Raw genomic sequence first — 72,089 nt, forward strand, 5'->3', positions numbered from 1 at the left:
TACCGTTGGGCACTTAATCTGTGGGTTTTAATTATTTATTTATTTTTCTTCCCTGTTATGTTGCCCTCTGTGGTTCCAAGGCTCGCCACAGACTCGGCAGTGAGAGTGTTTCCTGGTGTTTTGAAACATCTCTCTTTTTAAGACTCCCTTCCCAGGATGGAGCTCTATCCCTACCTCTTTTGTCTCTTTTTTTTGTTTTTATATTTTTTCCTACCTCCTTTTGAAGACAATGGGCTGCTTTTCTGGGTGCCTGATGTTCTCTGCTGGCATTCAGAAGTTGTTTTGTGGAATTTACTCAGTGTTTAAATGTTCTTTTGATGAATTTGTGGGGGAGAAAGTGGTCTTCCCATCCTATTCGTCTGCCGTCTTAAGACCGCCTCCTCAGATGACCATTATATCTACTACTCTGGCCAAGAATCCCTTAGAAGAAATGAAGTAGCCATTATAGTCAACAAAGGAGTCCAAAATGCGGTACTTGGATGCTATCTCAAAAATGAGAGAATGATCTCTGTTTGTTTCCAAGGCAAACCATTCAACATCACAGTAATCCAAGTCTATGCTCTGACCAATAATGCTAAAGAAGCTGAAGTTGAGCTCTTTTATGAAGACCTACAAGACATTCTATAACTAACAATGAAAAATGATGTCCTTTTCATTGTAGGGGACTGGAATGCAAAGGTAAGAAGTCAAGAGATACCTAGAGTAACAGGCAAGTTTGGTCTTGGAGTACAAAATGAAGGAGGGCAAAGGATAACAGAGTTTTGCCAAGAGAACACACTGGTAATAGCAAACACCCTCTGTCAACAACACAAGAGAGGACTCTACACATGGACATCACCAGATTGTCAATACCAAAATCAGATTGATTATATCCTTTGCAGCCAAAGATGGAGAAACTCTATACAGTCAGCAAAAACAAGACTTGGACCTGACTGTAGCTGAGATCATGAACTCCTTATTGCCAAATTCAGACTTAAATTGAAGAAAGTAGGGAAAAAACAAGACCATTCAGATATGACTTTAATCAAATGCCTTATGACTATACAGTGGAAGTGACAAGTAGATTCAAGGAATTATATCTGATAGAGTTCCTGAAGAACTATGGGCAGAGGTTCGTGACATTGTACAGGAGGCAGAGATCAAGACCATCCCCAAGAAAAAGAAATACAAACAGGCAAAATGGTTGTCTGAGGAGGCCTTGCAAACAGCTATGAAAAGAAGAGAAGTGAAAGGCAAAGGAGAAAAAGAAAGATATACCCATTTGAATGTAGAGTTCCAAGGAATAGCAAGGAGAGATAAGAAAGCCTTCCTCAGTGATCAATGCAAAGACATAGATGAAAACAATAGAATGGGAAAGACTAGAGATCTCTTCAAGAATATTAGAGATACCAAGGGAATATTTCATGCAAAGATGGGCTCAATAAAGGACAGAAATGGTATGGGCCTAACAGAAGCAGAAGATATTAAGAAGAGGTGGAAAGAACACACAGAATAACATGCAAAAACGATCTTCATGACCCAGATAATCACGATGGTGTGGTCACTCACCTAGCGCCAGACATCCTGGAATGTGAAGTGAAGTGGGCCTTAGGAAGCATCACTATGACCAAAGCTAGTGGAGGTGATGGAATTCCAGTTGAGCTATTTCAAATCCTGGAAGATGATGCTGTGAAAGTGCTGCACTCAATATGTCAGCAAATTTGGAAAACTCAGCAGTGGCCACAGGACTGGCAAAGGTCAGTTTTCATTCCAATCCCAAAGAAAGGCAATGCCAAAGAATGCTCATACTACTGCACAATTGCATTCATCTCACATGCTAGCAAAGTAATGCTCAAAATTCTCCAGGCCAGGCTTCAACAATATGTGAACTGTGAACTTCCAAGTGTTCAAGCTGGGGTTAGAAAAAGCAGAGGAACCAGAGATCAAATTGCCAACATCCGTTGGGTCATCAAAAGCAAGAGAGTTACAAATCTACTTCTGCTTTGTTGACTATGCCAAAGCCTTTGACCGTGTGGATCACAAGAAACTGTGGAAAATTCTGAAAAAGATGGGAATCCAAGACGACCTGACCTGCCTCCTGAGAAATCTGTATGCAGGTCAAGAAGCAATAGTTAGAACTCGACATGGAACAACAGACTGATCCCAAATCGGGAAAGGAGTACGTCGAAGCTGTATATTGTCACCCTGCTTATTTAACTTCTGTGCAGAGTACATCATTAGAAACGCTGGACTGTATGAAGCACAGGCTGGAATCAAGATTATCGGGAGAAATATCAATAAACTCAGGTATGCAGATGACACCACCCTTATGGCAGAAAGTGAAAAAGAACTAAAGAGACTCCTGATGAAAGTGAAAGAAGAGAGTGAAAAAGTTGGCTTAAAACTCAACATTCAGAAAACGAAGATAATGGCATCTGGTCCCATCATTTCATGGCAAATAGATGGGGAAACAGTGGAAACAGTGACAGATTTTATTTTTTTGAGGCTCCAAAATCACTGCAGATGGTGATTGCAGCCATGAAATTAAAAGACGCTTGCTCTTTGGAAGAAAAGTTATGACCAACCTAGACAGCATATTAAAAAGCAGAGACATTACTTTGCCAACAAAGGTCCATCTAGTCAAAGCTATGGTTTTTCCAGCACTCATGTTTGGATGTGAGAGTTGGACTATAAAGAAAGCTGAGTGTCAAAGAATTGATGCTTTTGAACTATGGTGTTGGAGAAGACTTGAGAGTCCCTTGGACTGCAAGGAGATCCAACCAGTCCATCCTAAAAGAATTCAGTCCTGAATATTCATTGGAAGGACTGATGCTGAAGCTGAAACTCCAGTACTTTGGCCACCTGATGAGAAGAACTGACTCATTTGAAAAGACCCTAATGCTAGGATAGATTGAAGATGGGAGGAATAGGGGATGACAGAGGATGAGATGGTTGGATGGAATCACTGACTCAATGAACATGAGTTTGAGTAAACCCTGGGAGTTGGTGATGGACAGGGAGGCCTGGTGTGCTGCAGTCCATGGGGTTGCAGATCAGACACAACCTGGTGACTGAACTGAACTGAATGAAAAAAGTCAAAGATGATACAAACAGATGGAAAAATATTCCATGTTCCTGGTTAGGAAGAATCAATATTGTGAAAATCACTACACTATGAAATGCAATCTACAGAGTCAATGTGATCCCTATCAAATTACCAATGGCATTTTTCACAGAGCTAGAACAAAAAGTTTCACAATTCATATGGAAACATAAGAGACTCTGAATAATCACAGCTGTCTTGAGAAAGAAGAATGGAGCTGGAGGAATCAACCTTCCTGACTTCAGGTTATACTACAAAGCTACTATCATCAAGACAGTATGGTACTGGCACAAAAACAGAAATATAGACCTATGGAACAAGATAGAAAGCCTGGGAAAAAACCCATGCACCTATGGGTACCTTATTTTTGACAAAGGAAGAAAAAATATACAATGGGGCAAATACAGCCTCTTCAATAAATGATGCTATAAAAACTGCATAGCTACATGTAAAAGAATGAAATTAGAGCACTTCCTAATGCCATACACAAAGATAAACTCAAAATGGATTAAAGACCTAAATGTAAGACCAAAACTATAAAACTCTTGGAGGAAAACATAGGCAGAACACTCAGTGACATAAATCAAAGCAAGATCCTCTATTACCCACCTTTTAGAGTAACAGAAATAAAAACAAAAGTAAACAAATGGGACCTGATTAAACTTAAAAGCTTTTGCACAGCAAAGGAAACTATAAACAAGGTGGAAAGACAACCCTCAGAATAGATAAAATAATAGCAAATGAAACAACTGACAAAGGATTAATTTCCAAAGTATACGAGCAGCTCATACAACTCAATGCCAGAAAAACAAACAACCCAATGAAAAAGTGGGGAAAAGCTCTAAACAGATATTTCTCCCAAGAAGACATACAGATGGCTAATAAACACATTAAAAGATGCTCAACATCATTCAGTATTCAGTTCAGTTCAGTTCAGTCGCTCAGTCGTGTCCGACTCTTTGTGACCCCATGAATCGCAGTACACCAGGCCTCCCTGTCCATCACCAACTCCCGGAATTCACTCAGACTCACTTCCATCGAGCTGATGATGCCATCCAGCCATCTCATCCTCTGTCGTCTCCTCCTCCTCCTGCCCCCAATCCCTCCCAGCATCAGAGTCTTTTCCAATGAGTCAACTCTTAGCATAAGGTTGCCCGAGTACTGGAGTTTCAGCTTTAGCATCATTCCTTCCAAAGAACACCCAGGGCTGATCTCCTTTATTTTTATTTTTTTTTATTTTAGTGTTTCATTTCTGTACCTTGTTTCATTTGTTTTAATTTTTTTTTAATTTTAAAATCTTTAATTCTGGACTGGTTGGATCTCTTTGCAGTCCAAGGGACTCTCAAGAGTCTTCTCCAACAAATGCAAATCGAAACTATAATGAGATATCACCTCACACCCTTCCAAATGGCCATCATCAAAAAGCCTACAAACAATAAATGCTGGAGAGGGTGTGGAAAAAAGGGAGAGTTCTTGCATTGTTGGTGGGAATGTAAGTTGATACAGCTACTATGGAAGATGGTATGGTGATTCCTTAAAAAACTAGGAATAAAACCACCATATGACGCAGGAATCCCACTCCTAGGCATATACCCTGAGGAAACCAAAATTGAAAAAGACACATGTGTCCCATTGTTTATTGCAGCACTATTTACAATATCTAGAACATGGAAGCAACCTAGATGTCCATCGACAGATGAATGGACTATTATAGAAGTAGTGATATATATTCACAATGGAATATTACTTAGCCTTAAAAAGGAATGCATTTGAGTCAGTTCTAATGAGGTGGATGAACTTAGAGCCTATTATACAGAGTGAAGTGAGTCAGAAAGAGAAAGGTAAGTATCATATTCTAATGCATATATACAGAATCTAGAAAAATGGTACTGAAGAATTTATTTACAGGGCAGCAGTGGAGAAACAGAGAATAGACTCATGGACATGGGGAGAGGGGAGGAGAGGGTGAATTTCATGGAAAGAATAACATGGAAACTTACATGTAAAATAGCCAATGGGAATTTGCTATATGGCTCAGGAAAATCAAACAGGGGCTCTGTATCAACCTAGAGGGGTGGGATAGGATGGGAGATGGGAGGGATTTTCAAAAGGGAGGAAATATATGTGTGCCTATGGCTGATTCATGTTGAGGCTTGACAGAAAACAACAGAATTCTGTAAAGCAATTATCTTTCAATAAAAAATAAATTAATAAAAAAGTAAAATCAAAATAACTGATTATAGAATCAATTACAACTACAAAATACCTTCATAGCAACACCTAGATTCATGTTTGCATAACTGAGAACTATAGAATAGTCAAGTTATGACATAAAACTGACCTTTGCAAGGGTAGAATTATTAATTTCAGTGACACTGAGATCCCTTAATGAAGATGTGAATGAAGTTCTTTTCATGTATATCCTGCATCCATTTAACAGTTTGAAGTTAAGTCTGAAAAACATTTTCTTTCATATGTGAAAGAATATAGTGAAATCATTTTCTCAGCTTAGTGTCCTTGACTGGGTCTTTAGCATAATTACTCCATTCAGACCATTCAGGGCTTTTGAAATAAATTATTGACTAGAGGATGCAGTGAACAGATGAGGCCTGGGGAACATTTTGCAGAGTCACTTGTGTCAGATAGGGGAAATATATAAACTGGAACATATCAATTTTCTCTTATTGAAAGGTAAGTCAGAATCAAAATCACCCATATGATAACTGTCCCCTTCCCCAGAATCAATCCAGGGTGCTTTTTCCAGGTGACTCAGTTTTAAGATAGACTAATCCTCTAAATAAAAGAAAAGAGTCCCCCCCTCCCCCATAGCTAACATACTCTCAACAGTGGAAAGCAGAAAGCATTTCCTCTAAGATCAGGAACAAGACAAGGGTGTCCACTCTCATCACTTTTATTCAGCATAATTTTCAAAGACGTAGCCACAGCAATCAGACAAGAAAAAGAAGTAAAAGGATTCCAAACTGGAAAGGAAGAAATGAAAGTGTTGCTGTTTGCAGATGACATGATATTATTCACAGAAAATCCTAAAAACACCACCAGAACACTTCTAGAACTCATCACTGAATTTGGTAAAATTGCAAAATACAAAATTAATGTTCAGAAATCTCCTGCATTTCTATACACTAATAGCAAACTATCAGAAAGAGAAATTAAATAAATAATCCAATTTACTATTACATCAAAAGAAATAAAATATCTAGGAATAGACCTACCTAAGAAAACCTATACTTGGCAAATTGTAAGACACTGATGAAAGAAACAGATGGCAGGAACAGATGGATAGATATTCTGTGTTCTTGGACTGGAAAAATCAATATTGTTAAAATGACCATAATACCCAAGGCAATCTACAGACTCATGCAATCCCTATCTAAATACCAATGGTAATTTTCATTGAACTAGAAGGAATAATTTAAAATTTTGTATGGAAACACAAAAGACCCTGAAGAACCAAAATAATCTTAAGGAAGAAGAACGGAGCTGGACGAATCATACTTCTTGATTTCAGACTATACTACAAAGCTATAGTAATCAAAATAGCATGACCCTGGCATGAAAACAGACACATAGATTAATGGAACAGAATTGAGAGCCCAGAAATAAACTCATGCACTTATGATCAATTAATCTACAACAAAATAGGCAAAAATATATAATGGAGAAAAGACAGTCTCTTCAATAAGTCGTGCTGAAAAAACTGGGCATCTATATGTAGAAGTGAAGTGAAAGTTGCTCGGTCATGTCTGACTCTTTGTGACACCATGGGCTATGCAGTCCTTGGAAATCTCCAGGCCAGAATACTGGAGTGGGTAGCCTTTCCCTTCTCCAGGGGGTCTTACATGTAAAAGAATGAAATTAGAACATCCTCTAACATCACATTAAAAAACGGATTACAGACCTAAACAGACAGCTGAATACTACAAAACTCGTAGAGAAAAACATAGCCAGAACACTGACATAAATTGCCACAATATTGTTTTGGCTCTGTCTCCTAAAGTAAAGGAAACAAAAGCGAAAATAAACAAACGGAAGCTAATTAAACTCAGCATTTGCACAACAAAGGAAAACATCAGCAAAGTGAAAAGCCAACCTAGAGAATGAGAAGAAATGTTTGCAAATGATAAGCCTAATAAGGGATTAATATCCAACATATATAAATGGCTCATGCAACTCAACATCCAAAAAACAAAAATCCCAATTTAAAAATGAGCAGAAGAACTGAATAGACATTTTTCTTTTCTTTCTTTCTTTCTTTTTTTTTTTTAATATTTATTTGGCTTCTCTGGGCCTTAGCTGCAGTATGCAGAATCTTCGATTTTCATTGCAGCAAGTGAGATCTTTTTAGCTGTAATATGCAGGCTCTTTTAGTTGCAGCATGTGAGCTCTTAATTATGGCATGTGGATCCTTGCCCACATGAGATCAAATCTTTGCCCCCTGCACTGGGAGCAGGGAGTCTTAGCCAGTGGACCACCAGGGAAGTCCCTGAATAGACATTTTTCAGGAAAAATACATATAGTTAACAGGCAGAAGAAAAGATGGTCAATATTGCTAATTATCAGGTAAATGCAAATGAAAATCATAATGAGATATCACCTCATACTTGTCAGAATTGCTATCATCAAAAAGAACACAAATAACAAATGTTGGTGAGGATGTGGGGAAAAGGGAACCCTCATATACTATTGGTGGGAATGTAGACTGGTGCAGCCACTGTGAAAAACAGTATAGAGGTTTCTGAAAAAATTGAAAATAGAAATACTACATGACCCAACATTTCCACTTCTGGATATATTTTCAAAAAATCCCCAAAACACTGATTTGAAAGACACATGTACAATGTTCATAGAAATGTTATTTATATAGTTCCCAAGATATGAAAACAACCGAAGTGTCTAAGGTGAATGGATAAAGAAGATGTTTTTTATATATGTTTTATATATAATGGAATACTACCCAGTCATAAAAGGAATAGAAATTTGCCATTTTCAGCAATGTGAATGGACATGGAGAGTAAGGATGTATTGTAAAACACAGGAAGTACAACAAATATTTTATAATAACTATAAATGAAGTATAACCTTTAAAACTGTTGGTCAGAATATTGTACACCTGTAACATACATAATATTATATACCAACTATTATGTCAATTTGAAAAATTACTTAAAAATTTATTATCTCTTGTATGTGGAAGAGTTTCACAGTATATTCTTATTTGTCATAGGCAGATACTTTATTTTGCCAAGTGTAAACATTTGCAAAGAATTCAGGCCAACCTGGAAATCCTATGCAGTTCAGAAAGCTCTAAGAAGTCAGACTTTTTTTTGCCTTTTCTTTGAAAAAAATTATTTATTTTAATTGGAGGCTGATTACTTTACAATATTGTGGTGGTTTTTGCCATACATCGACATGTGTCCCCCCATCCTGAACACCCTCCCCACCTCCCTCCCCTCCCCATCCCTCTGCATTGTCCCAGCGCACTGGCTTTGGGTGCCCTGCTTCATGCATCAAACTTGTACTGGTCATCTATTTTACAAATGGTAATATACATGTTTCAATGCTCTTCTCTAAAATCATCCCACCCTCGCCTTCTCCCACATAGTCCAAAAGTCTGTTCTTTACATCTGTGTTTCTTTTGCTGTTTTGCATATAGGGAAATCTATATCATTACTTACATCATTACTGTCTTTCTAAATTCCATATATATACATACTGTATTGGTATTTCTCTTTCTGACTTGACTTCACTCTGTATAATAGGCTCCAGTTTCATCCACCTCATTAGAACTGATTCAAATGCATTCTTTTTGATAGCTGAGTAGTATTCCATTGTGTATATGTACCACAGCTTTCTTATCCATTCATCTGCTGATGGACATCTAGGTTGCTTCCATGTCCTGGCTATTGTAAACAGTGCTGCAGTGAACATTGGGGTACATGTGTCTCTTTCAATTCTGGTTTCCTTGGGGTGTGTGCCCAGGAGGGGGATTGCTGGGTCATATGGCAGTTCTATTTCCATTTTTTTTTTTAAAGGAATCTCCACACTGTTCTCCATAGTGGCTATACTAGTTTGCATTCCCACCAATAGTTTAAGAGGATTGCCTTTTCTCCACACCCTCTCCAGAATTTATTGTTTGTAGACTTTTCGATGGTAGCCATACTGACCAGCGTGAAATGGTACCTCATTGTGTCTTTTAATTTGGATTTCTCTGATAATGAGTGATGTTGAGCATCTTTTCATGTGTTTATTAGCCATCTGTATGTTTTCTTTTCATACTGTTCATGGGGTTCTCAAGGCAAGAATACTGAAGTGGTTTGCCATTCCCTTCTCCAGGGGACCACATTTTGTCAGAATTCTCCACCATGACTCATTCATCTTGGGTGGCCCTACATGGCATGGCTCATAGTTTCATTGAGTTAGACAAGGCTGTGGTCTATGTGATCAGTTTGATTAGTTTTTTGTGATTGTGGTTTTCATTCTGTCTTCCCTCTGATAGATAAGGATAAGAGGCTTATGGAAGCTTCCTGGTGGGAGAGACTGACAATGGGGGAAACTGGGGAAGTATACAAAAAAGATCTTCATGATCCAGATAACCATAATCGTGTGATCACTCACCTAGAGCCAGACATCCTGGAATGTGAAGTCGAGTGGGCCTCAGGAAGCATCACTACTAACAAAGCTAGTGGAAGTGATGGAAATCCAGTTGAGCTATTTCAAATCCTAAAAGATGATTCTGTGAAAGTGTTACACTCAATATGCCAGCAAATTTGGAAAACTCAGTAGTGGCCACGGGACTGGAAAGGGTCAGTTTTTATTCCAATCCCAAAGAAAGGCAATGCCAAAGAATGTTGAAACTACTGCACAATTGCACTCATCTCACACACTTAGCTCTAGTTCATTTTAAAATCCAACCATTTAATAAAACAGATTGAGGAATTCCATGGTGGAATTCCCTGGTTAGGACTCAGCACTTTTACTGCAAGGGTCCAAGTTTGACCCCTGGTTGGGGAACGAAGATCCCACAAATTGCACATTGTAGCTAAAAAAATAATAATTTTCAAAATAAAATAATAATTTAAAATAAAAAATAAGATAGCCTGAGTTGATGCTAGGGAAGTGAATATGTCTTGTCAATTTCCTTGACTGTCAGATGTCACTATTGATAAAGTGACTAATTAATTGCCTGAATTAATTCCTTATGATTCTGATATAATTCTCCATAAGATAACCTTTGTATACTCTAGTTTACATATTTGTCCTCTCAAGGCACATAAATGAATATAAAATATTTACCGAACCACATCTAAAATTCAAAGTTGATTCTTCAGATTAGGATTGTGGATAATTTATCTGTTTTATAAAATGGTTCTAATAAGGCTTGTAGTTTTGAAGTTATTGTATTGGACTATTTTGAAAGTTTATAAATGTGAAAAGCTAATAAGCTGAAACCTCAGTTAAGTAGAGTTGGGAGACCAGAGCAGGGAGCTCTCACACCGTGTGACAATAGCAGAGCCCAACAGGAAAAAGAAAGACACCTCTTCTTTCCTGGCAAGGACTCAGCCAGTGAAAAGCCATGAACTCTTTGTTTATTCCTGCCTTCTCACCCTCCTTTCTCTCTCCAAGTCCTTGCCTTGAAGGACTTGTGCATGGGTGCACTTCCACTCACCATGGGTGCAGAGCCTGAATTGCAATTCTCTGCTGATCCTGAATAAACCCATCTTTGCTAGAGAAATATTTGCTATTTGTTTTAGGTCAACATTTGTTAACATAACTGAAAGTTATCCTTTTTAAGAGTAGGAGAGCAATAAAAGGCAAGTTGGGTATACCTCAATATTTAATGCTGAGAATACAAAAAGAAGACATACATTCTCCTCTCAGCAAACTTACAGGGCTCATGGGAAAAACAGACCCAGAAATATAGAAGTGTACTTCACAGGGGAGATAGCTTAACTAGAGGAACACGAAAGGTTAAAAGACTGAGTAACCGTGACTGGGAGAGAGGGAATGGCTTCCCAGAGGATATAACATTTAGACAGAAGTGAAATTCAAGTGTGTTAGGCAGACAAAGGAGGGAAAGTGTTTCTGGCAGAATAGGGATCTAGAGATGAAATGGTTCAGCATACACTTCATGAACCCTGAAAGCCTTGACAAGGCTGGAGCACAGGGGGAAGTGGTAGGACATTAGAGTGGAGAGGAGGCACAAATCACTCTGAATAATGTTAAGATACCAGGCGCCTACATTTACGTTTTACCTTGAGGGAGGTTAGAAGCCAGTGGAGGAAGTTTGCTAAAGAGTGTAGAGGAGGGCCTCTGTGGCAGCAGGGAGGAGGAAAGAGGGGAGAGCTGAGGGGATGGACAGAGCGGTATACAGCTGCTCTGTTTATTCATATTCCCATCCTGTTTCAGCAAAGACTTGATGAAGGCAGTTAAAGGTGTATAATTTTCCTGTGTTCAGGACTCAGCCTATACCAGCTTCAAAATCATTAATGATGTGAGGAGAGTGAAGAGCTAGAGGAGAAAGGGAAAAGGAGATGGGAGCCAAGAAAGAAGGAGGAGGATTGTAAGGTAATTAAGAAAAATCAGGGATGAAAGCTAGTGAGCGCGTTAGTCAAGTAGTCAGAGTGATGGCTCATTAGTGACAGAAAAAAAGCATTCACACCTCATAGGCTGTGACAGGGACACAGCATGACTGGAGGGTTGTTTCTGGTAAAGTGACAGAGATGCATCATCTGAGTCTAATCATCATGAAACATCCAACAAATCCAAACTGGAGGATATCCTACGAAATAACTGGCCAATAATATTTTAAAGTTCCCAAGATAATCAAAATCAAGGAGATCTTTCAGATCAAAAAAAGTCTGGAGAGACATGACAACTAAATGCAACACTTGTTTTTGAAGCAGATTTTCTTTCTATGAGACTTTATTGGGATATTTGGCAAAACTTGAGTAGAGGCTAAAAATTATAGCAATGTACTGATAGCATATCAATTTTAATGACTCTATGGCAGTAATAGAGGGAAATGACTCTGTAGAAAATGCAGACAAATATTAAGGAATGGTGGGCGTCAGGTTGGCAACTTAAGCAGTGTCCTCAAATGGTCAGGAAAAAAGTCCTTTATACTATATTTGCAACTTTACTGTAAGTCCGAAATTTTTCAAAAAGCTTAAAATGATTTTAAAGTGGACGTTTTTAAGTTAAAGGAACTATGTAGCAAAATATTTTTCTGTCCTCTGAATAAGAAAAAAAATGTTTAAAAATTTGGTCTCAATAAGAACAAATACTAAAATAAAAGATTGGTATGCCTGCCTGACTACATGAAAACTAACAACAAAAGCAGAGAAGACAAATCACAAACTGGGAGAAGTTATAGTAAGAAATCCTGCCAATGCTGGAGACACTTAAGAGACATATAGGTTACATCCCTGTGTTGGGAGGATCCCCTGAAGGAGGGCACAGCAACCCACTCCAGTATTCTTGCCTGGAGATTCCCAGGGACAGAGGAGCCTTGAGGGCTACAGTCCATAGTGTAGCAGAGTCTGACATGACTGAAGCAACTTAGCATGCACACACGCATTATAATAAATATAACTGAAAATAGATCATCAACAAATTATATAAGAATTCCTACATGAACTAGAAAAATTCAATAGAAAAACTGAACAAAATGCATTCACAGAAAACCTGAATACAATAAAAAATATGGAAAGAAATGTTAGAGAAATTAAAATTAAGGCTATTGTGAAATACCATTTTTACCCACTTAATGGGCAAAAATGAAGTTCAACAATATCCACTGTTGGGAGAACATGAATTAATGGGAACACTTCAGCACTACTGAGGAAGGTGAATGAGATACAACTTTGGAAAACCATTTGGCACTTTTTATGTAAAGGTAAATGTTTGAACATGTCTTGACTCAGCAATTCCACTTCAAGGTAAAGGCCCATAGCTCCTCAACAAAACAGCTAGAGACAAGTAAAAGAATATGCAAAAGAGTACTGTTGGCTAGAATGAAAACTGGGCACAATCCCCCAAAGCTAATTTTCATAATGGCATATTATACAGCAGTACCATTGCCTTCTCCACACAAAAGAATAAACTAATCCAAAAAAATAATATGCAGCATTTAAAACACATCTATACCCATGGCTGATTCATGTCAATGTATGACAAAACCCACTACAATATTGTAAAGTAATTAGCCCCCAATTAAAAAAAAAAACAAAAACAGTTGTTGAGTGAAAAAAACAGAATATTATATGCAGTCTGATATGTTTATAAAACTCAAAGAAGCAAAACATTACAATAAACTGATTGTGTCAAAATGTAGTAAAGCTATTTTTATAAGCAATGGAATGATAAACATAAAATTCAAAAACATAGTTTCATCTGTGGAAAAGTGATGTGATGAGAGAATCTATGGGTAGGTAGGTATAAGCTTTTGGTACCCTATGGTTCTTGAACTGAGTAGCAGGTATATGAATGTTCACATAATAGTGAACATTTTGCTTGTAATAATTATACTATATTAAATTATACTATATTAAAAGGTAAAGAGAAAAAATTACATATTCATGATAATTTCAAACTTGAAAATTGAATCAAATAAAGTATATGGTTTACTCAATGTTTTCTCACAATTTTTTGGATTTTATTCTTATAATAGAGCTGGGAAGTGTGGGGTCAGATACCAATTTCAGTAACTTTGTTGAAGAAGAAGTTATGAGTTCAAGAGAGGCCAAGTGTCTCATTCAAGCTTATCTATTTGGTAAATGATGGGTTAGGGTCTCCAAGGCTTAAGACTCTAAATATTATACAGTTTCCAACAATCCAGACTCATACCTAAATGGGGTACAGGAAAAATAGGTCAAATACAGAAAACAGAACTGCTCTTCTGGAGAAATGCTGTTATCCTAAGAGGAAACTGTCCACCAAGAAGGCAGAAAGGAGGGTGTGGCTTTCCAGAATGTTTCCATGGCAATGCATCTTATTGTTGTAGGAGTGTTCAAACAATCCACCACATTAAAAAAAAAAGGATATTTTCCTTTTTCCTAAAAATCTGAATAAGTTGCTTATTTTTGATACTCATTCATTTCCACAATTACCCTCACAGCACATCCACAAGCTATGAAGAGGACAGACACAACAGTTCTTTCTCCACTTTACAAATAGAAAACAAAGTCAAACAGGAGTGACCCACTATCACTCCTTTTTACAAAGCACCCGGCGTTTCCCTAATCTCTTCACTGCTGCCTGCATCTCCTGGTTCCTCAGGGTGTAGATCATGGGGTTAAGCATGGGGGTCATGACCGTGTGGCTGATGGATACAGCCTTGTCCATGGAGAAGGAGGTGAAGGGCCGGGCATAGAGGTAAATGCTTGGAATGAAGACCATAGACACCACGATGATGTGGGTGGTGCAGGTAGAAGCTGCCTTCCTCCTTGCCTGCCCTGAGTGGGACCTCAGCATCACCAGGATGACTGAGTAGGAGACCAGAAGGAGGAGGAACCAGATGACATCCAGCATCCCACTGTTGCAGATCATGAGGAACTCCAGGAGGGAGGTGTCAGTGCAGGCGAGTCTCAGCACTTGGGGAACATCACAGTAGAAGTTATCTAGGACATTGGGGCCACAAAAAGGCAGTGGGAGCATCAGGACCAGTTGGGAAATGGAATGAACAAAACCTACCATCCAGGCTGTCACGACCAGCCCCACACAAAGCTGATTGTTCATGATGGTGACATAGTGGAGGGGCCGGGATATAGCAACAAGACGATCATAGGCCATCACTGAGAGGAAGAAGACCATGGCACCTCCCAGAAAGTGGAAGAAGAAGACCTGAGTCATGCATCCCTGGTAGGAGACGGTCTTCTTCTCAGCACGCAAGTCCACCAGCATCTTTGGGGCAGTGACTGAAGAGAAGCAGAGGTCTAAGATAGCCAGGTTTCTGAGCAGAAAATACAGGGGTGTGTGGAGCCTGGAATCAGAGGTCACTGTCACTATGATGAGGAGGTTGCCCACGACAGTGGTTGTGTAGACAAACAGGAACACCAGAAACAAGACTAGCTGGAGCTCCTGAGTCTGTGAGAGCCCCAGGAAGACAAATTCTGTCATACATGTGTGGTTCCCTGATGCCATGATGCCTTCTCCATACACCTAAAGAAAACACACCATAGACAGAGATGCATGAAGTTACTATGTGCTGTTATAGTGCTCAGTGACTCAAAGCAACTGTCCAGGTCCAAATGATGGACACCCTCATCTGATGCTGGAATACACATTCATGAGATATCTTAAAGCCATCCAGACACACGCTATCTGCTTTTCAAAGATTCAGTGTAATATAGTGATGGGAAAACAGAGTCCAACAGAACCAGAGTCAAATTTCAGAACTTAATATTCCATGAGCTTTGACCTTGAGTAAGGTATTTACCTGAGTCAGTTTCCACATCTCTAAGAAGTTTTCTTTTCTAGAAAATTTCCATGGAATTAAATAACACATAAGGTTTCTAGAATATGTCTGGAATAATAAATGCTCATTACTCTCCTCTGTGTAGCGTCCTAATCTAAATAAATCCATGTTCCAATCTCTAATACATTTTTTGTATCAGTCATTTATCAAGCAACAGTTAACACATTATAATATGAATGGACTTTTCATAAGTCTATGTTTTCCCTCTATAATTCAACTCTAAGCTCCCAGAGATATAAATACGTATCTTATAACTTATTTATGCCCTACCATGCACACTTTGCTGATAGTCAATATTCAAAAAGTATGTGGTGTTGATTCTGGGTGGGTGAAAAGCTATAGGGAGTGCCTCCTCTGACTGACGTAGGTGGTCCTTTACTGGGAGCAGTAACAGGACATGTATGATATATGTCCTGAGACAAGAAAAGGGGGAGAGGGGTTCTCTGGATTAATAAATGGGTGATGGATCTTGTACAAAGGAGACTGGAATACTCAAAGAAACAATTTTAGAAGATATTACTGATTACAAGGGAGAAGACAAAGATATTGACATAAGAGAAACAGAATAGGCAAAGGAATAAAGAAGGTGGATTAAAAGGAAGCAAGAAGGAAGAGGAATGGAAAGGAGGAGGGGCAGGAGTGGGAATGGGAACAAAGATGAAGAAGGACACGGAGAGTGAGAGATAGAGGTGACAGGTGAGGGTTAAGGGGCTTCCTCACTCCCCTTGCCTTGCCTCAGTCCCCTCCCTCACCTGCCTCCTACAACCTATTGTCCATCAGAGGTCATTTTAGTCTCATCCTTCTGCTTCCATCTGCAGCCACTCCAGTCCATCTTCTATGTTACTGTCACAGAGAGCTTTCTAAACTCATATCTCATCGTCTTCTTCCCTCATTCAGTTCAGTTCAGTTCAGTTCAGTTCAGTCACTCAGTCATGTCCAACTCTTTGCAACCCCATGAACTGCCTCCCTGTCCATCACCAACTCCTGGAGTCCACCCAAACCCATGTCTATTGAGTCGGTGATGCCATCCAGCCATCTCATCCTCTGTGTACCCTTCTTCTCCTGCCCTCCATCTTTCCCAGCATCAGGGTCTTTTCAAATGAGTCAACTCTTCGCATGACATGGCCAAAATATTGTAGTTTCAACTTCAGCATCAGTCCTTCCAATGAACACCCAGGACTGATCTCCTTTAGAATGGACTGGTTGGATCTCCTTGCAGTCAAGGGACTCTCAAGAGTCTTCTCCAACACCACAGTTCAAAAGCATCAATTCTTTGGTGCTCAGCTATCTTCACAGTCCAACTCTCACATCCATACATGACCACTGGAAAAACCACAGCCTTGACTAGATGGACCTTTGTTGGCAAAGTAATGTCTCTGCTTTTGAATATGCTATCTAGGTTGGTCATAACTTTCCTTCCAAGGAGTAAGAGTCTTTTGATTTCATGGCTGCAATCACCATCTGCAGTGATTTTGGAGCCCAGAAAAATAAAGTCTGACACTGTTTCCACTGTTTCCCCATCTATTTGCCATGAAGAGATGGGACCAGATGCCAGGATCTTAGTTTTCTGTATGTTGAGCTTTAAGCCAACTTTTTCAATAATCTTTTAATGAGTATCGAGGGCCCACAGCTTAAAACGCAAACTTTTAGAAGTGATCTAATGGGTTAATTCAGGGTTGACATACATGCTTACATACATGTAACTCCCTCTCAGTATGTCACACCAAGCTTTAAAATGTAGGCTCCATCTACCTTTCTCATCAGTATCCCTGTTACCCAGGAACTGATGTTCAAGGAATCCAAAGTCTCTCACATATGCCATATGCCATATGCCATATGCTTGGTTATCTCTGTAGCTTTGGGAATAAATTGTGCTTCCTGAAATACCTTCTACAACCTTCTCAACTTAGAAGTCTCCAGATATCACCTTTTCTGTGGCTCCTCCATTTATCCCATGCAGAATTAATCCCTAACTTCTCAGGGTTCCAATAACACTTTATAAGTTCTCTTAGTTATAGCTTTTATCATTTATTTTCTGTTGTTTTTCTTAGCTAGATTGTAAATTCAATTACTTAGTAGCCCCATCATCTAGAATAACAACTCTGATCTAGCAGTTGCTCAAAAAAGCTTGCTAACATAATGTATGAGTACGTAATTGTATTATCTTGTTCAACGCGACCATGTAGAAAATTTTGTTGTGTATTCTGTTTTCCTTTGCTTTCAGCATTCTCCCTCTAAATCACAGGACCAAGTTTTCACTTGGTTGTGAAAAGCTTGGTTTTGCACATGCAACTTGAGGAATCTGTTTTCAATACCTTGTTTTCCCTGCATTACTTTTTGATGCTCTCATCACATTTATGAGTTACTTCTATCAAGTCTATATCATCTGTTTATTCTCTCCACCCTCTAGCAAGTGTTTCTGGATGCTTCTTACAGCTGCTCTATATACAGGTGAGGAGAGCCTGGGTCTCTTACCTTCTTTCAGCCCAGAGTGGTAGAGAGTCTTCAGGTCTAACATCTTCTTGAAGGTCCTTTTTCTGCTCTAATTTTAATTTACCAGCCACTGCCCATACATCACGTGTACAACAAGAGGTGTGACCCAAGGAGGAGGGAATATCCTTAGGGAGAAACTACTGGACTCACTCAGGAAACAGGGCTGGGCCGATTACCACTGGGGGAAGGGGAGCAATGGGAGTTGTTAAAAAGTTTCAAAATGCTTCAAAAACACATATTCATTAAGAGCTGTTCCCTTGGGGTCAAAAGGACCAAGGACAATATAATTTTATAGATTTGTAGAATATAGAATTCTCAGGCCAAGATCCAAAAGGACAAGAGTCTCTTCAAAAGAAACCAATTCTCTGAAAGTTTTAGAAGAAATTAGTTCTTAGAACAGTGGTTCTTACCTGTGAGACAATCACCTGGAATGCCTCTTAAAAGAGAAACGACTGTGCTCCTGCCCCAGACTTTCTCATTCAGTTGGTCAATGATAAGGCCAAGAATTTGCATTTATAGCAAGCTCTCAGATGATGTTAATGCCCCTGTTCTGGGGACCACACTTTGAGACCCATGGACTTTCTTATCAGCACAGGGACGGTTCTCTCTGTCGTGCAATCTTTGGGATAACTGGTCTGATTTCTTTCCTTCTTCTTCCCCTTCTTCTTTTCATCCTTTTCTCTTACTTTTAAGCCTAATTGATCTTTTCCTAGGGAAATTTGTAGGTGGAGAAATACTTGTAGACTACAGTGGAAACTTACTGCCCTGTAAACCTTGTCCCTTATTTTGCCAACCAAACCTCCAAAATTGATTAACCACCCATACTGATGCCAACATTCTTTACATGTGAATTCTTACCACCTCTAGAATAAGGATTGGTACAGGAAACCCACATTTTTTTCATTATGAGGAATTGCTCAACACTGGAATTAACTGGCATTGTAATCTTGATGTGCTATAAAAATTATCTGACTTCCATTAATTTATATTTCTGTCTTTGTGCCAGTACCATACTGTCTTGATGACTGTAGCTTTGCAGTATAGCCTAAAGTCAGGAAGGTTGACTACTCCAGTTCCATTCTTCTTTCTCAAGATTGCTTTGGCTATTCGAGGTTTTACATGTTTCCATACAAATTGTGAAATTATTTGTTCAAGTTCTGTGAAAAGTACCATTGGTATTTTGATAGGGATTGCGTTGAATCTATAGATTGCTTTGGGTAGTATACTCATTTTCACTACATTGATTTTTCCAAAACACGAACATGGTATATTTCTCTATCTATTTATAACATCTTTGATATTTTTCATCACTGTTTTATAGTTTTCTATATACAGGTCTTTGCTTCTTTATGTAAATTTATTCCTAGGTATTTTATTCTTTTTGTTGCAATGGTAAATGGGATTCTTTCCTTAATTTCTCTTTCTGGTTTCTTCACTGTTAGTGTATAGGAATGCAAGGGATTTCTGTGTATTAAAGTTATATGCTGCAACTTTACTATATTTATTGATTAGCTCCAGTGATTTACTGGTAGTACCTTTAGGGTTTTCCATGTAGAGGATTATGTCATCTGCAAACAGTGAGAGTTTTACTTCTTTTCAAATCTGGATTCCTTTTGTTTCTTTTTCTTCTCTGATTGCTGTGGCTAGGACTTCCAAAACTAAGGTAAACAGTAGTGTTGAGAGTGAGCACACACCTATGGAAACCTTATCTTTGACAAAGGAGGCAAAAATATACAATGGAGAAAAAAAATCTCTTTAACAAGTGGTGCTGGGAGAACTGGTCAACTGCCTGTAAAAGAATGAAACTAGAACACTTTCTAACACAATACACAAAAATAAATTCAAAATGGATTAAAGATCTAAATGTAAGACCAGAAACTATAAAACTCCTAGAGGAAAACATAAGTAGAACCCTTTCTGACATAAATCACAGCAAGATCCTCTATGACCCACCTCCCAGAGTAATGGGAAATAAAAGCAAAAATAAACAAATGGGACCTAATTAAACTTAACAACTTTTGCACAACAAAGGGAACTATAAGCAAGAAGAAAAGGCAGCCTTCAAAATGGGAGAAAATAATAGCAAATGAAATAACTGACAAGGAATTAATCTCCAAAATATATAAGCAGCTCATTCCGTTCAATACCAGAAAATGAATACCCAATCAAAAGCGGGCCAAAGAACTAAATAGACATTTCTCCAAAGAAGACATCAGTTCAGTTCAGTCACTCCGTTGAGTCCAACTCTTTGTGACCCCATGGACTGCAGCATGCCAGGCTTCCCTGTCCATCACCAACTCCCAGAGTTTACTCAAACTCATGTCCATTGAGTCAGTGATGCCATCCAACCACCTCATCCTCTGTCACTCCCTTCTTCTCCTGCCCTCAATCTTTCCGAGCATATGGTCTTTTCCAAGGAGTCAGTTCTTCTCATCAGGTGGCCAAAGTATTGGAGTTTCAGGTTCAGCATCAGTCTTTCCAATGAATATTCAGGACTGATTTCCTTTAGGATGGACTGGCTGGATCTCCTTGCAGTCCAAGGGACTCTCAAGAGTCTTCTCCAACACCAGAGTTCAAAAGCATCAATTCCTCGGGACTCAGCTTTCTTTATAGTCCAACTCTCACATCCATACGTGACTAATGGAAAAACTATAAGTTTGACTGGATGGGCCTTTGTCGGCAAAGTAATATCTCTGCTTTTTAATATGATATCCAGGTTGGTCATAGTTTTTCTTCCAAGGAGCAAGTGTCTTTTAATTTCATAGATGCAGCCATCATCTGCAGCGATTTTTGAGCCCAAGAAAATTAAGTCTGTCACTGTTTCCATTGTTTCCCTATCTATTTGCCATGAAGTGATGGCACCTGTCTGGGGAGGCCTTACAAATAGCTGTGAAAAGAAGAGAAGCGAAAAGCAAAGGAGAAAAGGAGAGATATAAGCATCTGAATGCAGAGTTCCAAAGAATAGCAAGGAGAGATAAGAAAGCCTTCCTCAGTGATCAATGCAAAGAAATAGAGGAAAAGAACAGAATGGGAAAGATTAGAGATCTCTTTGAGAAAATTAGAGATGCCAAGGGAATATTTCATGCAAAGATGGGCTCGACAAAGGACAGAAATGGTATAAACAAACAGAAGGAGAAAATTAAGAAGAGGTGGCAAGAATACACAAAAGAACTGTACAAAAAAGATCTTCACGACCCAGATAATCACGATGGTGTGATCACTCACCTAGAGCCAGACATCCTGGAATGTGAAGTCAAGTGGGCCTTAGGAAGCATCACTACGAACAAAGCTAGTGGAGGTGATGAAATTTCAGTTGAGCTATTTCAAATCCTGAAAGATGATGCTGTGAAAGTGTTGCACTCAATATGCCAGCAAATTTGGAAAACTCAGCAGTGGCCACAGGACTGGCAAAGGTCAGTTTTCATTCCAATCCCAAGAAAGGCAATGCCAAAGAATGCTCAAACTACTGCACAATTGCACTCATCTCACATGCTAGTAAAGTAATGCTCAAAATTCTCCAAGCCAGGCTTCAGCAATATGAGAACCTTGAAATTCCAGATGTTCAAGCTGGTTTTAGAAAAGGCAGAGGAACCGGAGATCAAATTGCCAACATCCGCTGGATCACCAAAAAAGGAAGAGAGTTCTAGAAAAACATCTATTGCTTTATTGCCTATGCCAAAGCCTTTGACTGTGTGGATCACAATAAACTGTGGAAAATTCTGAAACAGATGGGAATACCAGACCACCTGACCTGCCTCCTGAGAAACCTATATTCACGTCAGGAAGCAACAATTAGAACTGGACATGGAACAACAGACTGGTTCCAAATAGGAAAAGGAGTACGTCAAGGCTGTATATTGTGACCCTGCTTATTTAACTTATATGCAGAGTAAAAACGCTGGGCTGGAAGAAGTACAAGCTGGAACCAAGATTGTTGGGAGAAATATCAATAACCTCAGATATGCAGATGACACCACCCTTATGGCAGCAAGTGAAGAGGAGCTAAAAAGCCTCTTGATGAAAGTGAAAGAGGAGAGTGAAAAAGTTGGCTTAAAGCTCAACATTCAGAAAACGGAGATCCTGGCATCTGGTCCCATCACTTCATGGGAAATAGATGGGGAAATAGTGGAAACAGTGCCAGACTTTATTTTTGGGGGCTCCGAAATCACTGCAGATGGTGACTGCAGCCATGAAATTAAAAGACGCTTACTCCTTGGAAGAAAAGTTATGACCAACCTAGATAGCATATTCAAAAGGCGAGACATTAGTTTGCCAACAAAGGTCAGTCTAGTCAAGGTTATGGTTTTTCCAGTGGTCATGTATGGATGTGAGAGTTGGACTGTGAAGAAGGCTGAGCGCTGAAGAATTGATGCTTTTGAACTGTGGTGTTGGAGAAGACTCTTGAGAGTCCCTTGGACTGCATGAGACCCAACCAGTCTATTCTAAAGGACAGTCTTGGGTGTTCATTGGAAGGACTGATGCTAAAGCTGAAACTCCAATACTTTGGCCACCTCATGCGAAGAGTTGACTCATTTGAAAAGACCCTGATGCTGGAAGGGATTGGGAGCAGGAGGAGAAGGGCACGACCAAGGATGACATAGATGGCTGGATGGCATCACCGACTCGATGGACATGAGTTTGAGTGAACTCCGGGAGTTGGTGATGGACAGGGAGGCTTGGCGTGCTGCAACTCATGGGGTCATAAAGAGTCAGACACGACTGAGTGACTGAACTGAATTGATGGGACCAGATGCCATGATCTTAGTTTTCTCTAGGGGATCTTCAGGAGATCTTGATCCAGGGATCAGACCCATGTCTCTTGCCTCCTCCACTGGCAGGTGGATTCTTTATCACTAGCACCATCTGGGGGAAAAAAAAAAAAACAGAGCTTCACATTTTTTAATATTCCAGAGGGATTACATTTTGCTAAGCATAAATAATTGTTTCAAAATAATTCAGACCAACCTGGAATCTCATGTAGAATAGAAAGCTATTTAGGAAATATCAGTTTTTATTGTTCACCGAGGTTATGAAGCCAGTTAATTCCAATTCTGAACAGTTCATCATATTAAGAAAATACAAACATTTCCTGTATTAGTGCTTATATGAAAGGAAAGATCTCATTGAGTACTAATTCATATATAAAGAGTGCTAGAGTTTTAAGATGGTGCAATAATTGCATATGGATGAGAAATCGATCTTGGGATCTGGTTGACAAAATGAAAGAGTTTACAGGATTTGTTTCCAATGTAGTATACAAACGTTTTCCCACCTATGACATCATCCAAATTAAGATCAATTAACTTTTTTAATGTAAGCTATCAGTCAAGTTGTTTTGGTAATATGAGAAAGAACTGTTCACTGTGCTGATGAGCTTCCCTGGTAGTTCAGTGGGTAAAGAATCTACCTGCAGGAGACCAGGTTCGATTCCTGGGTTGGGAAGATCCCCTGGAGAAGGAAATAGCAACTCACTCCAGTATTCTTGCTTGGAAAATCCCATGGACAGAGGAGCCTGGCGGGGCATAGTCCATGGGGCCACAAGAGTCGGACATGACTTAGGGCCTAAACCACTACCACTGTGCTGGCAGAGAAGAGTGAAACTCAGAGTCAGTCGGTCTCAAACTGTGGTTTCAGAGAAGCATCATCATCATCATCCCCTGAAAACTTGTTTGAAATGCAAATTTTCATGCTCCGACTAAGACCTACCACATCAAAAATTCTGTGTGGGCATTTCTGAGTCTTCATATCCATTCTAGGTGATCTAATGGGTCCTTCCAAAACTCCCAGAGATTTTGATTCTTTCGGAGAGGTTCTGTTCTTTCTGATCTTGGTATCCTACCAAACATGTCATGAACCTCCACAATTTTCAGTGTCTTTGGTGGGTTTTTGTTTGTTTTTGTTTTGTGGGGCTTCTGTTATTTTGTTTTTGATTACTTCTTTGTTTATTGGCTTCAAGATGGCCTTTCAAATAATGCTTTTGAGAGACCTAGAAACTTATTAACAGGTCCCATTGTTCCCTCATCCCCAGCAGGACTCATTCCAGCTCTGCTTCCTGAGCCCAGTCCAATCATTTCTCCCTGAGGAGATCCCCTCTTCCCCAAGGCCATGCCCATGAGTCATGTGTGTGAGTGATGGCAGAGGTCAGGAGGCTATGAGACTGCATGGAGAGGACCTCCCAGAAAGTGTAAGACATGAACTCTCTTCTTCCACTTGGGGCTGAAGGAAGGTGAGAGTCCGAGTGTTTCCATACCTACTGATAGGAAAATAGTAGTTAGGTTTTTAAAAACATCTGCTAGAAGGTGAGGAGAATAAGCCAGTGTTATAGACTTGATGGTACTAAGTCTAAAAATGAGGAGAGCCTTGGGAAGTAATTTGGAGGGGGCACTGTGCTGTTAATACAGTGGCTTCATGTTACATGTGAAACCCAGGAATTTCAGCAACCAAGCATAGAACTGGCTTTATGAGACAAGAAACAGGATACTTAAAGTACTAAAACACTAAAAATACTGCACATAATCTATCACCTACTTAATACATTATTTGGCAACATTCACTGAGCATGTGCTGTTATCAGAGTTGCTGTTCCAATTTCTGAGGTTACTAAGACACTGAAATCATGATATAGTTGGCTTAGGGGAGAAGCTGAAAAAGGAAACAAATGATGATAAACATTATTGGGGTATGCTTTAAATGTTTAAAGAAACTTGAGCAATTGGATTTTTTTCTGCAAAGGAGAAATGGTGATAGGAGTGACAGAAAGGGTAAGGTGGGCTTTTCTAAGGTTGAGATGAGACGGTAGGGAAGAAAATTCCAGGAAACAAACATGGAAATAAATAAATATGTTATCATCTTTAAGACTATAATCCACTAAAGAGCAAGTTGTTAATTAGAGGTGGAGATATTGATTAGAAAGGCATATGGAGGTTATGTTTTATAGCCCTGTATGACAAGCTGAGCTGCATGTACAAGTGTAAGTATGTGTGTTTCTACCCTGACTTGATCCACAAAATATTGGATGTGGCTTCTAAGGGGCTCTGGTGAGCATCACTATAAGAGGTGAGAGGGGGAAGTGATTGGGTCAGCATTTAGAAAGGTCTCATGGACAGCTTTGTAGAGGTAAGAGTGAAGTGAAAACAAATTGAAGTGAAAGATAAGAAGGGAGTGATCTCTGATCAATAATGGAATGCATGAAGTCAGGTGGGAGAGAGTGGTGGCTGAGATGAGGCAGGGAGAGAGGAGAACACTTGACCCTCACCTGTCACCTCTATCTCTCACCCTGAGAGTTCTTCTTCACCTTTGTTTATATTTCCTCCCTTGCCCCACCATCTTTCCATCTCTCCTTCCTTCACCCCATCTCTCCTTTCTTCACTCATTTTATTCCCCTATTTTCCTTCCTTATAGTTTGCTTCCTCCTTTAGAGTTTTCATCTATTTCCATTTTTTCAACATTTTTTCTCTTCTACCCTTGGATTCAATATCACTTTCTGGAACTGCTGTCCTTTCAGAAGAGTTCTAGTCTTCAAGCAATATATTCATCATTCGTTTCTCCGCTAATGAAGTAGTTACTCCTCTGACTCTTGTGATCTGGGGGGCCTTACCCAGTAAGGAGCCACCTACAGTTGGGGATGGGGAGAAATGAAATATCCAAGGGTGCAACTGTGTCCAGAGGCACCCCTTCCGGGACCTGCAAATACAATGATTCTGGGAAAGATTGAAAGTAAAAGAAGAAGTGGGAGGCAGAGGATGAGATGGTTAGATAGTACTACTGACACAATGGACATGAATTTGAGCAAACTCAAGATAGTGGAGGACAACGAAGCCTGGCATGCTGCAGTCCACATGATCACAAAGAGGTGGACACGACTTAGCAACTGAACAACAAAAGCAGTTAACATCAGGTACCTATCATGCACTATGAGCAAGGATGCAAATTGTGAAATCAAGACCTATGTCTGTAACACAGTAGGTTCAATAGTGGAGGAAAATCATAGACAAATGAAATGTTTGTTAACGTTATGATGTGTTAACTGTTGCATGAAGAACTACTGGTACAAAAATGTATTGATATTAAAGACTGGAAAAAGGGAGGATGTCTTTAGAGTAGGAGACTATACAGAGGAGACTGATTACCATTTATTATTCCAGATACTGTTCTATGAAATTTGTGTACTATTTTATTTGATTCCCTAGACAATTCATAGGGAAAACATATTCTTATAGATGTAGAATCTAGGACTCAGATTAAGTAACTAACTTGCCGGTCATGTGGAAGCTTGGAATTTTGACTGTTTCTGTTGGACTCCAAGTGTCTTGCTACCATTATGTTACACTGAATATTTGAAAGACAGGTTGCACATGTCTTTTGACAGCTTTAAGCTATTTCATGAATATGTATTCCAGCACCAATTAGTGAACCGTTTAGAGAAAGACTACTTAGATCAGCACGTGGTATTATGATATGCACATGAGAATGTTCATCTTCTGGACTTGGACAAATCATTTTGAGCCCCTGAGCACTTGAAAGGCGAGCAGCAACTTCAGACAGAGGCCTGTCATTTGTGTTACTTAGGTGTATGGAGAAGACACCATGGCATCAGGGAACCTCACGTGGGTGTCAGAATTTGTCCTCCTAGGGCTCTCACAGACTCAGGAGCTCCAGCTCTTCTTGTTTCTAGTGTTCCTGTTTGTTTACACCACCACTGTCATGGGAAACCTCCTCATCATGATCACAGTGACCTCTGATTCCAGGCTCCACACACCTATGTATTTCCTGCTGCGAAATCTTGCTGTCATAGACCTCTGCTATTCCACAGTCACTTCTCCAAAGATGTTAGTGGACTTCTTGCATGAGACCAAGACCATCTCCTACCAGGGCTGCATGGCCCAGATCTTCTTCTTCCACCTCTTGGGAGGTGGGACTGTCTTCTTCCTCTCAGTGATGGCCTATGACCGCTACATAGCTATCTCCTGGCCTCTCCACTACATCACCATCATGAACACTCGAGTGTGTGTGGGGCTGGTGGTGGCTGCCTGGGTAGGGGGCTTTGTCCACTCCATTGTCCAGCTTGTTTTGATGCTCCCACTGCCTTTTTGTGGCCCCAACACCTTGGATAACTTCTACTGTGACATTCCACAAGTGCTGAGACTTGCCTGCACTGACACCTCCCTCCTGGAGTTCCTTATGATCTCCAACAGTGGGATGCTGGTCCTCATCTGGTTCTTGCTCCTTCTGATCTCTTATACTGTCATCCTGGTGATGCTGAGGTCCCAGTCTGGGCAGGCAAGGAGGAAGGCAGCTTCCACCTGCATCACTCACATCATAGTTGTATCTATGATTTTCATTCCTTGTGTCTATATCTATGCCCGGCCCTTCACTTCATTCCCCATGGACAAGACAGCATCCATCAGCTACACTGTCTTGACCCCCATGCTCAATCCCATCATCTACACCCTGAGGAACCAGGAGATGCAGGCAGCCATGAAGAGATTGGGCAAGCGCCTAGTGATTTCCAGCAGGAAGTAAACTTAAAATAGGTTGACTTTAAATGACAGATCTTCCCTCTGAACTTTTGTTTTTCCATGTGAGAAGTGATGAAACATATTTATTGAGTGTGGCAGTTGAGATTAAGCTAGTATTTCTACAGAAAGCAAAATCTCCTGAGTCAGGTGTTGTGTTAGGCACTTTTACACTTTTGTCTCATTCTCAGAAAACTGACAGTGGATATATTATTATTATATTAAACAGTTTGCAAGTGAAAAAACTCAGAGAGAACTGACTTGCTCAATGAAGAAGAGCAAGTGAGGGGCAGAGCCTGGTCAATAGATGGTTCCTCTGACTCCAAGTTTTGAGGCAGGAGATGTGGATGGAATTTGAAATTCAGGGTCTCATATAATCACAAGGGAAAACTTGGAGAATTCCTCATCTGTGAATGAATATCTGTGATGAATGGCCAACACTTTCATCTGAATTCTAGAGCAATCACATTTTTTTTTCTGTTCCTTGCCTCTATGCCTCATTCTCCATGGTGGTATTTTGGAAGTAGTCTTATTTTTAATATTTTTTCATAAACAATGAGTTTTTATTATGTAACTCTTTTTTCATTTTTAATATTGTCTAAATATTTCCCATGAGTATTTTCCTTTTATTTGTTCCTTTTCTACCAAATGCTCCTTGGATAATCTGAGAACTATTTTGCTTTCTGTGCACAATCTTTACATCATTTGCATGATATGGCTAAGAAGAGGATGCTGTAGTATGGTTGGGGAACCAAAGCCAGAGAGGGCAGGGCCATGTCTATTAGTGATCCTGATTTAGGTATGGGTTCAGTCCAAAGCTGCCAGCCTCATGGGCTTTTGCCTTTCTCTTTGACTTCCTACCTTGGAATGAGGGCTTTCTTGGGGTTGAGGATTGAGCTGTATTTATCTTTAAATCCCCTTAGCACCTAGACATTATCCTACTCAGATAAGCATTTCTACTTTTTCTTGCACCCTGTTCTTTCCCTTTCAAGTTCAAATCTTTTTATTTGTCTCTGTAGAGCCAGTATTTATTTACCTCATCTCTTTGAGGTATGTTTCCCTTTGTTAAAGTCTTGGTCAATGTATAACATTGCTCCAAAGTTAAGAAGATAATAAAAACATTTTCTTGTTTCTGCTTCCCTCCCAGCAACAATCCCATCCAGGAAATAAACGCTATAGGCTCTCCAAGCCAGCATGGCAGCTTCGAGTTCATCCTTTCTTCACTTATACTTCCCTGCCCCATTTCACACATTTCTCCCCATTCGCAGTGGGTGAGATGACAGGAGAGAAAATGAACTCTGTCATGTTTGATCTGGGAGGTCCCACAGAACAGTGTTTTCCCATTCATGGTAAAGTCCTTTAAATATTTGACAATGCTTTTCTCATCTTCTAATTTGTCTCTTCTCCAGATGCAACATCTACATTCATTCAATTGTTCCCATTGTGACAGGTTTCTTGATTCCAACATCCTGACCATCTCCTCTATATTTACTCTCATATGACCACATGCCTTATAAAATGTGATACTCAACATAGGACACACATCTCTATGGGAGCTCTTTTGGACACTATGATAGTCCTCTTTGAAATATATATCCATAAGGATGCTGTTGATTGCAAGTAGCTGCATAACCAAATCACAATGGCTTAAAGAATGAGATTATCTCACTTATAAAGATTAGAAGTGAAGAAGTGAAGTCACTCAGTCGTGTCCGACTCTTTGCGACCCCATGGACTGTAGCCTACCAGGCTTCTCCGTCCATGGGATTTTCCAGGCAACAATACTGGAGTGGGTTGCCATTTCCTTCTCCAGGGGATCTTCCTGACCCAGGGATTGAACCCAGGTCTCCTGTAATGCAAGCAGATGCATTACCCTCTGAGCCACCAGGGAAGCAGATGATAGGCAATTCTAGAGTCGGTTAATTCTTTGGTTCTAACATTTTAGGGGCCTAGGTTGGCTGCTTTATAATTCCCTGTCTTTCCCATCATGATGGCAATGTGGCTATTAAAACTACAATTATACCTTTATACCCAAATAGTTCAGCAAGAAGGAAGAAGAAGGGCATTCATGTACTTTTTCTTAAAAACCCGGGTTGAATTTTTTTTCTAGTTCCATTCCTGCCTTCCAGCAGAATTCCCTTATGACTTTTTGGCCAGAAACTTGGGTCATATGGCCGCCCCAATCTACAGGGAAGGATGGAAAGTGAATGGCTGGTTATTTCATCCAGAAAGAAGGGGATTGAAAATGACAATCAACAGTATCTGCCACGTGGCAGAAGCCACTGGTAGCAGGATGGTAGACATGAGAGTCAGAAATCTTGACAGTGAACAAAGTTTGTCATGGACAGGGTCATTAAATCAAATGCCTAAAGGAACTGACAGGTAAAATTAAGACATTAAGTGGGCCCAGTGAACCTAAGGTGAAATAGATAGTACACACCCAGGCCAGTGGGCTCTTTCCGATCCTTATGCAGAGCTCCAATATCTAAGTCTTTACAGAACAATCAGAAGGATTTTATTTAGAGATACTAAATAGCTCAAGAGAAATAGTCCAGGCCATCTTTCCAAATTGGCTATCTTCCCAAATTGACCATATTCCCAAACTGGCATTCAGGGATCTTCTGACAAAACAACTGATCTGATCATCCCAAACAGAAGCCTCAGTGACTACAGCTCTTTCCATGAGAATTTATACCTTTAAGACGTCTCTCATGGAAGTTCTGCTGTGTTGATGATGTGAATTTGACTCAACTCAAAATAAAATTTATTGATCCTAAATGAATAATGAACTATCAGGTCAAGTGCTACTCTTCAGTTATTTTATTTACATGATTAGTGAAAGCAACTCCCTTAAAAGTTGTTGATGGAAGGCTGTAAGTCATTCCAGTGATGGTAGATTAATTATGATCCAGAAAAAATATTATGGTCCAGAGAGTACTTCCCTTCTTCTCAGGCTCATTAATTTCTTGATCTTGCCATCCCACTTGTATTTATAATCAAACTCAGGGATGATTTAAGTGTAAGAGAAAGACCTTAATAAACTTGCCAATGAGGTTTACTTCATATATGATCCATTAAAAGTGGTGTATCAGTTACGGTTCTGCTAGAGGAACAGAACCAGTATGGAAATGGAGCAGGACCTTAGTTCTTGCCCTCCATGTCCTTCACCTGTCTTTTGTTAGTGGAAAAACTTTAGCCAAAGAATAATGTTTAATCAGAGAAGTGAGAAAATATAGAAACAAAGGAAAACATTCCAAAAAGACTAAATAATTATATATTAGTCATTAAGCATAGTCAAGGACCTATAAATAATTTTCTGAGCCACATCCTGTGAGCTATCTTGTAGATACTGAAATCTCTACCATGTTATGACCAGACTGAAGCCATGACATTACCTGCCACAATTCCAAGGATTGGCCTCAAGAAAATGGAAACAGACAGATTCTGGAACTGAAGATTAATTGTACCTAAAATAATAAAAATGACACTTTTCAGAACACCATATGACCAATTGGAAGATGACTGTCAGAGTTGACTTGCTGTTTCTCCTTGTAGATCCCTCTTTTCATCTATAAACGCCCTTGTCAAGGGGGGAGGCAGTTAGCCTTTGAGTAGAAATGCTCCTTCCCTTCCCCACCCCCACCAGTTGCCAATATCCAAAGTAGAGCAAAGTTGCCAATATCCAAAGTAGAGCAAAGTTGCCTTTCCACCAATCTTGCCTCTTCATTGACTTTTCAGTAATGAGCAGCCAGACACCACTTTCAGTTACAGTATGATATGAAAATGTTGGGAAGGAAGAAAAGTTTTCCTTTATCCTTACAGGTTCTCCTGCTGGAACTATAAAGGAAATTGACATGAGAGTTTAACGGGAAAAAGTCAAGCAAGATTTGAGAACATGTACACATGGGAGTGACCCAGGCAAACTGAGTAACCCATAAAAATGGCTGAAACCTTCACCCTAAACACCATATTTAGCTACAGACAAAAGAGGATGTTGGAGAAAGGGGTGTAGAACTTGAAAAGGGAGAAAGACAATTCACACAGAGATGGAAAAGAAAGTGTTTGAAAAGTAAATATTTGTCGGGCCATGTAGAGACATTGGAACACAGAGTGGACACTGATCTCTAGGCCCTGTTTCCCCTTCCCCACCCCCACCCCCACTCACACCTATGCCACATTCTTTGCTGGTGTCTCTGATGAAAGCTTTATTATGGGAACAGGTCCTCTATCTAAATTCTTCAGGCAGCTGAAGGAAAAGCTCAAGGTTTCTCCCTGAGTCTTTTGAGCCTTGATTGCTTTCAGCTCAATATAATCCACATGCCATGGAGACAGAGAGAGAGAATAAGAGAAATTTCTTGCAAGGAATGCCTTACCTGATCGTGAGACTGGTAAGGTAAGCATGAAACATGTAGGCTGGCCAACAGGAAGGGCAGGCTGGAGCTCTTAGATATGAAGCTGCAGTCCAGAATTTCATCTCCTTCAGGGAAACCTGTGTCCTGCTCTTAAGACCCTTTAACTTATTGAATCGGGTGCATCTAGATTAGCTAGGATGGTCTCCTTTGCATAAAACCAACTGATTCCAATAAATAAATAAATAAAACCAACAGATTATGCAATAGAATCAATTATATCTATAAAATACCTTCCCAGCAGCACTTAGATTATGTTTGCATAACTGAGACCTATAGACTAGTCAAGCTGACACATAAAATGGACCATCACAAGGGGAGAAATCTTAATCATCAGTGATGCTGGGCTCCCTAATGAGGAGGTAAACGAAACACCTTCTAAATGTATCCTGCATCCATTAAGCAGTTTGAAATTAAGTCTGACAAATACATAGTTTCTTTCTTTTTTTTAATTTAAATTTTATTTTTTTACTTTACAATACTGTATTGGTTAGATGTGTTATACACAGGAAAATAATTTTCTCAGTTCATTGTCCATGACTGGGTCTTTAGCATAATGACTCCATTCCAGCCATTCTGGGGTTTGGAGTCATCATTTTGGTGGGTGGATGCAGTAAATAGATGAAGTTTGGTGAACGTTTTATAGACTTACATGTGCCCAAACCGGAGAAAATATAAACTGGAACATATCAGGTTTCACTTATTGAAATATAAATCAAAATCTGAATCAAAATCATCCACATGATAATCAATGAGATGGACACATCCTGTCCCCTTCCCCAGAATCAAACAAAGCTGCTTTTCTAAGTGACTCAATTTTATGTTATTAGTTTTTTCATAGTGGCTCTATTTTAAAGTGGACTAGAGCTCTAAATAAGAATTTTAAAAAAAAAATCTACATCTCTTGTATGTAGAAGAGTTTCACATAATACTCTCACCTGCCAAAGGAAGATACTCTGTTTTGCCAGGAATAAACATTTGCAGTGAAATAATTGAGACCAACCTGTAAGTCTTATGCAGATCAGAGGGCTCTGTCTAAGAAACGAGTTTTTTTTTTTTAACAGCACTTCAGTTTTAAAATGTCAGTTAATTCCAGGGTTGACCAATTCCTCATAATGAACATTATATTTGTTTCTTGTATCAATCCTTGTGTTAGAGTCAGTAAGAATTCACAAGTAAAGAATGCTGGCATTTTACAGATGACATAGTAGACTTGAGTACTGGTGGTATGCTGGGATCCAGCCCCCACAAGATCCAGGGGAACCCGAAGGAGAAACGGTGTTGGCAAAGAAAATGATTTAGAGAGAGAAAAAGAAAGAAAGTTGCAGATAAGAAAATAGAGGAGAGAAAGAAAGAAAGAAAGAAAAACACGGGGGAACCAGGCTTTCGTGGAACAGATCCTGGTCTGTCGCTTTATTTTTTAGGGAAGCTTTTATACCTTAACTTGTACATAGAGGGAAATGAAAGATGCAAAGGCATACAGAGTCAGTCCAAACATTACATCTGTTTTGTCTTTATCGAAACCAGGATTTTTTCTTCATACCTTTCCTATAAACAATGTTGTGTACATTATCTTCTGGCCTTGGAGGCCTGTGAACATTTTATGACCCTCTTTTGATAAAGGCTGCTCAACCAGAAAACTTATTTTCCCTTGAAATGTTTTTTCTTTATATTTCTAATCTATGTCAGCCTCAAAAAATGCTAAACAGAGTTACATTTCTCATGGAGCAAAGGTGCAGTGAGTTACAAGAAAGAACCAATTAGCTCAAAGGTCTGATGTGGTTAATTTCAAGGCTACACTTGTTTTTCTTACATTCCAACTATGTTAACTAATGCACTCCCAGGTGCACAGTGGATAAGAGATATGGGAACTTAGCAGCAAGCATTGACCCAATAATGAAATCCTACACCAGCACTACTCTGATAAATTTTAACTCTTTAAAAGGCTCTATGTTTTCAGCTTCCCATGCCTCTCACAGTTGGGAGGCTGTGAACAATCATATGCATAGCTGCAAGAGTCTGGATAAACCTGCCAATCAAGCTAGAATTCTAACATAGGGGGTTTGAATTGAAATATTCCTCTCATGCCCAAGAGACTTATTAGCTAAAGCCCTAAGTTGACTTTATCCAGAGAAAGGTGGTTGGGGACAGGCCCCTGTTAATGTCATGTGAGTTGGTGAAAGGCACAAAATAGTAAGACAGACAGATTCTGGTTTTGGGGTAGATGCTCGAGAAGGTCTAGGGAGCCCCTTGAGTCCTGAAGCCTTGCTTATCAGGTCTCTTCCACGTGACCTTGTCATGGGTGGGATCTCCCGTGGTGGCTCCTGGCAGTGGTAAGTCAATACTGGGACTTTGGTGGACAAAATAAAGGACAAGGTTTACAGAAAAGTAAGTTTCTATTGTATTGATAGTACACATTTGCCCCTCTATGGCTATCCATAAATAAAAATTAATTAGGCTTCAAAGTAGAAGAAAAGGAGGAAGGGAAGAAGGTGAAGAAGAAGGAAAGAAATCAAATCAGTTATCTGGAAGATTTCAGGAGAGAGAGAACAGTCCCTGTGCTGAGAAGCAAGACTGTGGTTCTCAAAGTGTGATCTTGGAAACAAGGACATCAGCATCATCTGAGAACTTGGTACAAGTGCAAAATCTTGGCCTTTTCATTGACCAATAGAATGAGAAAATCTGGAGCTGGGGCACAGTCATTTGTTTTTCAACAAGCTCTGCAAGTCTTGTCTCAACAGTGAGAATCACTGGGTAAGAAATGGGTTCTTCTCAAAGTTCCAGGGGGTGGTCCTAAGAAGGTGGAGGAATAGGATGGGGAGACCACTTTCTCCCCCACAAATTCATCAAAAGAACATTTAAACGCTGAGTAAATTTCACAAAACAACTTCTGAATGCCAGCAGAGGACATCAGGCACCCAGAAAAGCAGCCCGTTGTCTTCGAAAGGAGGTTGGAAAAAATATAAAGGACAAAAAAAGAGACAAAAGAGGTAGGGATGGAGCTCTGTCCTGGGAAGGGAGTCTTAAAAAGAGAGTAGTTTCCAAACACCAGGAAACTCTTTCACTGCCGAGTCTGTGGCGAGCCTTGGAACCACAGAGGGCAACATAACAGGGAGGAAAAATAAATAAATAATTAAAACCCACAGATTACTTGCCCAGTGGTAACTCCCCCAGCAGAGAAGCAGCACAGACGCCTGCGCCTGCTGCTAGCAAGCGGGGGCTTGGCAGGGAGATGCGGGCTGCATTGCTTAGAGTAAGCACCAGGCCTGAATGCCCTGAGGGCAATCTGAGTGAACTAACTTGGGCTAGCAAACCAGACTGTGGGATAGCTACCACGCAAAAAGCCCTAACTTAAGATACTGCCAGGCCCACTCACAGAACAAAGGACTGTACAGAGCTAGTCGGCTGCAGACCTTTCCCCTCCAGTGACAGGCAGCCAGAGCCAGAAAGGGGGCAATCGCAGCCCCAGAGAGACATTATCTTCCAAACTGCAAGCAGGATTCTTTGCTAACTAAGACTTCTTGGGGTTCTGGACAGTCAACATCCGCCTTAGAAGGTGCGCCGGTTGTATACCCAAACAACTGAGTGGCAGGGACAGGGGAGGCAATAAGCGACTGCGCTCACCAAACACCTCATCACCTGAGCTGCTCGGACCTGAGAAGGGCACAAAATGCTGGCCCAACTGAGTCTGCACCTCTGAGGACTACCTGAGTGCCTGAACCTGAGCGGCTTAGACCTGGGAAGTGCATACAACCCAGGGTGGGCCTCAGACAGTTCCCTGTGGATCAACCTAGAGCCTGAGCAGTGTGGTCAGGGAGGGCACGCGTGTCATGAGTGGGGGCAGGCCCAGTGTGGCTGAGACACTGAGAGCACAAACCAGTGTTATTTGCTTGCAGCGTCCCTCCCTCCCCACAGCGCAACTGAACAGTGAGCCTAAAAAAGTGTCCACCACCGCCCCCCTTGTGTCAGGGCGGAAATCAGACACTGAAGAGACCAGCAAACAGAAGAAGCTAAAACAGAGGGAATAGCCTTGGAAGTGACAGGTGCAATAGATTAAAACCCTGTAGTTAGTACTGACTACAAAGGAAGGGGCCTATAGATCTTGAGAAATATAAGCCAGACCAAGGAACTACGAAAATGAACTGACCCCACACTGCCCACAACAACACCAGAGAAAGTCCTACATATATTTTTACTATTTTTATGATCATTCTTTTTTTTCTTTAATTATTTTAATTTTTAAGTCCTCTATCACTCCTTTAATTTTCATTTTTATAACATACTATTCCTTTGCAAAAAAAGACCCTATTTTTTAAAGCAAACTTCATATATATATATTTTAATAATTTTTGTGACTTTTTTTCTTTTCTTTAATATTGTATTTTTGAAAATCCAACCTCTACTCTAGATTTTTAATCTTTGCTTTTTGGTATTTGTTATCAATTTTGTACCTTTAAGAACCCAATCTTCAGTACCCATTTTTACTTGGGAGTGAGATTACTGGCTTGACTGCTCTCTCCCCCTTTGGACTCTCCTTTTTCTCCACCAGGTCGCCTCTATCTCCTCCCTCCCCTTCTCTTCTCTACCCAACCCTGTGAATATCTTTGTGTGTTCCAGATGGTGGAGAACACTTAGGGAACTGATTACTGGCTGGATCTGTCTCTCTCCTTTTGATTCCCCCCTTTATCCTCCTGGCCACCTCTGTCTCCTTCCTCCTTCTTCTCTTCTCTGTATAACTCTGTGAATATCTCTGAGTGGTCCAGACTGTGGAGTGCACATAAGGAAGTGGTTACTGGCTAGCTTGCTCTCTCCTCTTTTGATTCCACCTCATCTCATTCAGGTCACCTCTAACTCCTTCCTCCCTCTTCTCTTCTCCATGTAACTCTCTGAACCTCTCTGGGTGTCCCTCACTGTGGAGAAACATTTCATCTTTAACCTAAATATTTTATCAACAGTGCCGTATAGGTGGAGAAGTCTTGAGACTACTGTAAAAATAAGACTGAAAACCAGAAGCAGGAGGCTTACATCCAAATCCTGAGAACACCAGAGAACTCTTGACTCCAGGGAACAGTAATCGACAGGAGCTCATCAAATGCCTCCATACCTACCCTGAAACCAAGCACCACCCAAGGGCCAACAAGTTCCAGAGCAAGACATACCATGCAAATTATCCAGCAACACAGGAACACAGCCCTGAGCTTCAATATACAAGCTGCCCAAAGTTACCCCAAACCCAGTGACATCTCATAACTCATTACTGGACATTTCATTGCACTCCAGAGAGAAGAAATCCAACTCCACCCACCAGAACACAGGCACAAGCTTCCTTAACCAGGAAACCTTGAGAGGCCACCCATACAACCCCACCCACAGCAAGGAAACTCCACAATAAAGAGAACTCCACAAACTGCCAGAATACAGAAAGGCCACCCCAAACTCATCAATATAAACAAACTGAAGAGACAGAGCAATACCCAGCATGTAAAGGAATAGGATAAATGCCCACCAAACCAAACAAAAGAGGAAGAGACAGGGAATCACCTGATAAAGAATTCCAAATAATGATAGTGAAAATGATCCAAAATCTTGAAATCAAAATGGAATCACAGATAAATAGCCTGGACACAAGGATTGAGAAGATGCAAGAAGGTTTAACAGGGACCCAGAAGAAATAAAAAAAGAGTCAATATATAATGAATAATGCAATAAATGAGATAAAAACACTCTGGAGGCAACAAATAGTAGAATAACGGAGGCAGAAGATAGGATTAGTGAAGTAGAAGATAGAATGGTAGAAATAAATGAATCCGAGAGGAAAAAAGAAAAACGAATTAAAAGAAATGAGGACAATCTCAGACATCTCCAGGACAATATTAAATGCCCCAACATTCGAATCATAGGAGTCCCAGAAGAAGAAGACAAAAAGAAAGACCATGAGAAAATACTTGAGGAGATAGTAGTTGAAAACTTCCCTAAAATGGGGAAGGAAATAATCACCCAAGTCCAAGAAACACAGAGAGTCCCAAACAGGATAAACGAAGGGCAAAACACCCCAAGACACATATTAATCAAATTAACAAAGATCAACACAAAGAACAAATATTAAAAGCAGCAAGGAAAAACAACAAATAATACACAAGGGGATTCCCATAAGGATAACAGCTGATCTTTCAATAGAAACTATTCAAGTCAGGAGGGAATGGCAAGACATAAATAAAGTGATGAAAGAAAATAACCTACAGCCCAGATTACTGTACCCATCAAGGATCTCATTCAAATATGAAGGAGAAATCCAAAGCTTTACAGACAAGCAAAAGCTGAGAGAATTCAGCACCACCAAACCAGCTTTCCAACAAATGCTAAAGGACCTTCTGTAGACAGGAAATACAAAAAGGGTGTATAAACTCAAACCCAAAACAATAAATAAATGGCAACAGGATCATACTTATCAATAATTACCTTAAACATAAATGGGTTGAATACCCCAACCAAAAGACAAAGACTGGCTGAATGGATACAAAAATAAGACCCCTGTATATGTTGTCTACAAGAGACCAACCTCAAAACAGGGGACACATACAGACTGAAATTGAAGGGCTGGAAAAATATATTCCATGCAAATAGAGACCAAAAGAAAGCAGGAGTAACAATATTAATATCAGATAAAATAGACTTTAAAACAAAGGCTGTGAAAAGAGCCAAAAGGACACTACATAATGATCAAAGAAGAAGATATAACAATCTTCTTCCAAGAAAAAGATATAACAATCATAAATATACATGCACCCAACATAGGAGCACCACAATATGTAAGACAAATGCTAACAAGTATGAAAGGGGAAATCAACAATAACACAATAATAGTGGGAGACTTTAATACCCTACTCACACCTATGGATAGATTGACTAAACAGAAAATTAACAAGGAAACACTAACTTTAAATGATACAATGGGCCAGTTAGACCTAATTGATATCTATAGGACATTTTGCCCCAAAACAATGAATTTCACCTTTTTCTCAAGCACACATGGAACCTTCTCCAGGACAGATCACATCCTGGGCCATAAATCTAGCCTGGGAAAATTCAAAAAAATTGAAATCATTCCAAGCATCTTTTCTGACCACAATGTAGTAAGATTAGATCTCAATTACAGGAGAAAAACTACTGAAAATTCCAACATATGGAGGCTGAACAACACGCTGCTGAATAACCAACAAATCACAGAAGAAATCAAAAAAGAAATCAAAATATGCATAGAAACGAATGAAAATGAAAACACAGCAACCCAAAGCTGTGGGACACTGTAAAAGCAGTGCTAAGGGGAAAGTTCATAGCAATACAGGCATACCTCAAGAAACAAGAAAAAAGTCAAATAAATAACCTAACTCTACACCTAAAGCAATTAGAAAAGGAAGAAATGGAGAACCCCAGAGCTAGTAGAAGGAAAGAAATCTTAAAAATTAGGGCAGAAATATATGCAAAAGAAAAAAGAGACCATAGCAAAAATCAACAAAGCCAAAAGCAGATTCTTTGAAAGGATAAATAAAAATGACAAACCATTAGCCAGACTCATCAAGAAACAAAAGGAGAAAAATCAAATCAATAAAATTAGAAATGAAAATGGAGAGATCACAACAGACAACCCAGAAATACAAAGGATCATAAGAGACTACTATCAGAAGTTATATGCCAATAAAATGGACAACGTGGAAGAAATGGACAAATGCTTAGAAAAGTACAACTTTCCAAAACTGAACCAGGAAGAAATAGAAAATCTTAACAGACCCATCACAAGCACGGAAATTGAAACTGTAATCAGAAATCTTCCAGCAAACAATAGCCCAGGTCCAGACGGCTTCACAGCTGAATTCTACCAAAAATTTCGAGAAGAGCTAACACCTATCCTCCTCAAACTCTTTCAGAAAATTTCAGAGGAAGGTAAACTTCCAAACTCATTTTATGAGGGCACCATCACCCTAATGCCAAAACCTGACAAAGATGCCACAAAAAAAGAAATCTACAGGCCAATATCACTGATGAACATAGATGCAAAAATCCTTAACAAAATTCTAGCAATCAGAATCCAACAACACATTAAAAAGATCATACATCATGACCAAGTGGGCTTTATCCCAGGGATGCAAGGATTCTTCATATCCACAAATCAATCAATGTAATACACCACATTAACAAATTGAAAAATAAAAACCATATGATTATCTCAATAGAGGCAGAGAAAGACTTTGACAAAATTCAACATCCATTTATGATAAAAACTCTCCAGAAAGCAGGAATACAAGGAACATACCACAACATAATAAAAGCTATATATGACAAACCCACAGCAAACATTATCCTCAATGGTGAAAAATTGAAAGCATTTCCCCTAAAGTCAGGAACAAGACAAGGGTGCCCACTCTCACCACTACTATTCAACATAGTTTTGGAAGTTTTGGTGACAGCAATCAGAGCAGAAAAAGAAATAAAAGGAATCCAAATTGGAAAAGAAGAAGTAAAACTCTCACTGTTTGCAGATGACATGATCCTCTACATAGAAAACCCTAAAGACTCCACCAGAAAATTACTAAAGCTAATCAATGAATATAGTAAAGTTGCAGAATATAAAATCAACACACAGAAATCCCTTGCATTCCTATACACTAATAATGAGAAAATAGAAAAATTCAGGAAACAATTCCATTCACCATTGCATGAAAAGAATAAAATACTTAGGAATATATCTACCTAAAGAAACTAAAGACCTATATATAGAAAAAGAAATCAAAGAGGACACTAATAGATGGAGAAATATACCATGTTCATGGATTGGAAGAATCAATATAGTGAAAATGAGTATACTACCCAAAGCAATCTATAGATTCAATGCACTCCCTATCAAGCTACCAATGGTATTTTTCACAGAGCTAGAACAAATAATTTCATAATTTATACGGAAGTACAAAAAAACCTCTAATAGCCAAAGCAATCTTGAGAAAGAAGAATGGAACTGGAGGAATCAACCTGCCAGACTTCAGGCTCTACTACAAAGCCACAGTCATCAAGACAGTATGGTACAGGCAGAAAGACAGAAATATAGATCAATGGAACAAAACAGAAAGCCAGAGATAACAGATAGCCATGCACCTATGGGCACCTTATCTTTGACAAAGGAGGCAAGAATATACAATGGAGAAAAGACAATCTCTTTAACAAGTGGTGCTGGGAAAAGTGGTCAACCACTTGTAGAAGAATGAACACTTTCTAACCCCATACACAATAATAAACTCAAAATGGATTAAAGATCTAAATGTAAGACAGAAACTAGAAAACTCCTAGAGGAGAACACAGGCAAAAGACTCTCTGACATAAATCACAGCAGGATCTCCTATGACCCACCTCCCAGAATATTGGAAATAAAAGCAAAAATAAACAAATGGGACCTAATTAAAATTAAAAGCTTCTGCACAACAAAGGAAACTATAAGCAAGGTGAAATGACAGCTTTCAGAATGGGAGAAAATAATAGCAAATGAAGCAACTGACAAACAACTAATCTCAAAAATATACAAGCAACTCCTGCAGCTCAATTCCAGAAAAACAAATGACCCAATCAAAAAATGGGCCAAAGAACTAAATAGACATTTCTCCAAAGAAGACATACAGATGGCTAACAAACACATGAAAAGATGCACAATATCACTCATTATCAGAGAAATGCAAATCAAAACCACAATGAGGTACCATTTCATGCCAGTCAGAATGGTTGCGATCAAAAACTCTACAAGCAATGAACATTGGGGTACATGTGTCTCTTTCATAATAGCCAGGACATGGAAACAACCTAGATGTCCATCAGCAGATGAATGGATAAGAAAGCTGTGGTACATATACACAATGGAGTATTACTCAGCCGTTAAAAAGAATTCATTTGAATCAGTTCTGATGAGATGGATGAAACTGGAGCCGATTATACAGAGTGAAGTAAGCCAGAAAGAAAAACACCAATACAGTATACTAACACATATATATGGAATTTAGGAAGATGGCAATGATGACCCTGTATGCAAGACAGGGAAAGAGACACAGATGTGTATAACAGACTTTTGGACTCAGAGGGAGAGGGAGAGGGTGGGATGATTTGGGAGAATGACATTCTAACATGTATACTATCATGTAAGAATTGAATTGCCAGTCTATGTCTGACGCAGGATGCAGCATGCTTGGGGCTGGTGCATGGGGATGATCCAGAGAGATGTTATGGGGAGGGAGGTGGGAGGGGGGTTCATGTTTGGGAACGCATGTAAGAATTAAAGATTTTAAAATTTAAAAAATAAAAAAAATAAAAAAATAAAAAACCTAAAAAAAAAAAACCCTCTACAAGCAATAAATGTTGAAGAGGGTGTGGAGAAAAGGGAACCCTCTTACACTGTTGGTGGGAATGCAAACTAGTACAGCCACTATGGAGAACAGTATGGAGATTCCTTTAAAAAACTGGAAATAGAACTGCCTTATGACCCAGCAATCCCACAGCTGGGCATACACACCGAGGAAACCAGAATTGAAAGAGACACGTGTACCCCAATGTTCATCACAGCACTGTTTATAATAGCCAGAACATGGAAGCAACCTACATGTCCATCAGCAGATGACTGGATAAGAAAGCTGTGGTACATATACACAATGGAATATTACTCAGCCATTAAAAAGAATACATTTGAATCAGTTCTAATGAGGTGGATGAAACTGGAGCCTATTATACAGAGTGAAGTAAGCCAGAAAGAAAAACACCAATACAGTATACTAACACATCTATATGGAATTTAGAAAGATGGTAACGATAACCCTGTATGTGAGACAGCAAAAGAGACACTGTTGTATAGAACAGTCTTTCGGACTCTGTGGGAGAGGGAGAGGTTGGGATGATTTGGGAGAATGGCATTGAAACATGTATAATATCATATAAGAAATGAATCACTAGTCCAGGTTCAATGCAGGATACTGTATGCGTGGGGCTGGTGCACTGGGATGACCCAGAAGGATGGTACAGGGAGGGAGGTGGGAGGGGGGTTCAGGATGGGGAACACGTGTACACCCGTGGCAGATTCATGGTGATGTATGGCAAAACCAATAAAATATTGTAAAGTAATTAGCCTCCAACTAAAATCTCACATGCTAGTAAAGTAATGCTCAAGATTCTCCAAGCCAGGCTTCAGCAATACGTGAACCATGAACTTCTAGATGTTCAAGTTGGTTTTAGAAAAGGCAGAGGAACCAGAGATCAAATTGCCAACATTCGCTGGATCTTCGAAAAAGCAAGAGAGGTCCAGATAAACATCTATTTCTGCTTTATTGCCTATGCCAAAGCCTTTGACTGTGTGGATCACAAGAAACTGTGGAAAATTCTGAAAGAGATGGGAATACCACACCACCTGACCTGCCTCTTGAGAAACATATGCAGGTCAGGAAGCAACAGTTAGAACTGGACATGGAACAACAGACTGGTTCCAAATAGGAAAAGGAGTACATCAAGGCTGTATATTGTCACCCTGCTTATTTAACTTCTATGCAGAGTACATCATGAGAAACGCTGGGCTGGAAGAAAGAGAAGCTGGAATCAAGATTGCCAGGAGAAATATCAGTAACCTCAGATATGCAGATGACACCACCCTTATGGCAGAAAGTGAAGAGGAGCTAAAAAGCCTCTTGATGAAAGTGAAAGAGGAGAGTGAAAAAGTTGGCTTAAAGTTCAACACTCAGAAAACGAAGATCCTGGCAGCTGGTCCCATCACTTCATGGGAAATAGATGGGGAAACAGTGGAAACAGTGGCAGACTTTATTTGGGGGGCTCCAAAATCACTGCAGATGGTGATTGCAGCCATGAAATTAAAAGATGCTTACTCCTTGGAAAAAAAGTTATGACCAACCTAGATAGCATATTGAAAAGCAGAGACATTACTTTGCCAACAAAGGTGCGTCTAGTCAAGGCTATGATTTCTCCAGTAGTCATGTATGGATGTGAGAGTTGGACTATGAAGAAGGCTGAGCGCCAAAGAATTGATGCTTTTGAACTGTAGTGTTGGAGAAGACTCTTGAGAGTCCCTTGGCCTGCAAGGAGATCCAACTGGTCCATTCTGAAGGAGATCAGCCCTGGGATTTCCTTGGAGGGAATGATGCTGAAGCTGAAACTTCAGTACTTTGGCCACCTCATGTGAAGAGTTGACTTATTGGAAAAGACTCTGATGCTGGGAAGGATTGGGTGCAGGAGGAGAAGGGGACGACAGAGGATGTGATGGCTGGATGGCATCACCGACTCGATGGATGTGAGTCTGAGTGAACTCCGGGAGATGGTGATGGACAGGGAAGCCTGGTGTGCTGCGATTCATGGGGTCGCAAAGAGTCGGACATGACTGAGGGACTAAAGTGAACTGAAAATAAATAAATTTAAATTAAAAAAAATCCCAGAGTCTGTTCCTTTTGAAGAGACTTGTCCTTCTAGAATTTGGCCTGAGAATTCTACATTCTATAAATCTATAAAATTGTATTGTCCTTGTCCTTTTGGTCCCAAGGAATAACTCTTTAAAAAAATTATTTATTTTAATTGGACGTTAATTACTTTACAATATTGTATTGGTTTTGCCATACATCAACATGAATCCCTCACAGGTATACACGTGTTCCCCATCCTGAACCTCCCTCCCTCCTCCCTCCCCGTACCATCCCTCTGGGTCGTCTCAGTACACCAGCTCCAAGCTTAATGAATATGTGTTTTTGAGACATTTAGCTACTTTTTACCTACTCCCATTGCTCCCTTGCCCCCAGTGGTAATAGGCCCAACTCTTCTTCCAGAACTGAGTCCAGTAGTTTCTCCCCAAAGACATTTTCTCTTCCCCAAGGGTCACACCGATTATTGTATAGGTGACATATGAGCAGTGACTGGGAAACTAAATCTGCAGAAAAAAGATCTCCAAGAAGATGGAAGACCTGAAGGCTGTCTCCCAGTCTAGGCTGAAGAGACCAGGGTTTTCTCACCTGTAGATAGAGCAGCTGTAAGAAGTTTCCAGATGCACTTGCTGGAGAGTGCAGAGAAAAAGCAAGAGATTTAGACTTGATGATAGTAAGGCTGAAGTGTGAGGAAAACTTCAGAAAGTAATGCAGGGGAAATGAGGTATCAAAAACAGATTCTTCAAGTTGCATGTACAAAACCAGGCTTTCAACAACCAAGTGAAAACTTGGTCATGTGATTTAGAGGATGGATGCTGAGAGCAAATGATAATACACCACAAATTGTTTACATGGTCACACTGAACAAGATCACATAAAGCAAATAATAATGGAATGCACCACAGAATTCTTCACATGGTCATACTGAACAAAATCACATAATAATCTGCCAATACATTATGTTAGCAAACCTTTTTTAGCAACTGCTAAATCAGAGATGCTATTGTAGGTGCTGGGATGAATAAGTTATTGAGTTTACAATCTCATTTAAAGGGACAACAATATGATAAATATATAAAGGAAATATTTATAAAATATTATTTGAATCCAGAGATGTTAGGGATTAATTCTGCATGGGAGAAATGGAGGAGTAACAGAGAAGGTGATATCTGAATCTTCTAAGAATCTTCTAAGTTGAGAAAGTTACAGAAGGTACTTCAGGAAATAGAATTCATTCCCAAAGCTACAGAAATAACCAAGCATATGACATGTGTGAGAGACTATGGATTCCTTGAACAGCAACCAGTTCCTGGGTAACAGGGATACTGATGAGAAAGGTAGATGGAGCCTACATCTTAGAGTTTGGTGTGACACATTGAGAGGGAGTTGTATGCATGCATGTAAGTATACTTTCCTACCCTGAATTAACCCACAAAGCAAGTTAGGCAGTTTCTAAGAGTCTGGGTTTTAAGCTGTGGGTCCTCAATAGTCATTAAAAGATTATAATGAGGTAGGACCAGATATGTGTTTAGAAAGGTCTTTGTGACAGTGATATAGAAGATGGACCGGAGTGGATACAGATGGAAGCAGAAGGGTGAGACTAAAATGACCTCTACTGGACAGTATATTTCAAGAGGCAGGTGAGGGAGGGGAGTGAGACATGGCAGAGAAGTGGGGAGGCCACTTAGCCCTCAACTGTCACCTCTGTCTCTCACCTCCCTATCCTTCTTCACCTTTGTTCCCTTCCATCTCCTGCCCCTCCACCTTGTCATTCCCTTTCCTTTCTCCTCCTTAATCTCATCCTCTTCATTCCTTTGTCTACTCTATTTCTTTTATTTCAATATCTTCCTGTGTCTCTCTCCTTGTATTCGGTAACGTCTAAATTATTTGTGCCTTTTGGAACAGCTCTTGCAGTCCCCTTCATACAAGATCCATCACCCATTTCTTAAGGCAGAGAATCTCTCCCCACCTTCTTATGTCTAAGCACAAACACCATGTATGTCCTGGCTTCTCTCAGTAAGGGGCCACCACACCAATGAGGGGCACCTCTATAATTATTTATGTACTCAGAGTCAAACCCCATGTTTTTTGAGCATTGACTGAGCAAACATGAGAACTTCAGGGCACAAATAAGTTTTGAATCAAGACATAGGTTGGCTGAATTGTGAGCAGGCAAACACATTATGATTGAACTGTGGAGGAAAAACCTAGAAATATGAAAAGTTCACTAACATTTTAATGTATTAACTATCACATGAGAAATGACTGGTACAAAAATGTATTACAGACTCTAAGAAGGTAGGATGTCTTCAGAGTAAGAGACTACACAGAGAAGAGTGATTAGCATTTATTATTCCAGATACTGTTCTAGGAACCTTATGTGCTATCTCATTTATACCTCTAGACATTCTATAAAGACAACATTTTTCTTCCCACCTTACAGACGTGGAGACTGAAACAGAGCTTGAATAATTTATTCTGGGTCAAATCTCAAGGAATAAGAATCTGGAATTTAACTACAAATCAGTTGGACTCTACGTGTTTTCTATCACTATATTAACACTGAATCTTTTAAAAAATTAATTTATTTATTTTAATTGGAGGCTAATTACTTTACTATATTATGTTTGTTTTTGCAATACATTGACATGAATCAGCCACAGGTGTACATGTGTCCCCCGTACTGAAACCCCCTCCCACCTCCTTCCCCATCCCATCCCTCAGGGTTGTCCCAGTACACTGGCTTTGAATATGCTCTTTCTTGCTTCGAACTTGGACTGGTGATCTATTTCACATATGGTAATATACATGTTTCAATGCTATTCTCTCAAATCATCCCACCCTCACCTTCTCCCACAGAGTCCAAAAGTATGTTCTTTATATCTGTCTCTTTTGTTGTCTCATATATAGGGTCATCGCGACCATCTTTCTAAATTCCATATATATATATATATATATATATATATATATATATATATATGCTTTAATATACTGTATTGGCATTTTTCTTTTTTACCTACTTCACTCTGTATAATAGGTTCCAGTTTCATCTACCTCATTAGAACTGATTCAAATTCATTCTTTTTAATAGCTGAGTAATACTCCATTGTAAATATGTACCACAACATTCTTATCCATTCATCTCCTGATGGACAAATAGGTTGCTTCCCTGTCCTAGCTATTGTAAACGGTGCTGTGATGAACATTGGGGTACACGTGTCTCTTTCAATTCTGGTTTCCTCAGTAACACTGAATCTTTTAAAAGTAGGTTGCATGTGTCTCTGGATGGATTTAAATATTTCATGAGTATATATTCTATTACCAAGTTGTACACATTCCAGGGGTAGGACCATTTAGTCAGCAACTGGAATTAAGATGTGCACATAAATATCCATCATCTAGATCTGAGGAACTCAATTTGAGTCCCTGAGCATTAGTACATTACTGTCTGTGGTGTGTTTTCTTTAGATGCCTGGAGAAGACACCATGGAACTGGGGAACCTCACGTGAGTGTCAAATTTTGTCTTCCTGGGGCTCTCACAGACTCAGGAGCTCCAGCTAGTCTTGTTTCTGGTTTTCCTGTTTGTCTACACAACCACTGTCATGGGAACCCTCCTGGTTATGGTCACAGTGACCTCTGATTTCAGGTTCCACACACCTGTGTGAAATTCACACACCTCACACTGCTGTGAAACTTGGCTGTCATAGACCTCTGTTTCTCCTCAGTCACTGCTCCAAAGATGCTGGTGGACTTCCTCACTGAGAAGAAGACCATCTCCTACCAGGGATGCATGGCCCAGATTTTTTTATTCCACTTTCTGGGAGGTGCCATGGTCTTCTTCCTCTCAGTGATGGCCTATGACTGCCTTGTTGCTATATCCCGGCCCCTCCACTATGTCACCATCATGAACACTCAGCTCTGTGTGGGGCTGCTTGTGACAGCCTGGATGGTAGATTTTGTTCATTCCATTTCCCAACTGGCTCTGATGCTCCCACTGCCTTTTTGTGGCCCCAATGTCCTAGATAACTTCTACTGTGATGTTCCACAAGTGCTGAGATTCACCTGCACTGACACTTCTGTCCTGGAGTTCCTCGTGATCTGCAACATTGGGATGCTGGATGTCATCTGGTTCCTCCTCCTCCTCGTCTCCTACTCAGTCATCCTGGTGATGCTGAGGTCCCACTCAGGGCAGGCGAGGAGAAAGGCAGCTTCCACCTGCACCACCACTTTTGTCATGGTGTCTATGGTCTTCATTCCAAGCATTTATCTCTATGCCTGGCCCTTCATTTATTTCTCCATTGACAAGGCTGTATCCATCAGCCACACGGTCATGACTCACATGCTCACCACCACCCCCCACCCCGGCCCAAATCTACACCCTGAAGAAGCAGAAGATATAGTCAGCAATGAAGAGGTTAGGGAGGCACCAGGCTTCTTTGTAAAAGGGAGTGACAGTGAGTCACTTCTATTGGACTTTGGCTGTTTGGTTTTCCATCGATAAGCTGGAGAGAGCGTTGCTGTATCTTGCCTCTTCATAACTTGAAAATGAGCAGCTTATCCAGATTTTGAGGATAAAGGTAACTATCCTTACTTTTGTCTGTGTTGGATGATTTGAACTCTCCTATGACAATAAGATATGCTGCCATGGAAACATTCTGGAAAGCCACACTCTCCTTTTTGTCTTCTTGGCAGATAGTTTTCTGTTAGGATGACAGCATTCCCCCAGAAGAGCAGTTCTATTTTCTGTGTTTGACCTCTTTTCCCAGGACCCTGTTTTGGTGTGAGGCTGGATTGTTGGAAACTGAACAATACTTAGTCTTATGCCTTAAATTGGAGATCATGTCCAAAATTTACCTGACAGATGACCTTGAATGAGACATGTGGCCTCTCTTGAACTCATAACTTCTTCCTCAACAAACTCGCTGAAATTAATATCTGATCCCAAATCCCTCAGGCTTATTATAAGTATCAAATCCAAAAATTGTGAGAAAACATTGAGCTAACCATATAACTATATTTTATTTAATTTTCTATTTAGAAATCATGAGTATTCCAATTTTCCACTGTATGTTTTAGTACAGTATAATTATTGCAAGCAAATGATTATGTGTAATATGCATGTAAGTTATAAAAACACTATATTATATCATATGAACACATGTACATGCTCCTCAGTTCAAGAACCACATGATACCAACAGCTTATACCTGCCTATGGTACCTCTCCATCACATCACTTCACCCAGATGAAACCACTTTCTTGAGTTTTGTGTTTATCATTCCATCATTCATAAAAACAATTTTATCACATATTAACATAAGCACTATATTGTTTTATTGAGTTTATAAAATATCAGACTTTAGGTAATATTCTGGCATTTGATTTTTTTCACTCAACATTTTGTTTCTAAATGTCACATATTCTGTTTGGCTGTAGTTCATTCATTTGCTCTGTTGTATAATATTCCAAAGTGAGATAAGCTTACTGGAAAAGTTCCCAGTTTTTGCTCTTGGAACAATGCTCTTTTGAATGATAATCTTCTGCTTGTCTCCAGTTGTCATGTTGAGGAGCTATGGGTCATTACTTTGAAGTGTAATTGCTGGATCATCAGATCTTCAAAGTTTTACTTTCACAAAATAGGGCTAAGTTGTTTTCCAAAGAAGTTGTACCAAATTACTTCGTTATCAGCAGCACTGCACTGTTCCCATTGATTCTCATCCTCCTAACAGTTGATTGTCATAGTTTTTCATTTTTCTCAATTAAGCAGGTAAAAAATGGTATTTCACTGTAGTCTTGATTTGCATTTCTTTAGCATTTCCCCATGTTTTAATTATATTCAAATTTCTCATGAATGCCTTTAGCATGATTTTCTATTGCCTGTTTCTTGTTAATGTAGAAGTTCTTATACAATTTGTTACTGGTCTTTTTCAGTCTTATTTATTACAATACCTTCACCCAGTTTGGGGGCTCCCCTGGTGGCTTAGATGGTAGAGTCTGCCTGCAGTGCGGGAGACACAGGCTCAATCCTTAGGTTGGGAAGATCCCCTGAAAAAGGAAATGGCAACCCACTCCAGTATTCTTGCCTGGAGAATCCCATGGACAGAGGAGCCTGGCAGGCTACAGTCCATGGGATCGTAAAGAGTCGGATATGACTGAGCAACTTCACTTTCTTTCTTTCATCCAATTTGTGGTTTTTCTTCTTTATTTTTGGTATTAGTTTTCACATAGTCATATGTATCAATCTTTCATTTCTGTCTTAGTGTCTATTGAGACCTAATATTTAAACATAGATTCTTTTCTCAGCAGACAGGAATGTGTTCTTGCTTCTCTTAAAGGATGCTGATTGTATAATCTTTTCTTCTGTCTGTCTTCTACACCATTTGTTTGTTTCTCATTCATTTTTCTGTTTATTTTGTTTTGTCCTTTTGTGTTCGTTGCCATTTTTATTTTTATTTTATTTATTTTTTATTATATTGGAGGCTAATTACTTTACAACATTGTGGTGGTTTTTGCCATACCTTAACATGAATCAGTCATGGGTGTGCATGTGTTCCCCATCCTGACCCTCCCTTCCTCTTCCCTCCCTATCCTGTCCTTCAGGGTCATACCAGTGCACCAGCCTTGAGCACCCTGTCTCATGCATCGAGCCTGGGCTGGTGATCTATTTTGCATATGATAATATACATGTTTCAGTGCTATTCTTTCAAAGCATCCTCGCCTTCTCCCACAGAGTCCAACAGTCTGTTCTTTACATCTGTGTCTCTTTTGCTGTCTCACATATAGGGTCATCATTACCATCTTTCTAAATTCCACATATATGCGTTAGTATACTGTATTAGTGTTTTCCTTCCTGACTTACTTCACTCTGTATAATAGGCTTCAGTTTCATCCACCTCGTTAGAACTGATTCAAATGCCTTCTTTTTAATAGCTGAGTAATATTCCATTGTGTATATGTACCACAGCTTTCTTATCCATTCGTCTGCTGATGGACATCTAGGTTGCTTCCATGTCCTGGCTATTATAAACAGTGCTGCGATGAACATTGGGGTACACGTGTCTCTTTCAATTCTGGTTTCCTCGGTGTGTATGCCCAGCAGTGGGATTGCTGGGTCATAAGGCAGTTCTATTTCCAGTTTTTTAAGGAATCTCCACACTGTTCTCCATAGTGGCTGTACTAGTTTGCATTCCCACCAACAGTGTAAGAGGGTTCCCTTTTCTCCACACCCTCTTCAGCATTTATTGCTTGTAGACTTTTGGATCGCAGCCATTCTGACTGGCGTGAGATGGTACCTCATTGTGGTTTTGATTTGCATTTCTCTGATAATGAGTGATATTGTGCATCTTTTCATGTGTTTGTTAGCCATCTGTATGTCTTCTTTGGAGAAATGTCTATTTAGTTCTTTGGCCCGTTTTTTGATTGGGTCATTTATTTTTCTAGAATTGAGCTGCAGGAGTTGCTTGTATATTTTTGAGATTAGTTGTTTGTCAGTTGCTTCATTTGCTATTATTTTCTCCTATTCTGAAGGCTGTCATTTCACCTTGCTTATAGTTTCGTTTGTTGTGCAGAAGCTTTTAATTTTAATTAGGTCCCATTTGTGTATTTCTGCTTTTATTTCCAATATTTTTGGTGGTGGGTCATAGAGGATCCTGCTGTGATTTATATTGGAGAGTGTTTTGCCTATGTTCTCCTCTAGGAGTTTTCTAGTTTCTGGTCTTACGTTTACATCTTTAATCCATTTTGAGTTTATTTGTGTGTATGGTGTTAGAAAGTGTTCTAGTTTCATTCTTTTATAAGTGGTTGACTCATTTTCCCAGCACCACTTGTTAAAGAAATTTTCTTTTCTCCATTCTTGGCTCCTTTGTCAAAGATAAGGTGTCCATAGGTGCGTGGATTAATCTCTGGGCTTACTTTTTGTTCCATTGTTCTATTTTTCTGTCTTTGTACAAGTACCATACTGTCTTGATGACTGTAGCTTTGTAGTATAGTCTCAAGTCAGGCAGGTTGATCCCTCCAGTTCCGTTCTTCAAGATTGCTTTGGCTATTCAAGGTTTTTTGTATTTCCATACAAATCATGAAATTATTTGTTCTAGTTTTCAGAAAACTACCATTGGTAGCTTGATAGGGATTGCATTGAATCTATAGATTGCTTCGGGTAGTATACTCACTTTCACTATATTGATTCTTCCGATCCATGAACATGGTATATTTCTTCACCTATTTGTGTCCTCTTTGATTTCTTTCATCAGTGTTTTATTGTTTTCTACATATAGGTCTTTTGTTTCTTTAGGTAGATTTATTCCTAAATATTTTATTCTTTTCATTGCAATGGTGAATGGAATTGTTTCCTTAATTTCTCTTTCTGTTATACAACACAGCAATCCCACTGCTGGGCATACACACTGAGGAAACCAGAATTGAAAGAAACACGTGTACCCCAATGCTCATTGCAGCACTGTTTATAATAGCTAGGAAATGGAATCAACCTAGATGTCCATTGGCAGATGAATGGATAAGAATGTGTGGTACATATACACAATGAAATATTACTCAGCTATTAAAAAGAATGCGTTTGAATCAATTCTAATGAGGTGGATGAAACTGGAGCCTATTATACGGAGTGAAGTAAGTCAGGAAGAAAAACACCAATATAGTACATTAATGCATATATATGGCATTTAGAAAGATGGTAACGACCCTATATGCGAGACAGGAAAAGAGACACAGATGTAAAGAGAGACTTTTGGACTCTGTGGGAGAAGGCAAGTGTGGGATGATTTGAGAGAACAGCACTGAAACATGTATATTACCATATGTGAAATAGATCACCAGTCCACGTTCAACGCATGATACAGGGCACTCAGGGCCAGTGCACTGGGACAACACTGAGGGATGGGATGTGGAGGGAAGTGGGAAGAGGGTTCAGGATGGGGGACACATGTACACCCATGGCTGATTCATGTCAATGTATGGCAAAAAAAAATACAATATTGTAAAATAATTAGCCTCCAATTAAAATTAATTAATTAATTTACAAAAAGAGTGCATTCCTTGAGAGAAGAAATATATAAAGTAGAATATACAAGGACTTCCTTACTGGAAACCAAATCAGAGTAACAATGAATTAATCCAGGTAATTTAATTAGTTGCTGTGGAGGCACAAGAGACCCAGTTTCAATCCTTGGGTCAGGAAGATCTCTGGGAGGGGGAAATGGAAACCCACTTCAGTATTCTTGTTTGAAAAATTCCACAGACAGAGAAGACTGGTGGAGTGAGTCCATGGGGTCCCAACGAGTGGGACACGACTTAGTGACTGAATAACAATAGATAATGCTACAGTTATTAACATCCGATAGTCAACGAGGCCAGTAAGACCTATTCCCTTCCCTAGCATTGACCAGGGTATTTTGACAAGAAGCTGGAGTCTAAAATGAACTAAAACTCAATACTTGGAGGAATTCGTGTTTTTAAAATCTCTTCTATGTGGGAAAAATCAGAGCTCACCAGTAATTTTTTTTTAAAAAACAAATCTGAGAGATTACATCTTGCTAACTATAAAGATTTGTAACAAGGAATTCGGACCAACCTGAAATCTAAAGTAGAATAGGAAACTCTAAGAAATACAGTTTTTATTGTACACTAGGATTATGAAGCCAGTTAATTACAGTTCTAAACAGTTCATCATAAGATGGTGTATATACATCCTGTACTACTACTTTTATGAAAGGATGCTCTTACTGAATAATAATTCCTATATAAATAATACTAGAATGTTACAGATGGTTCAGTATACTTGGATATGGATGGGAAATCAACCTTCAAATCTGGTTGAGAAAATAAAAGAATTTACAAGGTTTGTTTCCAATGTAGTAAAGTGAAAGTGAAGTCGCTCAGTCGTGTCTGACTCTTTGCAACCCCATGGACTGTAGCCTACCAGGCTCCTCTGTTCATGAGATTTTCCAGGCAATAGTACTGGAGTGGATTGCTATTTCCTTCTCCAGGGGATCTTCCCAACCCAGGGATCGAACCTGGCTCTCCCGCATTGTAGACAGACGCTTTATGGTCTGAGCCACTAATGTAGTAAACAAACATTTTTCCACCTATGGCATTGTGCAAGTTAAGATCAATTAATTCTAGCATTGAAACATGTATATTCCCATATGTGAAGTAGATCACCAGTCCAGGTTTGATGCATGAGACAGGGTACTCAGGGCTGGTGCACTGGGATGACCCTGAGGGATGGGTTGGGAAGGGAGGTGGGAGGGGGGTTCAGGATGGGGACACATGTACACCCATGGCTGATTCATGCGAATGTATGGCAAAAACCACTAGAATATTGTAATTAGCCTCCAATTACACTATAATAGCCAGGACATGGAAACAACCTAGATGTCCATCAGCAGATGAATGGATAAGAAAGCTGTGGTACATATACACAATGAAGTATTACTCAGCCATTAAAAAGAATACATTTGAATCAGTTCTAATGAGGTGGATGAAACTGGAGCCGATTATACAGAGTGAAGTAAGCCAGAAAGAAAAACACCAATAGAGTTTACTAACACATATATATGGAATTTAGAAAGATGGTAATGATAACCCTCTATGTGAGACAGCAAAAAAGACACAGATGTATAGAACGGACTTTTGGACTCTGTGGGAGAGAGAGAGGTTGGGATGATTTGGGAGAATGGCAATGAAACATGTATACTATCATGTAAGAAATGAATCGCCAGTCCATGTTCGATGCAGGATGCTTGGGGCTGGTGCACGGGGATGATCCAGAGAGATGATATGGGGTTGGAGGTGGGAGGGGGTTTCAAGATTGGGAACTCATGTACACCCATGGCTGATTCATGTCAATGTATGGCAAAACCAATACAGTATTATAAAGTAAAAATAAAAATTAAAAATTAAATAAAATAAATTAATTAATTTTTAAAAGATCAATTAATTCTTTGTAAAAAACGAAACTATCAAATCTGTTGTCTTTAATGACACTGTGAAAAAGAACTGTCCATTGTACTGACAACGAACTTCCCTGGTGGGTTAGACGGTAAAGTGTCTGCCTACAATCTGGGAGACCCAGGTTCGATCCCTGGGTTGGGAAGAGACCCTGGAGAAGGAAATGGCAACCCACTCCGGACTCTTGCCTGGAAAATCCCATGGATGGAGGAGCCTGGTGGGCTACAGTCCATGGGGCCGCAAAGAGTCGGACACAACTGGACGACTTCACTTTCTTTCTTTTCTTTCTTTATTGTGCTAACAAGAGCAGTAGAACTCAAAGTTGGTGGTTCTCAAAACTGTGGCCCCAAACAAACAGCATTAGCATCATCTGAAAACTTGTTAGAAATGCGAATTCTCTGACTCAACGCAAGACCTACTAAAAGAAGAATTCTTCATGGGTTTTCTGAGTTTTAACATCCCCTCCAGATAATTCTAGTGGATGTTCAAGTATGTGAATGAATGAACTGTGAAATGGGTCTTTCCAAAAATCCCAGAAATTTTGTTTATTTTGGAGAAACTCTGTCCTTTCTGATCCTCATCTCCTAATCTTACATGTTATGAATCTCTACAGTTTTCAGTATTCTTAGTGGGATTTTGTTTTCTTTTGTTGTTTTGTGTAAGTTTTTGTTGTTGTTTTTGGTTTCTTTGTCTTCTGGCCCAAGGAGAACTTTCTAATAGTAAGTCTTTCTAAAAGACTTTGGAACTTTGAAACAACTCTCATTGTTCCCTTGTACCCAGCAGGAATCATTCCAGCTCTGCTTCCTGAGCCCAGTCCAATCATTTCTCCCTAAGGATATACTCTCTTCCCTAGGGTCATGCCCCTGAGTCCTGTGTGTGAGGGATGGACAGAGAACAGGAAGCCGTGGGGCTACATGGGGAGGATCCCACCAAAAGATGTAAGACCTCAACTCTCTTCCCCCATTCAGGGCTGAAAGAAGCTGAGAGCCTGAGGGCTTTCCACACAAGCATATAAGTCAATGGTAGTTAGGTTTTTGGAAACACCAGCTGAAGAATAAACATGTGACATAGTAGTTCAGTTGGTAAAGAATCCACCTGCAATGCAGGAGACCCCAGTTTGATTCCTGGATCTGGAAGATGTGCTGGAGAAGGGATAGACTACCCACTCCAGTATTCTTGGGCTTCCCTTGTGGCTCAGCTGGGAAAGAATCCACCTGTAATGAGGGAGACCTGGATTCAATCCCTGGGTTGGAAAGATTCCCTGGAGAAGGGAATGGCTATCCACTCTAGTATTCTGGCATGGAGAATTCCAGGGTTTGTATAGTCCATGGGGTCGCAAAGAGTCGGACACGACTGAGCGACTTTCATTTTCACTTCACTTTCACATGGACTTGATGGTCTAATGTTAGAAGAGAGCTTTAGGAAGTAATTTGGGTGGATGTACTGTTAAAATAACTGCTTCAGGTTCCATGTAAAACCCAGTACTTTTTGCAGCCAAGTATAGCACTGCCCTTGTGAGATAGGAAATGGAGGATAAGTAAGTTCACTTTAAATATCTCCACATAATCCATTACCTACTTAATACAGTATTTGGCAACATTCACTGAGCATGTGTTGTTACCAGAGTTTCTGTTCCAAGTTCTGGAGTTACTAAGATATTGAAATTAAGATGCAGTTGATTGAGGGGAGAAACTGGAAAAATGAATGATGGTAAATATATAACAGAAGTATTTTTGAAATGTTATAAGAACCCTGAGAATGGGGAATTTGTTCTGCATGGGAGAAATGGTGATAGGAGTAACAGAAGGTGACATTTGAATGGGCTTTTCTAAAGAGAAATGGGCTTTTCTAGAGAGAAATGGGCTTTTCTAGAGAGAAATGGGCTTTTCTGAGAAAGTCAGATCAGAATTCTGGGAAACCAATATGGCAATAAACAAAATATTTAATAACCTATTGAAAAGCTGTGGTTCATTGGCGGTATAGATGCTGATTAGGAAGGCAGATGAAGATTACATTTCATAGTCTGTATGACATGCTGAATTGCATACACTTCTGTATGTCTTTCTACCCTGACTCGTTCCGCGGGGTATTGGATGTGGCTCCTAAGGGGCTCTGGTGGAATCACTACAAGAATTAATGTGAGGGAAACGTGATCAGATCAGCATTTAGAATGATCTCAGGTACAGCTGTGTAGAAGGTGTACTGGAGGAAGAGAAGATGAAAGTGAAAAATAAGAAGGGAGTGATCTCTAATGGATAATGGATCTGGGGAGTCAGGTGAGAGCGAGTGGAGACTGAGAGGAAGTGGAAGGGGAGGGGAGGGCACATGTCATTCTATCTCTCACCTTCCGGGAGTCTTTCTTCACCTTTGGTCCCAATTTCTCCTTTGCCCCTTCATCTTTCCATTTCTCTTCCTTCACTCATTCTATTTCCACATTTTCCTTCCTTTTAAATTTCTTCTTCCATTCAATTCTTCACCTATTTCCATTTCTTCTCCTTCAATAATTTTTTTTCTCTTCTATTGGATTGGATTCGACAGCTTCTGAAATGGTTGTCTTTTCAGAAGAGCTCTAAGTCTCCTCTTCAAACAACCTATTCATCTATGTCTGTACTAATTAGTTACCCTTCTGCCACTTGACTCCACTTATGTTCTGGGTGAGCTGAGCCTCACTCTGTTAAGGGCTACCTACCATGGAGGATGGGGAAAAATGAAGTGTCCCAGGTGTGCAACTGTGGCCAGAGGTTCTCCTGCATGGACCTGCATATTTCACTCATGCTAGAGTTAATACCAGGTACTTATTAGTCACTAACAGCAAGGATGAGCGCTGCAGGGCACAAATAAATTCTGAAATGAAGATTGTATCCATAGCACATTTTTGTCGAATTGTAGAAGAAAAACATAGACACATGAAAAAGTTCATTAACATTATTATCTGTTAACTGTTGCATGAAAGAAAAATGATTGGTACAAAAATGTATTAGAGACTGGAAAAGGGAGAATATCATAAGAGTAGGAGACTACACAGAGGAGAGTGCTTACCATTTATTATTTGACACACTGTTCTAGAAAACTTATGTATTATTTTATTCAAGCTCCTAGACAGATTTACAGACAAAACATTTTCTTACAGAGATGAAATCTGAGACATAGACAAGAAATTTACTCAAGGTCAAATCTCAGAGAAATATAGTTATGAACTTCAGTTCTGTTGGGCTCTATGTGTCTTTCCACCACTCTATTACCACTGAATCTTTGAAAAGCAGGTTGCATGTGTCTCTAGATCAATTTAAGGTGTCTTGTGAATGCGTATTCCAGTATCAGCTCTCCAAATACAAGATCGTTTATATCAGGCGAGGGTATTATGATCTGCACATGAGGGTGTCCTTTGTCTGGACTTGGACAATTGCTTTGAGTCACTGAGGACTAGAATGGCGCATAGTAACTTTATACATCTCTGTTTGTGGTGTGTTTTCTTTAGGTGTATGGAGAAGATAGCATGGATTCAGGGAACCACACATGGGTGTCAGAGTTTGTCTTCTGGGGCTCTCACAGACTGAGGAACTCCAGCTCTTCTTGGTCCTGGTGTTACTGCTTGTCTACACCACCACTGTCATGGGAAACCTCCTCATCATAGTCACGGTGACCTCTGAATCCAGGCACAACACACCCATGTATTTCCTGCTGCGAAATCTGGCTGTTTTAGATCTCTGTTTCTCCTCAGTCACTACCCCAAAGATGCTGGTGGACTTCCTTGCTGAGAAGAAGACCATCTCCTACCATGGCTGCATGGCCCAGATCTTCTTTTTCCACCTCTTGGGAGGTGGGACTGTCTTCTTCCTCTCAGTGATGGCCTATGACCGCTACATAGCCATCTCCCGGCCCCTCCACTACATCACCATCATGAACACTCGAGTGTGTGAGGGGCTAGTGGTGGCTGCCTGGATAGGGGGCTTTGTCCACTCCATTGTCCAGCTTGTTTTGATGCTTCCATTGCCTTTTTGTGGCCCCAACACCTTGAATAACTTCTACTGTGACATTCCACAAGTGCTGAGGCTTGCCTGCACTGACACCTCCCTCCTGGAGTTCCTTATGATCTCCAACACTGGGATGCTGGTCTTCATCTGGTTCCTCCTCCTTGTGATCTCTTATACTGTCATCCTGGTGATGCTGAGGTCCCAGTCTGGGCAGGCGAGGAGGAAGGCAGCTTCCACCTGCACCACCCACATCATTGTTGTGTCTATGATCTTCATTCCCTGTATCTATATCTATGCCCGGCCCTTCACTTCTTTCCCCCTGGACAAAGCTGTGTCTATCAGCTACACCGTCTTGACCCCCATGCTCAACCCCATCATCTACACACTGAGGAATCAGGAGATGCAGGCAACCATGAAGAGATTAGGCAAGCACCTAGTGATTTCCAGCAGGAAGTGAACTTAAGATAGGTTGACTTTAAACGACAAATGTTTTCTCTGAACTGTTTTCCAATGTGAAAAGTGGAGAAAAGATTTTATTGAGTGTGGCAGCTGAGATTAAAGTAATATTTCTATGGACCTCCTCCTGTGTCAGGTATTGTGTTAGGCACTTTCATACTTCTGTGTCATTCTCAGAAAACTGACCGTGGATATGCTATTATTACATGAAACAGTTTTGCCCAGCCCTGGTACCTCAATGGTAAAGAATGTGCTTGCCAATGCAGGAAACATGAGTTCAATCCCTGGGTCAGAAAGATCCCCTGGAGAAGGAAACAGCAACCCACTCCAATATTCTTGCCTGGCAAATCCCATGGACAGAAGAGCCTGGTGGGCTAGAGTCCTTGGTGTCCCAAAGAGTCAGATGTGACTTAGCAACTAAATGAACGAAACAGTTTTACAAATGGGAAAACTCAGATAGAAGTGACTTGTTCAATAATGAGGAGCAAGTGAGGTGAAGAGCTGGGCTAGGGGACAGTTTCTCTGACTCCATGTTTCAAGGCAGAGGATATGGGTAGAATTTGAAACTCAGAGTCTCAGACAATCTATGGATAAATATCTGTGATGAATGCTCCATATTTTCATCTCAACTCTGAAGCAATCACATTTGTTCTGCTCTCTGTCTCTCTGTCTCAACCTCACTGTGGTATTTTGGAAGTGATCTCACTTGTAACATTGTCTAAAAATTCCCATAAGTGTATTTTCCCTTTGGATTTGTTTCTTTTCTACCAAATACTCTTTGGATAATATGAAAACTATTCTGCTTTCCAAACCAAATCCTTACATCATTTGTATCATGTGGCTAAGAAGAGGATGCTCTAGAATGGTTGGGGAACCAAGGCCAGAGAGAGCAGGACCATGTCTATTAGTGGTCCTGGTCTGAGGTATGGGTTCAGGCCAAGGCTGCTGCCTCATGGGGTTTTGCCTTTCTCTTTGACTTCCTACCCTGGAATGAGGGCTTCTTGAAGGGTGGGGGCTGTACTTTATTCATCTTTAAATCCTCTCAGGACCTAGACATTATCCTATTCAAATAGGCATTTCTACTTTTTCTTGCATCCTGTTCTTTCCCTGTGAAGTTCAAATCTTCTTTTATCTCTGTATAAAGTGAGGTGAAATTTGTTCAGTCATGTCCAACTCCTTGCGACCCCATGGACTATACAGTCCCTGGCATTCTCCAGGCCAGAATACTGGAGTGGGTAGCTGTTCCCTTCTCCAGGGGATCGTCCCAACTCAGGGATCAAACCCAGGTCTCCCACATTGCAAGCAGATTCTTTACCAGCTGAGCTCCCAGGGGAGCTCCACATCTCTGTATAACTTGTATTTATTTACCCCATTTCACTGAAGTATGTTTTTCTTTGTTAAAGTCTTGCGCAACATATAACATTGCTCCAAAGTTAAGATAATAAAAAGCTTTCTTGTTTCCCCTTCCTTCCCAGCAACCATCCCAAGCAGGAAATAAAAGTTACAGACTCTTCAAGCCATCATGGCACCTCTGAATTCATCCTTTCTTCCCTTATACTTCCCTGTCCCATTTCACACATTTCTCCCCATTTGCAGTGGGTGTTTGTGGATGATGGGAGAGAAAATGAACTCTGTCATGTTTGATCTGGGAGGTCCCACAGAACAGTGTTTTCCCATTCATGCTAAAGTCCTTTAAATATTTGACAGTACTTCTCTCATCCTCTAATTAGTCTCTTCCAGATGCAGCATCTACATTCCTTCAATTATTCCTGTTGTGACAAGTTTCCTGATTCCAACAACCTGACCATTTCCTCTGTATTTACTCTCATATGATCACATGGCTCATAAAATGTGATGCTTGGCACATGACACACAGCTATATGGGGCTGTGAACTCTTTTGGACACTATGATAGCCCTCTTTGAAATATACATCCACCATAAGGATGCTTTTGATTGCAAGTAGCAACATAACAAAATCACAGTGGCTTAAAGAATGAGGAGACTATCTCACTTAGAAAGATTAGAGGGTAGGCAATTCTATAGTTGGTTAATTCATCAACTCCAACATTTTAGGATCTGGTTTTGCTGCTTTATAATTCCTTGTCTTTCCCTTAATGATAGCAATATGACTCCCAAAACTTCAGTCATTGTATCATTTTTAAAAGTTTTAAATTGAAGGATAATTGTTTTATAGAATTTTGTGGTTTGCTGTCATACATCAACAAGAATCAGTCATAGGTACACCATGTCCCCTCATTCCTGGACATCCCTCCCATCTCCCTTCCCACCCTACCCTTCAGCCTGTTGCAGAGTCCTTGTTTGAGTTCCCTGAGTCATACAGCAAATTCCCATTGGCTGTGTAGTTTACATATGGTATTGTAAATTTTTGTTACTCTCTCCATACATTTCCCCTTCTTCCTCCTCTCTTCCCACTGTGTCCATAGGTCTATTCTCTATGTCTGTTTCTCCATTGCTGCCCTGAAAATAAATTCATCAGGGCTGTCTCTACCTATTCCATATATATGTGTCAGTATATGATATTTATATTTCTCTTTCTGACCAACTTCACTCTGAATAACGGGCTCTATTTTCATCCACCTCATTAGAACGCATTCAAATGGGATCCTTTTTATGGCCAAGTAGTATTCCATTATATGTATGTACCACAGCTTCTTTATCCATTCATCTGTTGATGGACATCTAGGTTGCTTCCATGTTCTAGCAATTGTAAAAAGTGCTGCAGTGAACATTGGGATATATGTGTCTTTTTCAGTTTTTATTTCCTCAGGGGGTAAATGCTTAGGAGTGGGATTTCTGGGTCATATGGTGATTTTACTCCAAGCTTTTTAAGGAGTCTCCATAGCATCTTTCATGTGGTTGTATCAGTTTGCATTCCCACCAACAATGCAGGAACGTTCCCTTTTCTCCACACCCTCTCCAGCATTTATTGATTGTAGACTTTTTGATGATGGCCATAGCGACAGGCCTGAAATGGTATCTCATTGTAGTTTTTAAAAATTAATTTATTTTTTAATTGAAGGATAATTGCTTTACAGAATTTTGTTGTTTTCTGTCAAACCTCAACATGAATCAGCCATAGGAATATAAACATCCCCTCCCTTTTGAACCTCCCTCACAGCTCCCTCCCCATCCCACCCCTCTAGGTTCTTCCTTTGCGTTTAGTCTTTGTTAGTTTTATTAGTATGAATCTTGGCTTGTTTCTCCTTGGGTTTATCCTGTATGGGACTCTTTGCACCTCTTGGACTTGATTGACTATTTTCTTTTCCATGTTGGGGAAATTTTCAACTATACTCTCTTTAAAATTTTTCTCATACCCTTTTTTTTTTCTCTTCTTCTTCTGGGACCCCTATAATTCACATATGGTGCATTTGAAATTGTCCCAAAGGCCTCTGAGACTGTCCTCAGTTCTTTTCATTCTTTTTACTATATGTTGCTTTTCCAAAGTTATTTCCACCATTTTATCTTCCAGCTCACTGATTCGTTCTTCTGCTTCAAATATTCTGTTATTGAGTCCTGCTAGAGTATTTTTAATTTCAGTAATTGTGTTGTTTGCCTTGGTATATTCTTTAATTCTTCTATATCTTTGTTAATTGATTCTTGCATCTTCTCCATTTTGTTTTCAAGGTTTTTGATCATGTTTACTATCATTATTCTGAATTCTTTTTCAGGTACTTTGCTTCTTTCCTTTTCATTTATTTGGACTTCTGGATTTGTAGTTTATTCCTTCATTTGTGTGGTACTTCTCTGCCTTTTCATTTTTTAAAAACTTATTGTGTTTGTGGTCTCCTTTTCCCAGGCTTCCAGGTTGAATTCTTTCTTCCTTTTGGTTTCTGCCCTCCTAAGGTTGGTCCAATGGTTTGTGTAAGCTTCATATAGGCTGAGATTTGTGCTGAGTCTTTGTTGTTGTTGTTTTTCCTCTGATGGGCAAGGCTGAGTGAGGTGGTAATCCTGTCTGGTTATGATTTGGTTTGTATTTTTGTTTTGTTTGTTGTTTAGATGAGGCGTCCTGCACAGAGTGCTACTGGTGGTTGGGTGATGCCGGGTCTTGTATTCAAATACTTTGCTTTGTGAGAGTTCTTACTATTTGATCCTCCCTAGGGTTAGTTCTTTGGTAGTCTAGGGTCTTGGAGTCAGTGCTTCCACTCCAAAGGCTCAGGGCTTGATCCTTGGTCAGAGACAAAAATTCCACAAGTGGTTTGTTACGGCATTAAGTGAGATTAAAACAAATTACCCCGAATCAAGAAACCAAAGATGAACTCCAGACAAATGGCAGTTACAAAATCAGGCAAATAATAATTAAAATAATAGAATATACTCATATACACCCATGAGAAGTCAAAACAGTCCAACAAAAATAAAGAACAGCAGATTGACCTGGCGAACAAAGGAAATAAAATTTATATTTACCAGTTAAAAACGAAACTAACTAAAGCACAAACTGGAAAACAGTACTAAAGTCAGATGCCAAGTGGCTAATAAAGCAATGAAAACAAAACTAACAAATATGTTGAGAGGAAAAGACAGAAAGGAAAAAGAAAGAATAGATATGTAAAGTTAAATAGAGGTAGATGAAGGTTTATGTACATTAAAGATTGACTTAAGGGGAAAAGAATAGTAGGAAAGACAAACAAAGAAATAAACGTAGAAAAGATATAATAGGTTTAAAAATTAAAATTAATATTATAAAAAAGAGAAAAGGGGAAAGAAGGAAGAAGAAAGAGAAAAGGAGAAAAAAGGGGAAGGGGAACTCCAGAGAACTGCAAAAGCCCAATGTAGATGCAGAGAGTTATAACAACAATAAAAAGGGCGACTGAATATACACATATACATATACACCCATCAGCAAACTCAAAACAGTTCAACAAACATAAAGTACAGTAAATTGACCTAGCAAACAAAAGAAACCAAAAATTATATCTACTAGTTAAGAACAAACTGAAGCACAAAAAGGAAAACAAAACTAAAGCAAGATGTCATTTGGGGAATAAAGCAATGAAAATAAAACTAACAAATATGTTGAGAGAAAAGGAAAAAAGAAAGAATAGATATGCATAGTTAAATAGAGGTTGGTGAAGATTTATATACATTAAGGATTAATTGCAAGGGGGAAAGAACAGTAGGAAAAGCAAACAAAGGAATAAATGTACAAAAAATAATAATACATTTAAAAAGTAAAATAAAAAAAGAGGGGAAAAAAAGGAAAATTCCTCAGAACTGCAAACGCCCAATATAGAGGCAGGTTTATAACAACAATACAAAATGTGACTGAGGAAAAAAAAGCTACAAAGCTTAACTAGATTTCATAGTGCCAATAAAATCAACAACTACAACAAAGGGGGAAAGAAAAGGAAAAGAAAAAAGAAAAAAATAGAAAAGAATCTACAGAACAAGTCAAAAATAAGAATAATAAGTGTTTTTCTTGAGTCACTGCTGTCAGAGTCCTTTCCCTTGGTGGGAGTCACAGTCCACCTCACCTCCCTAGGATGCCCTCCAACACTGATGATCTCTGGACATGATGTGGGGACAGCTCAGATTCCAATCCGGTCCTTCTCCTCTGTGTTCTTGCCGCCAATGTCACAGCTATGAGAACTAGTGCATTTGTGTGTGTGTGTGTGTGTGTGTGTGGCAGCTCTCGATGTCCTTTTATATATTCCATAGACACAGTCTGCCTAGTTGATCACGTGGATTTAATCTGCAGCTTGTACAGCTGGTGGGAAGGTTTTGGGTCTTCTTCCTTAGACACACTGCCCCTGGGTTTCAATTGTGGTTTTATTTCCGCCTCTGCATGTGGGCTGTCCACTGCTGTTTGCTCCTGAGGCTGCTCCGGAGGACTTGGGTTTGCCCCTGTGAGGGCCAGGTGTGGAGATGGTGCAGCTTCTTGGGTCGTAGGGGTTCTGGCAGCACCAGGTACTCAGGGGGGTTGGCGGCTAGGGAAGAAAGGAATATAGTGCTCTAGAAGGGTATGGCAACCAGTATTGGCCAATACGCTCCAGTATTCTTGCCTGGAGAACCCCCCTGACAGAGAAGCCTGGCAGGCTACAGTCCACAGGTTCACAAAGAGTCAGACACAACAGCCTGTGCACATAGACGCAAGACTTCTTTTGCCTGTGGCAGCTCTGTCCCAGTGAAGGTTGAACATGAAGTTGGCACAGCTGCTTGGCTTGTGGGGATCCTGGCAGCACCAAGTGTGAAGGGATACACACTGCCTCCGCCCCAGGAGTTATGGCCCAACAGTCTTTTTCGAGCCTCTTGTAGCTGGGGATCAGAAGGCCTCTTTGGTCAGTCTTTCTCCGTAACTCTGCCCATTCAGGCACTTAGAGGGCTCCCTTGCCTGGGGTAAATCTCTGCTGTTTGGTGCATCAGGCACTAAAGAAGCACCCTGTGTGGGGTCCTACTCTGTAGTTCTGTGTGTCAGGCATTTAATGGGCCAGACTCTCTATTGCTCAGATGCTCATGCTGGCATGTGTGGGCTGAGAGGCTATGGTGATGGCTCCATACTGACTCAGTAGTATCATCTTGCTTTCACGGCTGCCTGGCTTTCCTCCACAGGCATTTCCCACCATAGTCTCCTCCCTCACATTCCCTCAATCCGTCTCTCTCCAGTCAACAGCAGCTCTCATCCTGGAATTGCTCCACAACCTCTAAACTCCAGCTCCCAGCCACTGAGTCTTCCGGTACCTGCGTCCCTGTCAGGGTGTGTCTGATTCTCATTCCATTTAGGCTGCTACAGATCAGCTATTTCACTCTCAGCCTTAAATGTTTCTCCTCTGACTCAGACAATTGCCCTGATGTGGGGATCGGACCTCTGCTTCAGTTCCCCCATCCACTGAGGGCAGGTCCAGTTGTATCAACACTCCAGTTTTTCCCCTTGATTTTTTCATCTACCCAGTGTTGCATGGTTCTATGTATTCTCTTCCACTGGTAAGCTACTCCTGTCTGCTCCCAGCTGATGTTCTGCATGCGCTTCTGTGTCTGAAGGGGTATACCTGATGTATCCATGGAGAGAGATGTACTCAACATCCTCCTACTCCTTCGGCATCTTTTTCCAGTCTCCTCATTGTAGTTTTGATGTGCATTTCTCTAATAGTGAGTGATGCTGAGCATCTTTTCATGTGCTTGTTAGCCATCTGTACGTCTTCTTTGGAGAAGTGTTTCTTCAGGTCTCTTCCCCACTTTTTGATTGGGTTGTTTGCTTTTCTGGTATTGAGTTGTATGAGCTACTTGTATATCTTGGAAATGACTTCTTTATCAGCCGTCTCCTTTGCTATTATTTTCTCCCATTTGAGGGTTGTCTTGACACTTTGTTTGAAGTTTCCTTTGCTGTGCAAAAGCTTTTAAGTTTTATTAGGTCCCACTTGTTTATTTTTTTTAAATTTCCATTATTCTAGGAGATGGATCATAGAAGATCTTGCTTTGATTTATGTCATCGAATGTTCTACCTACGTTCTCCTCTAAGAGTTTAATAGATTCTGGTCTTACATTTAGGTCTTTAATCCATTTTGAGTTTATCTTTGTGTATGGCATTAGGTAATGATCTAATTTCCTTCTTTTGCATGTAGCTGTCCAGTTTCCAGCACCATTTATTGAAGAGGCTGTCTTTGCCTCATTGTATCTTCTTGCTTCCTTTGTCAAAAATAAGGTACCCATAGGTGTGTGGGTTTGTTTCTGGGTTCTCTATCTTGTTCCATTGGTGTATATTTATGTTTTTGTGCCAGTACCATACTGTCTTGGTGACTGTAGCTTTGTAGTATAGTCTGAAGTCAGGAAGATGGATTCATCCAGCTCCTTTCTTCTTTCTTAAGACTGCTTTGGCTCTTCGGGATCTTTCGTGTTTCCATATGAACTGTGAAATTTTTTGTTCTGGTTCTGTGAAAAATGTCATTGGTAATTTGGTAGGGATCACATTGAATCTGTAGACTGCATTTGGTAGTATAGTCATTTTCACAATATTGATTCTTCCTACCCAGGAACATGGAATATCTCCCCATCTGTTAATGTTGTCTTCAATATCTTTCATCAGTGTCTTATAGTTTTCCATATATAGGTCTTTTGTCTCCTCAGGTAGGTTTATCCCTAGATGTTTAATTCTTTTTGTTGTAATGGTAAATGGGATTGATTCCTTAATTTCTCTTTCTGGTTTGTCATTGTTAGTATATAAGAGTGCAAGTGATTTGACCTTGTATCCTGCAACTTTGCTGAATTTGCTGATTAGCTCTAGTAATTTTCTGATAGTTTTCTTTGGGTTTTCTATGTAGTGTATCATGTCATCTGCAAACAGTGAGAGTTTTATTTCTTCTTTTCCAATCTGGATTCCTTTTATTTCTTTTTCTTCTCTAGTTGCCATAGATAGGCAACTAGCTCCAACTAGCAAATAGCTCCAAAACTATGTTGAATAATAATGCTGAGAGTGGACACCCTTGTGTTATTCCTGATCTTAAAGGGAAAGCTTTTAGTTTTTCACCATTGAGGATAATGTTTGCTGTGTGTTTTTCATATAGGGCCTTTACTATGTTGAGGTAGGTTCCTTCTATGCCCATTTTTTGAAGAGTTTTTTTTATCATAAATGGATGCTGAATTTTTTGAAGGCTTTTTTCTGCATCTGTTGAGATGGTTGCAAATTTTTTATCTTTCAATTTGTTGATATGGTATATCACCTTGAATGATTCGTGTACATTGAAGAATCCTTATGTCTCTGGAATCAACCCAACTTGATCATGGTGTATGACCTTTCTAATGTATTGTTGGATTCTGTTTGCTAGAATTTTGTTGAGGGTTTTTGCATCTATGTTCATCAGTAATATTGGCCTGAAATTTTCTTTTTTTATGTTGTCTTTGCCTGGTTTTGGTATCAGGGTGATTGTGGCCTCATATCCTGAAGTGACTTGGCAGCAACAGCAGCAGCAGAATGAGTTCGGAAAAGTTCTGGGAAGAATTTCAGAAAAACAGGCATTAGCTCTTCTCTAAATGTTTGACATAATGCCCCTGTGAAGCCATCTGGCCCTGAGCTTTTGTTTTTGGGGAGATTGTTGACCACTGTTTTAATTTCAGTGTTTGTAACTGGGTTCTTTATAATTACCGTTTCTTTCTGGTTCAGTCTTGGGAGGCTGTTCTAAGTGTCTGTCCATTTCCTCTAGTTTGTCCATTTTCCTAGCATATAGTGCTCACAATATTCTCTTATGATCCTTTGTATTTCTGTGTTATCTGTTATTAACCTCTCCTTTTGCATTTCTAATTTTGTTGATTTGATTTTTCTCCCTTTTTTTTCTTGAGTCTGGCTAGTGGCTTGTCAATTTTGTTTATCTTCTCAAAGACCCAACTTTTAGTTTTATTAATCTTTGCTATTATTTCCTTCCTTTTTCATTTATTTCTGGTCCGATGTTTATGATCTCCTTCCTTCGGCTGACTTTGGGGATTTTTGTTCTTTTTTTTCCAGCTGCCTTAGGTGTAGAGTTAGGCTGTCTAGTCGAAGCTTTTTTTTTTTTTTTGAGGTATGATTGTATCGCTATAAACCACCTTCTTAGAACTGCTTTTGCTGAATCCCATAGGTTTTGTGTCGCCATGTTTGAACTGTCACTTTTTTCTAGGAATCTTTTGATTTCTTTTCTTATTTTCTCAATATTTTATTATTTAGTAATATATTGTTTAATCTCCATGAGCTTGTGTTTTTTGCTGTTTCTTTTTTTTCTTCCTGTAGTTGATATCTAGTCTCATAGCGTTGTGGTCAGAGAAGATACTTGATACAATTTAAATTTTCTTAAATTTACTGAGGCTTGATTTGTGGCCCAAGATGTGATCTATCCTGGAGAATGTTTCATGTTCTCTTGAGAAAAAAATATTCTTCTGCATTTGGGTAGAAAGTCCTGAAGATATCAACTAGGTCCATTTGGTCTAAAGTTTCTTTTAAGGCTTTTGTTCCCTTACTGATTCTCTGTTTTGATGATCTGTCCATTGGTGAGGGTAGGATGTTAAAGTCCACTACTATTGTTTTGTTGCTGTCGATTTCTCCTTTATGCCTGTTAGTGTTTGTCTTATGTATTGAGGTATTCCTATGTCGGGTGCATAGACATTTACAATTGTTATGTCTTCCTCTTGAATTGATCTTTTGATCATTATGTAGTGTCCTTCTTTGTCTCTTATAATATTCTTTATTTTAAAATCTATTTGGCCTGAAAGAAGGATTGCCACTCCAGCTTTTTCTTTTGGTTTACGTTTGCATGGAGTATCTTTTTCCATCCTTTGGCTTTCAGTCTGTATGTGTCTCTAGGTCTGAAGTGGGTCTCCTGTAGGAAGCATAAATATATGGGTCTTAATTTTGTATTGATTCAGTCTATATCTTTTGGTTGGTGCATTCAATCCCTTTACATTTAAGGTAATTATTGATACATATGTTCCTATTTGCATTCTCTTGATTGTTTAGGGTTTGTTTTTGTAGGTCTTTCCTTTCTCTTGTGTTTACTGGCTATGGAAGTCCCTTTAGTATTTGTTGCAAGGCTGGTTTTGTGTTGAATTCTCTTAACTTTTGCTTTTCCATAAAACTTGTGATTTCTCTATCAATTTTGAATGAGATCCTTGCTGGGTAGAGTAATCGTGGTTGTAGGTTTTTCTCTTTCAGTACTTTAAATATATCCTGCCATTCCCTTCTGGCCTATTGAGTTTCTGCTGAAAGATCCGCTGTTAATCATATGGGTTTTCCCTTGTATGTTACTTGTTGCTTTTCTCTTGCTGCTTTTAATATTCTTTCTTTGTGATTAATCTCTGTTAGCTTGATTAATGTGTCTCGATGTGTTTCTCCTTGCATTAATCTGTAAGGGACTCTCTGCACTTCTTGGGCTTGTTTGACTATTTCCTTTCCCATGTTGGGGAGTTTTCAACTATCATTTCTTCCAAAACTTTCTCAGTGCCTTTCTTTTTTTCTTCTTCCTCTGGGACCCCTATAACTCGAATGTTGGTGCATTTAATATTGTCACAAAGATCTCTGAGGCTATCCTCAATTCTTTTCATTCTTTTCCCTTTATTCTGCTCTTCTGCAGTTATTTCCAACATTCTGTCCTCCAGCTCACTTATCCGTTCCTCTGCCTCAGTTATTCTTCTATTGGTTCCTTCTAGAGTATTTTTAATTTTAGTAATTGTGTTATTCATCTCTGTTTGCTTACTTCTTGTTTATTCCATGTCCTTGGTGATTGTATTAACTGTGTTAAATGCTTCTTGCATTTTCTCCATTCTATTTTCAAGTCTTCAGAACATCTTTTCTGTAATTATTCTGAATTGTCTTTCAGGGAGATTACCTTTTTCCTCTTTGTTTATTTAGTCTTGTCAGCTTCTACCTTGCTCTTTCATTTGTACTGTATTTCTCTGTCTTTTCATTATTTTTTTCTAACTTGCTCCACTTGACGTCTCCTTTTCCCAGGCTTTAGGGTTGTATTAATTCTTCCTTTTGATATTTATACTCAAAGGGAATTGTTGGTTTGGTGCTTTGTGTTGATTTCTTGTTGGGGGTGACTTGTGCCTGTTTTCTAGTGGGAGGAGATATAGCAGGTGATTACAGAAATACTGGGACATATCCACTGACTCTTCTACACATACAGTTAGAACCAAAGTGTTCTAAAGAAAAGAGTACAAGAGATTGACTTGGTGAGCAAGGGAAACCCAAGGTGATATCAACTAATTGAAAGCAGAGTTAGCTAATGTTTAGTCTGGAAATCTGAGCATGAGCAGAGGGCCAATTGGGGAATATAGCATAGGAGATCAACAATTTAACTTACCCGTTGAAAGTAGAAAGAGTGAAGGAAATAAGGGAGAAAAAAGAGAGAGAAAATAGAAAGAGGAGAAGGAAGGGAAAAGAAAAAATGAGAGGGTGGGGAAGAGGATTAAAGAAAAAGAGAGAAAGAAAAGAAAAATAGAGGAGCAAAGATGAACAGATGTATGTGGAAAAGCTTTATATATATTCAGGTATAGCTACAGCTGCAATAGCGACAGCTGGTAAAGAATTATAGGAAAAGTAGTTGAATGCTTCAAAAACAAAATTCAAAAAACTCATCAAGAAATAAGAACAAAAGGCGAGAAAGAGGAAAAAAATCTGATAATGAATTTCTTTCTTTCTTTTTTTTTGACAAGAAACACAAGGAGGAAAACTCGCAGCACCACAATAAGCTAATATGAAGGTGGAAATATGTAGAGGGAACAAACCGTGTGGTTTATAAGAAAAAAAAAAAGAAAAACAAAATTTTAAATGA

At 39.6% G+C, this 72,089-nt stretch overlaps 2 protein-coding genes and 2 pseudogenes across 2 annotated transcripts; 3 read left to right on the forward strand and 1 right to left on the reverse strand.

Moving 5' to 3' along the window:
* Positions 1 to 14,308: 14,308 nt before the first annotated feature.
* Positions 14,309 to 15,244, reverse strand: LOC138414615 (olfactory receptor 4D2-like). The gene has a single exon (XM_069542362.1). It carries the CDS (start codon positions 15,242 to 15,244, stop codon positions 14,309 to 14,311), a length of 936 nt encoding a protein of 311 aa, XP_069398463.1.
* An 11,413-nt stretch (positions 15,245 to 26,657) lies between these two features.
* Positions 26,658 to 27,593, forward strand: LOC138414616 (olfactory receptor 4D1). Its single transcript, XM_069542364.1, has one exon. The coding sequence runs from the start codon at positions 26,658 to 26,660 to the stop codon at positions 27,591 to 27,593; it is 936 nt and encodes a 311-aa protein (XP_069398465.1).
* Positions 27,594 to 47,924: 20,331 nt separating this feature from the next.
* Positions 47,925 to 48,891, forward strand: LOC138414617 (olfactory receptor 4D2-like; annotated as a pseudogene).
* Positions 48,892 to 58,900: 10,009 nt separating this feature from the next.
* Positions 58,901 to 59,841, forward strand: LOC138414618 (olfactory receptor 4D1-like; annotated as a pseudogene).
* The last annotated feature ends 12,248 nt before the right edge of the window (positions 59,842 to 72,089 follow it).

Source organism: Ovis canadensis, chromosome 11 (genome assembly GCF_042477335.2).
Source record: "Ovis canadensis isolate MfBH-ARS-UI-01 breed Bighorn chromosome 11, ARS-UI_OviCan_v2, whole genome shotgun sequence".
NCBI lineage: Eukaryota > Metazoa > Chordata > Mammalia > Artiodactyla > Bovidae > Ovis > Ovis canadensis.

Coding starts and splice junctions, on each gene's coding strand:
- LOC138414616 (XM_069542364.1), top strand. CDS start 26,658: ATGGCATCAGGGAACCTCACGTGGGTGTCAGAATTTGTCCTCCTAGGG.
- LOC138414615 (XM_069542362.1), bottom strand. CDS start 15,244: ATGGCATCAGGGAACCACACATGTATGACAGAATTTGTCTTCCTGGGG.